Source organism: Schistocerca nitens, chromosome 3, assembly GCF_023898315.1.
Source record: "Schistocerca nitens isolate TAMUIC-IGC-003100 chromosome 3, iqSchNite1.1, whole genome shotgun sequence".
In the NCBI taxonomy this organism is placed as follows: Eukaryota; Metazoa; Arthropoda; class Insecta; order Orthoptera; family Acrididae; genus Schistocerca; species Schistocerca nitens.
The window spans coordinates 146,502,211-146,574,299 of NC_064616.1; the positions used below are offsets into that span (position 1 = coordinate 146,502,211).

The 72,089-nt window shown below is 38.2% G+C and overlaps 1 protein-coding gene across 1 annotated transcript; it reads right to left on the reverse strand.

Moving 5' to 3' along the window:
* Nucleotides 1–13,655: 13,655 nt before the first annotated feature.
* Nucleotides 13,656–47,943, reverse strand: LOC126248086 (serine/arginine-rich splicing factor 5-like). The gene is made up of 11 exons (XM_049948745.1): nucleotides 47,780–47,943; nucleotides 39,738–39,861; nucleotides 38,676–38,746; nucleotides 38,214–38,321; nucleotides 37,661–37,687; nucleotides 35,005–35,074; nucleotides 34,039–34,112; nucleotides 33,760–33,954; nucleotides 30,078–30,212; nucleotides 20,379–20,513; nucleotides 13,656–20,191 (listed from the first exon to the last, which is right to left on the reverse strand). Exons 2-11 carry the CDS (start codon nucleotides 39,858–39,860, stop codon nucleotides 20,068–20,070), a joined length of 1,062 nt encoding a protein of 353 aa, XP_049804702.1. The 5' UTR covers nucleotide 39,861; nucleotides 47,780–47,943; the 3' UTR covers nucleotides 13,656–20,067.
* Between the last annotated feature and the right edge of the window lie 24,146 nt (nucleotides 47,944–72,089).

The window sequence follows — 72,089 nt, forward strand, 5'->3', positions numbered from 1 at the left end:
AAGAGAGCAATTAGGATAATAGCGAATATTAGTAAACATCAATACTGTAGAGAATACTTCATTAAGTGTAATATACTAACAGTGTATTCATTATATGTTCTAAGGATTATACTGTTTGTAAAAGAAAATATGGAGCACAGTATAATAAATAGTGATATCCATAGTTATAATACAAGGAAGAAAGAGGATTACCACATAAAATTCAGAAATAAAAAAGCAACGGATCATAATCCATTTTCTGCTGGAAGATTTTTTTACAACAGACTGCCAAATACCATAAAAATGTTAAAAGGAAACATATTTCAAATAAAATTAAAGCAGCTGTTAATTGCTAAATGTTTGTACTCCATGAAGGATTTTTAATGTTGTATGTAATTTATTTCTACTACTAAACTATTATTATTGTTCATGTATGTTCTGACTGACTATGTCCACCACTGTAAAAGTTATTATGGACAAATAAACCATTATTATTATTATTATTATTATTATTATTATTATTATTATTATATCTCCAATTCAGCAGAAACAGCTCTGCACATGGGGTGCCGTCATTCTCACTTTGTTTAAGTCAGTATTTGGTCTAGTTATTGGACCTAATTTGTGGAGAGCTGGGTAGAATATGTTTAAGATTATGTTCGCAGAGCCATGTGAACTTGTGGACTTACCATTGTTCAACAGTAATAGTAGGTTCGATAATATAGTACCAGTAAGGTGCCAGTTTTGCAATCTTGCTAGGCACGAGTTGCCATGCACTAAGGATGTTGCAGCAACACGTTTTACGTGTGGACGTGTTGGTCATTTGTCTCACGATTGTTCAGAGTGTAGATGGGTGACGATACGCAGGAAAAAGTAATTTATAAGGTTTTTTCAGTGTAGTAGTGGCTTATTTGTGTTGCGGGTATTAATTACAGTACAGGTGAAGTACGCAAAATGATAGAAACACATGCAGCTAGTACTACAGAGTCTGTTGCTGCTCTGTCGCCAAAATCAGAAGACTGAGGACCTGTTTCGTAGATCTGAGGCTTTGGAAGCTCGTCAGGTTCAGTCAGCTTGAGTCAGGGGAAAAGGAAAAATAAGGCGAGAGTTGGGGGGGGGGGGGGTAGCTTCTTTCGTATTATCCAGCAGTAGTCGCGCTTGTGAATCCCTTTTCGCGTAAAACAACAAATGATATGTCGGTTTCCATTGATGATGTTACAGCTACTGCTGCAAAGAGCAATTGGTCAGACGAAGTAATCCTTCGTGTGGCTAACTTCCGTTTAACAGGGGACGCCGGGACTTGTATATCATGAGACCCTCAGTAAAGCACAGCCGTTTCAGCAGTTAGTCACCGGCCAGTGTTGCCAAAAATAAAATACCACACGGTTTTTTCCCGACAAGCTCAGCATTTTGACTTTGAAGCGTAATGAGTCAGTGGAAATATTTTCAGACAGGATTTGCAAAGTCAGTGCTCAGAACTATGTACCTACCCAGAATGCGGAGCGGAGACCAATAAGATGTTACTGAAGAAGGCTGAAAACAGGGCGCTACATGTTCTGTTGCACCCGAAATTCCCGCAGAAATCCCACGAAGAGTTCGCAATGAGAATCCGGATGATTTAACAGTAGCTTTTAGAATTGCGGTCCAATTGGAGGAAATTGGTTTTGTCTTTAAGCAATGGGTAGGTTACCATGTTTAGGCTTCTGGAGTCAAATGCTATAGGGCCACACGCAGACACAGCATTAAGCAACCAGTGTGTTACTCATGAGAAAAAGTGGGCCACTGAGCGTCTGATGTTCGGAAGAGGAAGAGCGGAAAGCACTGTCAGGTGAATCAGCCGCTAAACAGGAAAGCTCTGACCATCGGAAAGTACTCCCAATAGACCGTAACACTGCACAAGTTAAGAGCACATACTGACTGCTGCTCAGTGGGCTTAGTGGGACAGAGGTTTCGTGTTCATTGTCGGTCTCGAACTGGCAAGTGGGAGAAACTGAGGCCATAAGATATACGTTGTTTGGGGTTGGCGATAGTAGTGTTGAGTCATTGGGCACGACCGTACTTGAGTTTACCATTGGCGGAACTAAGTTTACGGAGCGTTGGAAGTTATGCCATATGTGGGAGAAGGACATTCAATGATTCTTGGATTAGATTTTCTCGACGAATATCATGTAAGAACCGATATTTGGCAATGCATGCTTGAGCTCAGTGAAATTTTGTTCCCCGTTGGTGATACAGTAGCAAATGAAGCCATGTCACAACACTCACTTGTCATGAAGGTGATGCCAGCTAAATTACAGATGAGTTGGCTAAAGACTGATGAGCAGGAGGCCGCGCGGAGTGGCCGTGCGGTTAGAGGCGTCATGTCACGAATCAGGCGGCCACTCCCGCCGGAGGTTCGAGTCCTCCCTCGGGCATGGGTGTGTGTGTTGTCTTTAGCGTAAGTTAGTTCAAGTAGTGTGCAAGTCTAGGAGCCGATGATCTCAGCAGTTTGGTCCCATAGGAATTCACACACATTTGAACATTTTCATCAGCAGGATAAAATACTGGCAGGTAAGGGAAAGCTAGTGTGGGTTTCAGTGGTCGGTCTTGTGAGACTTTGTATGTGGTTGAGCCACTCTCCAGTAATGAAGAGTTGGATGGTTCACATTGTTTTGTGCGCCGAAGCATAGCGTGCACGAATAATATTAATGGGGAATATACGGTTGCAGTTAGCGCAGATAACTTTGGCAGAAGTGTTAGTCTATCAACAAGTATGGTTATAGCCACTTTGGAAGTATTAGAGGAAGAAGACTTCGATAAGTCGAGTCTGAATAGAAGCCACTAGGAAACAGTTAAAACAGCAGCCTTATGAGAAGCTGGGTCCCTTGAAGGGCATTTTTTGCACAGCTGTTGAAAAGTGTTATTGAAGTTTAACGACTTGTTATGTACAGTTGAGGGGTCACCAACAAACCTGGTACCGTACACCAACAGGGGATGTTCACCAATTTAAAGGAATCCGTATCATATAAAAAGATATTTACAGCTGTTAATGGAGGAGTTCATTGAACAGCAAATACAATATGGGAGCACAAGAACCTAGTGATAGTCCCTGGCGTGCAAATATCACGATCATCCCTAATAAATCATTCGATGGAACAAATACATATAGGGTTTGCTGCAGTTATAGGTTTCTGAATGCACAGACCATTATAGATGCTTATCCAATCCCTAATATTACACAAACATTGGGTCAGTGTCGTCACTTTACCACAACTATCTGAAAAGTGGTTGTTATCAGTTAGAGGTAGTACTTGAGGATAGGCCAAAGACGGTATTTACCGCAACATGCAGCCATCATCATTACAAGCGGATGCCATTCGGTTTAAAAAATGCATGTTACTTTTCAGCAGTTATTAGGTGGATTTTCAAGAGGATTCAGACCTAAGACCCGTATGGTTTATTTGCATGACGTAATAGTCTACTGTGTGCAGACCAATTCTCTTCTTACAGAAACAATTCAAAATTTTGCAGCACTGGAGACCACCAAACAAACTGTTGCTTATCAGCTTGTACAACTACTACCATAAACTTGTAAAGTATTTTGCAAAAACAGGCACACCTTTGAACAGGTTACTCAGAAAATGTGTAAAGTTGTAGTGGACACAGGACTGAGAGCTAGCACTCAAGAAATTGGAAGAGGCATTGATTTCGGATCCCATATGGTTTTCTTTTTTTCAGACTTTGAAGATTTCCCCTCTCTTGTGACGCTTCTAACAAGACAGTCAGCTGAATTTTGAGTGAGATGATTGATGGAAAGGCGAATCCAGTAGCATTTTCATCGAGGCAGTTAAATAAGGCGGGATGAAACTACTCAACAACTGAAAAGAAGATGTTAGTGGTCATATAAGGGACTACATATTTCCAGTATTATTTGTATGGTAGATTTAAAGTTGTGACTGATCATCCATCATTGAAATGGTCTAGTCGTCTAACACTCTTTCGCTTAGTGAGTGTGATTATGAGTCTGTCCATAATCACACAAACATGGACATATTATTAAACCGCAAAGTTGCAATGTTGAGTACAGCTGTGCAAGAGTGTGATGGAATTGCAACAATGTGGTTTGCATGTACAACTCAAAGGTTCATTGTGTTGTGTTTATTTGCAAAATGCTCCATTACAACTTTTTGTAATATTGTGTGTATGTATGTGTGGTGATGATGCAGTGACGACGATAGAAGGGAGAGGGTGAAACCCGGTGCCAGCACATAGCCTACTACTCGTGAATAGCACCAAGAGGGCTGCTAAGCTGGATATCCACAATCATATGGACAGATCACCATCAACAGTGTCACATACCCTCACTTCATGAGACAATGTGGAGAGGTTTGGTATTTATACCAGAACATTGGCGCAGAGCCTGGTGATGACGAACTTTACACCACCACCACTTCTCCCCTTGCCGGCCAAATATTGGCACTAAAAATTTTTTCCACCACCAGTTTTCGAACCAGCTTACCCCCAGGTCGAACACCACCACACAAGTGTGCATTAGCGACTTTGGCCACGGAGGTGGATTGCATTGTGTTGTGTTTACGTAGATTTACTGTTTTCATGTAACTGCCATGTGTATTTTCCTCGATTATTACAGGTTATTGTCAGGTTCTTGTTGCTGCTGTTTCTTGTTTCTATTTGTCGATAGTTAATCGTTTCATAAGGAGGGAGAAAATGGTGCACGGTTCCTTTCCTGAAGTGGTGACTTCATGAGGACATCCTAGATGATGGGAATGATCCCGATTTGGTCATACTTTATTGAGAGTGGAGCAGACAGCTTGACTGTCATTCAACTGTTGGAAATACATACGTTTTTCTCCATTCAATTATATGTCTTGCTTGCAAGCCATCAGTGGACACTGATATCCGACAGTAGAGATCCAGGAAATTAGGAAAGGAATTCGGAAACTGGAACATGTTTTATTGGAATTGCATAATGAAGCACAGGGAAGCGATGTTTACAGGGAAAGTGCAAGAGAAGTACAAGGAGTTACAGTTTATTGACAGCAAATTAAGAGCACAGTTATCACAACTGGTAGATATTGTACTATGGATCATAGTTAGAGGGAAAGAGGTTGGTTAAATGTGGGAGTTAAGTTACAAAACATTGTATCCAGGACAGCAGATGAGGAGGTGGTTCGGAAATTAAATTATGCACTTGATCAGATCCAGAAAATGGCGAGTCCTACGAAAATTGTAGCAGAATGGCATGCAACTCAATTATCTAGTTTAGAGCAGGGGTTGGTTCGAAATTATGTGTTACACCATTCACCTGTATCCGGTGAAATGGGGCTAATACGGAAACGGATACAAATAAGTATGCAGGAGGTATTGTTGATTTCAGAAAGTAGGGAGGCATTGGCTGTACTTGGTATTCTCGCCAGAAACGGTGTTGACAAATGGCTATGAAAAAGAGAAACCTGAGGGGTTTGAGACAATTAGAGTTTCAGGGAAGCAGAGTTACCATTAACGTTACGACTTGCGAGATAGTCGTGACGGATTTCCCCCATCTGTCTACACTCACTGGTATGACTGTCCACCACTGACACCGACACAGAATACACTATATTGGCCGGAAGGGTGACTAACAGTATTACCCAACCAGAATTCAACTTATCTTAATGCCATCCTCAACCCTAAACTTGTGCATTTATTAGACTAATTTCCCGTAGGAAAATTTCAATGGAGCAGATGCATGTTCAAAATTTTCAAGAAAATCGTCAGCACAAGATTATATCGATAAGCATTTCAGCTACCAGTTGTGGCATGTTTCTACAAAGTATTGACATGTTTTATTTTTGTAATAAACACAGACATGCACAGTCTACAAATCCACCAATGCATCAGCTGCCGGTCAGGTGATTAAGTGCATGAGCCGAGGGAACAGTTTATGGAAGCAAAACCTCTGTAATAACTAGTATAAGCATTGGATGAAAATTGTATTGTAATAAGATCCTGGAGACCGCACTTAGAGAAGCTCATTTCAGTAATGGGTAAGGGGCAACCCATGCGAAAGCTACTGGTTGGAGCTCGGTGTTGCCATCAGCACGGTATAGAGGCTTTTTCAGTTTGGTAGCATAAATTTTAATTAAAGACTTCTTTGGGGAAATTCGGGAGGAATCTTTCGAAAGAGAGGAGCGAGCTACTCCCCAGAAAAGTTTGGCTTACGTACTGTGAATTTTTAAAGTATTATTACTACAGTGGCCAGGCAGTAGAGGCCTGCACAGTCCATGCACTAACCAATTACACCCCTGGACGGTATTTTTGACATTACAACAAAACATTCTGGGCAGATGGGAGTTTGCAACACTGGTCAATAGTCGAGCACATTGAACAGCTAACATTGTGAGACCAAGAGGGAAGTAATATTTTGTAGCTCTGGCACTTGCGTGCTACCTGTTGTGTACATAGTTCCGCGTAGTCAGCGCGTACACAACTTTCCCACTAGAGTGCGCCCCGCTAAGCACAACAGCGCAGGTGCAGCGCTCGTCCATCTCCGCACTACGAGATGGCGCTGCCTTAGAGACGGACCAAATTCTGCTTCCGCCGATCCACGTATTAATATGTAACGCAGCCAATGAGATTGCTGCTAACGTAGAATCTTTTCTCCTCGCAGATCACACTTGCGCAGTGATACCTGAACTCGTGAGGTATTATAACAAGTGTACAGACCTCCGATTAGTCAGTCTGCATTAGTCTGTACAAGTTCTGCATTTGTCTATACCAGTCTATAGTCAAGTTTCAGTCTGCACCTAATAAGATTACCATATTCCTGTACATAGCCATGAAGATAAATGAATAGACACGTTGTCAAGTATCAGAGATATGTGAGAATAAGATTAACGTACCAAGACCAAAGGAACTTCAGATTGTCAATTGTAAATAGAATCCAGAGCCAAGTTAAGTTATTTGTATGCTTGTTATTATTTTAATAAATGTGTTTGAAAATTGATCAAGTTCTGTTTAATGTTGGTCACCCTCAATCTGCTACTCTAAGCGTGCAAGTGGCATTTCTATCGTCTGACCTAATGGCAGATGATAAGCACGCCACAATAAGACCACGAGACATATTGCTGACACTCGCCTACTTCATTAGAGTGACAAGTCAAATAATCTGATGGTGTGTGTACGGAAGGTCTTACAGTACACACACCACACCACTCTCACATTGAGAGTTTAACTGAGACTAACAACCCATGCTCAGGGCAGAGTGAGCAAAGGAAAGCTGACAGGATAAGCAGTAGGAAGCAAACTTACTAGTCGCCCTCCAGTAGGAGGTAAATGTAGCTTTAAGGGTATAAATAATCAAGCTTAGGGGCTCAAAGCATTCAGTCGTGCCGCCATTCTGTCCAGTCTTGAACGGGAGAGAATGACAGGCTTTTGAGTTTCAGAGAAATCATGACCCGCCCTTGGTGAAGAAGATCGGCTGATTACCTGCCTGCAGATTGACTCATGGAGTTCTGGCGAGGTGCGCCTACATGAGGCGTAGCAGCCTCTGGACTTAGGAAAGTTCACCGATGCAGGGAGCTGGTGTGCAGCCAGCATCCACTCTCTGAGGGACTTCAGCTAACAGACTGCAAGCTGCCTGCGATCCGGCTGAGGCATGCGCACCCTTGTGGTCTCCAAGCCACCTAGAGGTCATCAGCCATTGTCCTGGTCGATCCCTGGGAGAAGTGACCGAGGAATCGCTGCTCGGCATCGTGGTACCTGCCGCCCGCGACCCAGGAAAACAGGCTGACGACGTAGACCGGGGCATCGGCGCGTTCCGCGATCGGCTGCGTTTGCAAGCACACAGTGCGTCCGTGAAGATGACCTAAGTGCTGTATAAAGCTGCTTGAATACACGCCAATCAATAATACCACTGTGACTATATGCTCCAGCACAAATCTGCCATTTCTCTAACCCATCCTGAAGCGTAGTAGTCCGGAATGGGCCCGATTGTTACATGTCATTGAAAATGTGTCAGGAATATATTCTAAGTGCGTATGGCTGACAGGATTGCTATGCCTTGCATGCATTAACACCTCGGTCAGTGACAAATCTTATTACAATGCTAGGGATTTACTCCTAAACTAAATGAAGTTTCTGCAATGTAGTTCTTAATTAATTCCCCATATTTTTCTTCACAGAAAAGTAAGTTGTCAGGAATACCATATTTCGCATTGTCTAGTCTTGATAAAGAAATGCGCAGTAATAGTTACCACATTTTCGGATATGTATCGGTCCACTCCCTGTGCATTCACGACTACGGCGTGGTTAACGCTGTGCGTCAAACTCGCCCATATTTCACCTGCTTGTCTTCACGTCATAGGATAAGACAAAATGTTGAAGACATCTACATGTACAAACTCTGAAACGACGTTTACAAGCTCCTGGCAACACGCGAACTCCGCCAAATATAAATGTAAATGAACGAAGATCTCTGGCACACATTTCTACACAACTTTTCAATAACCATAGTTTTCACTGAAACTGATAATGCTTCAGAACTCTCACTCCGTCGTGTTCTGCAGACATGTACCTTGTAAACGCATGGTGGCAGATCTGTATGACAGGAATGCAGAGCACTTGCCATAGCCCATGTAGCAGACTTTTCCTTAGTTGCTAATGAGACCTCCCCCACACACTGTTACGATCGCTATCTTTCGCACTCACTTTTTTTTGTTTTTTTTTCCAATTCAACTTTTGCTTGCACACTATCTCACGAGCACGCGCCGTTATCCTGTAGCGGGCTGCTGGGTGGCACTCACGTAACTAAGAGCGAACAGTTCGAGCAACGGATATTTGAACGAGCGTCACGGAATTCGAGTGCAGTTGCTCATTGCATCCAAAGAGGCTGTACTGACACCTGTCGGACTTAAAGTGGAATTTCATGCATCGAGCAATTTTAGCAAGCATAAACACCAGATGCAGACCTCTAGTAGATGTGGATGCTGAAATGTATCGCTGCTGTAAATTACAAATTGCATACTCTAAAACAAAATCTATGTATTTTTTATGTCAGCTACTGCACACTGATTTTGGTACAATGTGTAATAAATAATAGATTTGCTCCTCATGAATTACTAGTAGGGCATGAATTATTTATTGTAAATAAAAGGAAAAAAGGCTATAAATCAGTGTTGAGAACACACTCCTCTCTAAGAATTATGTTTATTATTTTAATTTTATTTTTCATTATGTGGTTCTGAGCAAAGCAAACTCATTGGTTATGTCACTGAAGTAGACCTTAGTAGATGTGTCGTGAGCCGTCAACAAGCTAGTTGAATTTGACAGTTTGCTTCACCTGTACTCGACGAAGCAATTATCTTTAATGTGCTGAAACTGTATTGAGAAAGATGCTGCTGTCACTGGAATTGTCATAAATATAGCAAAGCTATTTCGATGTCCAGATAAGCATATCATAGCCCACACTAAAAAAAGCTTCAAAAACCCACATAGGAAGCTTTGTTAGTGCTCTTCTTCAGCTGTTTCTACATAACTTTAAAGCCAGTATTTCGTTAAATAGCTCAGCTGTATTGGTATGTCTGCTATATTTGATACCAAATATCCTATTTTTCAAAATAAGATAAACAGCTCTCATTTTAAGCATTCCCGACAGGAAATTGAAGCGAGACAAAATGGTATGTTATATGTGAGAGATGTTTCCCTTTTCACTTGTCATTCTATCAAATAATTTTAAGCTTTTAACTAGTTTCACTTGTTCTCAGTTACCAAAAATCTGAAGCCTTTGATCACATAGCATATTTGCTTCAGCAGCTACTTGCCAACTTTTGAGATGCAATGTCATTGTGAAGTTGCAGCAAAAACTCCATTGTTGAACATGAGGTAGCTGCGTAGGCAGTAGCTGTATGTACGAGGTGCACTGTTGACACAATCCATGCTACACTTGCTCAGTACACAATGGAAAATGACTGTCACTGTTCAGACGTGAGTGTTAAATCCTTGTCATCTTGAAAAACTTGTCATGGCATGACGATAATAAGTGAGCAAAAAGATGTGAAAAAGGCCTTATACTACACACAAAGCGCATTGAGACAAGGGAACTCAAGTCCTCCCCTTACATGACTGAATATTAAAGACTTATTCCTTTAGGGCACTTCAAAGTTACTCATTTTAGAAAATGTTACCATTTTATAGTTATTCAATAATGCATTATTATTTAACAGCCTTCTCTATAATGATTCAGAGCACAATTGTGTAGACAACCCCTGATGCGTCGTCAGTCAGCTGATATTGAAAATGATTGAAAACAGTTCCCAGCCCAATAACATCATGATGATCGAATATATCTTTCACGTCATGTTAAAGAAGCAGTGATGAGTCAGGAGGAAAGAAATTCAAATAGACTATTAAAGATTACCATTGTCAATCACAAAAGAGCTCAAAATTTTATTCGCGACGAAAGAACACTTGTCAGAGGGCAAGTTATACGTAAAGGAGAGTACATGCTGACATCATTTGGTTACATTCTCTCTGTTTATGCAGTATCTGTATCTTCACTTTACAATGTACTTCATACAGAGCAGACACTGTTCCAATCATTACATCTGTGATAAATACTACAAAATTTATTTGCACTTTGCGAACCCAGATTGACATCTACTTTTTGTGACAAATGAAAATTTCTGCCAGAGCAGAACTCTAACCCCAATTTCCCATTTATCGCAAGCAATCATCTTAACCACTTCGGGTATCCCAACATGCCTCCAGGACCAACCCAAGTTGCAATGTCCTGAAATCCACAACCCTTACAGTCACACATTTCACAATTCCCACACAGGGGAAGAGAAATATTTTATTGTCATTTTAATATGTCGATGCACAGATACAACTTACACCTTACAACAAACAAAATCAAGTAGCAGCTGTTCAAAGTGATGACCTCTGTTCTCAATGTATGCACTTAATTTTTCACTGCCCCCTCTCATACAACCCCCTCCCACCCTTCCCTTCCTAGTCTACTGTACATTATGACAGGCAGCTAGGACCCCAATATTTTCTCTTCAGTTTCTACTAGTGTTCATACATCATTAATTTCACATAATACCATAGTTTAAAAAAGTCAACACAAGAGACTGGTAATCACACTGGCTGAGGAACAGAATCAGTCCTTCCAGTTCAAGTTGGAAGGCATCAGTAGTTCAGGTGCTGATAAACTTTAATATATTAAAGTGGATGGTGCGGATCCTAACACAGATAAGATGTACACAGTCTGTGGGAGCATGCCTCTAAAAAAAACATGCACAATTGAAATGGGATGGCAATAGGTAAGGTCACATTAGTTGTCGAACTACAAGTTGTACAGAGACTGGGATGTACATGGTGGTTGGATTTTTGAACTTCGGACATGAATAATTAGCAGCCGAAATCGTCGTGGTTGAAAAAGGTATGATGAATCCATTTAAAGAACTGAACCCTTGGTTCAAAACTATCTGGCCCCATTGAGTGGGCACTTTGTTTACACTAGGGATGCAAGCATTGCTCCAACAGCAATCTCCACACCATATTCTTCGAAGTGTGCATTTCACAGCTAATTTTAAAATTTTACTCTGAACAGTTGCTCGTTCCAAACATTGGCAAGCTCGTTGTGGCTTCAGTTACCCACTTTGTCGTAGCTTCCAATCCCTAGTACTATTTTTTTTTTAATGTTGGAAGCTTTTCTCCATACATTCATTTGATTTTAATGGTCATACATCCTCATACAGCAACCTACAGTGAATCAAGTGCTGTCTACAACAACCGGTCCAACTGTTAACTCTACCGTGCGCAAAGCACTGAATACGTACACATTTTTAACCCATAACAAACATTTTTTTTCGACTCTGGGAGGTCACCTCTGTGTTATCTACAAACACTGCACAGTGTCTGGTGAAGAAGCAATAGATGAAAATGGGATGCACATGGACACTCAATTCATGTTATGGAAGGTTTTGAAAATTAGTAGGGTAGCCTCACTGGCCAAGAATTTGTTACTTTCCAGGAGCACAAACATTAGAGGCAACAGCTTCACTCTGTTTTTGTATTCTGTAATATTCAGTTTTCTATTGAAAATTGAGATCTCCATTTCTATATACCAACAAGCACAGTCACTTTTGTTTCTTGGTCCTTTATTACCCAACATTGGGTTCTTGCTCGGCTGATATTTTTTGTTTTACAAAAAATTTTGGAATACTGTAACATTTGTTAAGTCTCTGGTGCATAGAGATCCTGCCTCACCACGCAAGAAAACATGGCCTTACTCACATATCCTCCTGACATGCTCTTTATAAGCATCCAGCACTGCTCAATCAGCAATGAGACGTATATCAGCCAACTAAATTAGTTATGTATCAAATTATTTATGTATTAACTATTTTCAATTCTGACAATTGTTAGCAGAGTTTTGCTTCTCACTGCTATTTACCAGTCTGTCTGTGTGAAAGCAGAATGACACCTTTTCAGGATTGCCTCTCTCACTCCTTTTCAAAAAAACAAGCTTTTTTTAAATAACATTTTTATTCAACTTTTACATCTTTTTTTACTCCCCACCTCCCTGAAAGTATTCCCTCATCTATTCACAATCTTTCTTAACATTGTTTACACTTAGGCACTGAAAGTCACACATTACTCGATGTCACCTACGGTATAGCAACAGTATCCTTCCTACTTTAATTTTAATTTTGGACACAAGAGAAGGGCATTTGTAGTAAGATCTCACGAATAATGTGGCACAAAAATCACAAACCGAGCAAGTTCAGTGGGCACCGACATTTTTCGTGTTGAAAAAACCACAAGGTTTTTTGTTTTAACAACTGTGGTCACTGAATTTTGTTGTTCAACATTTTCCAAATTAATCACCTGAGATTGCAAACTTTCCGTAGTCACTCCGAAAGACTTTATATGTACAGTATGGCATTTCCTGACATGAATACCAACAGTTACGATCACCGGTCATCCCGACTGAAGGTAATCTTCAGTCAACTGATGGCCACTTTTCAATCAGGAAAAAGCAACTGCTATTCAAACGTAATTTTTTGAGCATTGGTTTAGAAAATGGCAGGAATGACTGCATAGTGCAACTCAAACACAGTCTATTGAGTAGTAGTAGTAGTAGTAGTAGTAGTAGTAGTAGTAATTCTGAACAGGCATTAATGATTCTTAATAGTTATGGGACACAAAGTTTTGCCTTTCTTTAAGATATGTTCAGCCTATATTCACTAAGGTAAAATATCACATTCCTCAGAATCTCAAAAGTTTTGTTACTTGGCTAGCCTAATAGTTTAGGATGACAAGGTCAAACAATTTTAAATGCAACTTAATTTTACATTAAGTGTCTTCAAACAGTTAGTACTAATTACAGACTTATCTGTTAAGTTGTCTAAAGGGATCCTACAGCTACAGTTTGTGTTGTTTAATCTGAAATTCATCAATATACTGTGGCAGCTGGCATGTACATGGGGGGAGGGGGGGGGGGGTAAATTCTTGTCCAATGGTAAATACAAACGTCCAACAAAACTAACAATAAAAAAACTGTACCAAGACTGAAGTAAATACAATAAATGATGGAAATATTCCACACACAACTCCTGCAACTTTTCTTTTGGAACATACTTCAGGAAAATGCATATGGTTGCTATTGATGTAAACTCATATTAAATAAATTAATTTTTCCATCGATAATTTATTGAGACACTTGCTACAATGTTCTGGACACACTCAGCTCAGACACCAGCAGCATTTCTAACACAAGAAACATCTATAACATTAAGAATTTTAAAAAGGAATTCAAAGATGTAAAAGTTACACAAATTCAGTTACAAAATTTCACACAGACATATCTACACATCACACACTTATCACCATTACTGCAATGCCATGTTCACTTCTGTGCCCTGCACATTCACAGTCTATTGTTACTTCATTACTTTTAAGTCTCTAGTTAAAACTTTGGGTCAACAGTTTTTACCTTTGTGAAATTACAGGCAATCCCCAACTTAGGGTACACATCCATTTTGGTAGCTCCTTTCTTACTAAAGCACAATAATTTTCTGCGTATCAGCTTTACCGCGACCTGCTCAGATACGTACCATATCAAGCAAGTTAAATATACTTTAAGCTTTTAATACTTGATCATTCAATTTTTACTCTCAATGATTAGTTACATTAATTTGTGTCTGAAGCGACTAAATTATTACCATATCATTTAGATAGACTCTTACCACATCATTTGGACAGTAATCTAATAGTTTATGTTTTCAAAAAGCTATGTCCTTATGAAGCAAGCACATTAACGGACATCAATTCAGATTTTACTAAATTTTCATTTCTAAGATAAACTCATCAGTAATAGCCGAAAATCCTCTCTTAAGAATTGTACTGTTCAAAATTATCAGAAGCATATCCTTTTTAATGTATTGTGAAACTTTTAAGACAGAATAAGACCACATGTGATGATTATTGCATAATTTTTTGGATACTTCCAGACATCAAAAATTCCCGACATCATAATAAATGATGCCCACCCTAAGTCAGGGACACGTGTAATTTCTTGTTTGATAAATTTAAAACTTAAACTGAAACAATAAATAAAGTCAACAAAGTACTGCTAAATCAGGAACACTTTCACAATTAACTTAATTCTTCTCATCACAAACACCAGTCTTCATGAAAGTAATAATCCCAACAAACAATATAATTCACAGTAATTATAGGGCTGTCTCATACAAATATAAGTTTGAGATATGGCAAGTAACTTGACATATGAAAGGTTTCTCTTTTAATTCCCACCTCCATGGAAAATTTGGGAAGAATAAGCTGTCCTCAGTCTACGGCAGAGGAGTAAATGTATGAAATGCAGCCATTAAATGATGGATAACAAAGGAAATTTGTAACTTACTACCAACTTTTCCAGCAGAACTGCTGAACTTTTTAAATCAAATTAGTGATGCTGTATTGACAGTACAGACAAGACCTGCTTAATCATATTAATAGAGGATGTCTAAGGAAAAAATACAGGATTTTCAAGTGAATACAAAGTACAACAATGCTCATGAGTTCACAGTGTCATTAAAACAAACACATGAATGGTAATTGTGCAACACGGACAGAAACCCAAAGGATTGCATGTTAAGTTAATGCAGAGGTACAGGGATCAATGGTCATTAAGGTGTTTTAATGGGGTCAATTAGTAACTGGCAAAGAGAGAGAATGGATGGGGAACATTTTCTATTTGCCATTAAGCATATTGGTCAAAACACACGTCTGTCTGTAACATATTATGGTAGATGCCCATATCTATTCAATTTAGGTATGTACCAGTCATCTCGGATTTCTGAGCTCTTCTGTTCAGTAGCTGCTTTCCAGCTTTCACAAAAAGGTCAATATTACTCTAAAACATACATTGTGAAATTTCCCGGATTAATTTTCACTCTGCAGCTGAATATATACAGTTATAAGGCTTCCCAACATTGAACTGTGATCTAGACAAACTTCAGCCCAGACTCCCAGCTTTCATGAGCAATGCTCTTACCGAGATATTAACAGATGACACTCAATGCATCCAGGAACGATGATCTAATAGTGCCTCTCATAGTTCCTTTCTCCCACAGGTGAAAGAATTTGGGAAGTAAAACAAAGCTACTGGTAGTTCATACTTTCCAGTTGGATCATAGGTCATGTTTGGATAGCTGACTCACTATGGCTACTACCCACGAAAGGGAAGAGTCAGGGTTCACGTACCAGTCTGACTTTATTGTTTGTTAACTTCCTTTGCATAACTGAGTCCTGCACTAAATTTTGCTGTGAAATAGGTTTCACCCAGTCTTGAGCTATTTAACTTTATACAGAGCTCTATAATGCTATACCAGAGACAATGTATCAATCAAGGGCCTTGTTTGTAGTTGGAACTTGCTTTTTTTGTATATTTTCCCTTGTCCCCTGAACTGGACTGCAAATTTATACAACAAAAAACTGAAAGAGAGGTATGGCTTTAAATACGGAACTATGTGGTACATTTTACTGAGTTGTTACACATCCAAATCCTAGGTCTGACAAAGATTTCACATGAAAGAAGGCCCATGGCACCAACTGAACTACTGTGCTCATGCCAGTGTGCCTCCTAAAGTTAAACAATGGTCCCCAGTGGATGGCATAAACTTAGGAGACTGCCTCAACTTTAAATGCAAATATTTTAGGTTGACTACAATGAACTATTAACTATTGACAAAGGAAGGCCAGATCCCGAAGAAAAGTTTAGTTAAATCTGTACATCAAACATGTGTTATGACCATTATTGTTATTCAGTGCATTAATTGTAGCTGTGGCAATGTTACAACTGTGTTAAAACCTCGCATAAACATCATCTCAGTTTCTTAGTTGTTATTATCACTACTATGTCCTAAATGTAACAGAAAAATACTGCCTTGCTGCCTTAACAAGGAAGCTGAGTGTGTAATGGAGGACGAGTGTGGCAGAATATTGGAGAGGGTGGGGGGGGGGGGGGGGAGGGTTTACGGAGGAACTGAAAGGAGGGGATGCATGTGGGGGAATAGGTGTTGTGTGGAGGAGGGATGAAATGAATGAATGCTATACTAGAGACAATGTATCAATCAAGGGCCTTGCTTGTAGTTGGAACTTGCCTTATTTTTTTTTTTTTTTTTTTACCAGGTAGCAGATCTTTGAAAGTAACAGATTTCTGAACAAACACCACCACTCATCACAGTTGTAGGATACAAAACATCTAATGTTACAACACTGTATAACATGGAAGATACACTAGTCATTAAATGCAATAGCAGAAACTGCACCTTCCGTTCTTTTAAGTTGCTCCTTTCATTTAATAGGTGCAATATCTGAATTTTCTAATAAATGAGACCCCTGCAGATGGTTTGGAGAAGGTGTCACCTTCTTCCCAACAACGTCTTCAACCAATTCCACAAAAATACACTAAATTTTCACACCTCAATTGAAGCTCTAATTTATTGATCAGTTTCCTATTCTAAGTATACAATCAATTTGATTGTAAATTTAGTGATCTCTTTCAATTTTTAACTTAAACATCTGGAAAGTCAACTTCCATTATTAGTCTTACAGGAAACAAATGAGTATACAACACCAGTTAAACTTCACTGATAGGTTTCTTCTTTCACAACTTAAGAGTTACAGCATAACTCCACAATTTTAAATCTACACACTGCACTCCATATGTCTATACAGAAGCAGCAATATTCCACAAACTTCAATCTTGACTCACTGTAAAGTAATGTTTTGGAAATACGTTGGTTCCAATTTAAACAATCTTCACAATGCAATACTAAAGTACAGGCCTGTAATTCTGCAGTGAGATCAAGTTTATGAGTACTAATTTCTCACTTCTGTTGTAACATAATTCTCTTCATATGCAATAGTCAAATGACCCTGACATCAGTCACATCACAGTCTCATGAAATCAAGTCCAAAAGTTCAGACACAAAAACTTTTTACAAGAATATATCACCACATTCAATCAATCTCTATCTTTCATTTTACCACTTTTATGTCTGACACTTACAATGCAGTAAGGGGATTCATTCACATGTAACGTCGGAGAACTTCAACTTCTTGACTGAAAAACTATGCAGTCTCTATCTGTCCACACAAACACAGTGTCAAAGTCAACTAACACCGAACTATGTGTAGCTACCAGTGGCTAAATTTCTCACTTTTACATTGTTTTGTCACTTCCAAAAACACGTATCTTAATTCCACACTGTAAGAGTTCTGCTGCTGCTGTAAAATTTTATTCACCTTTCCCTGTACAAACAACATTTACTAAAGAAGCTGTCTAAGTCATAACTTTAAAATATCAAATTGCATACCAATATGAGACACTATGTAATCGAACTTCATGATTTTCATTAAGTAATTAAAATTAGACACCAGACTACAGTCAGTCATCTCTATCACTGTCTTAGTATTCAACATAATGTTGATGTTGGAAAATGTTAACTATTAACATTACACACACAGATTTTGTATGATTACAGACATTTTCAAAAAATAAAACACACAGCACAACTTGTTTCTAAGAATTTGAGATTTCTATAATGCTTGGACCTTTGACCAATGAATTTCCTACAGCTTAAAGAACAAATGCTTAGGCTCAAAACTTTCATTCTGTGGTAATACTGCTTTACATCAAACTTGTGTCTACATTCAGTGTAAGTTTTAAAATTCAAGGTAGCAAACAAACAGAAATATGATACAGTGATGTCTATGTATTGTAGGACTAACTTCATGATAACCAACACCAAATTGTTTTGCAGCACACACATAATATACAAGATACTCCAGTGGCCAATTACACTAGTCAATGTGTAAATTTCATTGCTATTACATACAATTTTCTGGAACAGTAAACTACATTCTAATATTCACCAGTTGGCCATGAGAAGAATATGCCAGAAAACAGAAATGAGGCCACAGGTACAGAGGTTAAATTGTGTTCTATTTTTTCAAGTATAGCGACATGGGGCACTCGAGAAAGAACTAAAATTGGATGGTGGATGACCCCTACCACTTGACTTGCTGCAATATCAATGGCAAAGTAAATGAGGTATTTTAACCCTATAAAAAAACTGTAAGACTTAATATCAGTCTCATGGCAATTATAAAGGTAGCATATTCTGTAGCAGTATTTCAGCACTGGGAAATATTTTAACACTATGAAGTGTCCAGCAAACCAATTCTAATAGTACAGGGTGTTTCAAAATGAATATACAGGTTTTAAGGCTTTGTAGCACGTATTACATTCACCTTACAATTATAAATAATACACCAAATGAAAGAGAAACAGAAACAGTTTTTCTTACAATTACTCAGTGTGAGCACCAATCACATATCGAGTCGATAGGCAAGTTGTTCAGATACCTTGATCAATGTGTCAGGGGTAAGTGTTGCGATAACACTGTGTCTAACATCGGATAGATCAGCTGGTATCAGAGGTACACACACATGAACACGTATGTGAACATGAAGGTCATGCATAAAAATGCTGTGTCAACTGGCCTCTTTCACCCAGTCCACCAGTCAGATACAACATTGTTTAACCAGTCGCGTACTGAGTTATACCAGTGAGGTGGCGCACCATCTTGCTCCCAAATAAAGATGTGTTGTTTTGCTTCTTCCCATTGAGGCACAGGTCATAGGTGTATCACTTCAAGATAAGAAACATCAGTTACAGTTGATTCGCCACCCATAAACTTTCCGTGGGGATATTTCTTGGGGCTAAGTGTGAAAGTCTCGCACTCGTTCAACACGTTTTTCAGTCACTCTGTCATTCCATACTCTTCCCATTGCGCACAGGTGTACAAACAAAACTGTTTGGGAGTTGCTCTTTCATTTTGTTTATTATTCACAATTGTAAGTTGAACGTAATAAATGCTACAACGCCTTAAAATCAGTATGTTCATTTTGAAACACCCTGTATAGTGCTATTCTTGCTGCACATTTTTTTCCTGTACTTGGGAAGTAGGTAAATGTTTTAATGTTGAATGCTTCTAGAATTAGTTATTTTGGGCACACACATAACAGGGCAAAGGACCAAGCAGTATACAATCTATTGTAAAATTCTCTCTCTCTCTCTCTCTCTCTCTCTCTCTCTCTCTCTCTCTTTTAGCATTAAGATCGGCCTTACACAAGAGGAATTGTTTCTGGCTATCCTGGTTTTTAAAAGTCATTTTTACAAACCACTTAATTAGATGTGTGAAAACACTTATCACTCTTGCATGATGAATATTTACTTGCAGTGGGAAATTCTGAACGCCAAACTTTGAAACAGTTCAGAGCTCACATACTTCACAGGAAACACAACAACATTTTGTACCCTTCTGTGTACAGTACTCCAGAGTTACCTAATGTCATTTTTGTTTTAATTACCTTCCCCTGTGTGTACCTGCACATCACTCACTGGAACTTTATTTTCACAGGCGGAAATTTTTCCTGGAATATTCAGATTTCATTATCCAATACTGAATATAAATTTACAGTCTCTATCTGCACTGTCATCCTCCACAAGAGAACACCAGCAATGAACTCTTACTCATCATCGGCTTTTTCATCAGGTGACTCTGAACCACTTCTCTTGGGGGATTCAGACCCACGGGTGGACTTAGGCGATTTGCTCCCATCCCTGCTGGGTGATCTTGAAGGAGACTTCTCACTGTAAAATAAAGTATCACACTGTGTGAAAATACTCCTAAACTGCCATTTTGCATTGGACAATTAGCACTTTTAAACTCTTATCACTGTAATAACGAGTTATTATTTGGAGCTAACAGATCACATCATACAAACAATTCAAAGGCACAACAGAACTATGCTTGCTAAGCTTATTTTTAAGTACTCACCCAGACTCAGCATCCATCTCTTCCATCTCTGGTCTTGATAAAGATCTTGATTTGGATCTCTGTCTAGTCTCTGAACGAGACCCCGAGCTTGAAGGTGACCGCGATTTTGCCTTTACATCAAACTGCTCCTCCGATCTGTTTGGAAAAAAAAAGAACTTTTTCAAAACCCAGGAAAATTCTAGAATGAACAAATATATTAAGTCTCTCTCTCTCTCTCTCTCTCTCTCTCTCTCTCTCTCTCTCTCTCTCTCTCTCTCTCTCTCTCTCTCCCCCCCCCTCTCCCTCCCCCTGCCCCTCCTCCATTATGAATCAAATTTTACATAGTTATATTATACAAGTTGTCCCCTATCATCAACAGGTCATACAACACTGTCTTTTACGACAATAATGATATCTTCTACAGGGTCGCCCAGCTACAATTCACTCCTGCAACTGAAGGACGTATTTCTGAAATGATGTAGCTCCAAGAAATGAAAATTTTCAGGAACAAATAAATATTAAATAATGTGCTTCTTTTTGATTTCCGAAGCCCACTTCTCAGCATGTGGCCATTTTTACATTCTACATAAGGATCTAATTGAGAGAAATGTGGTTCTTAGTATGTGACAGATAATCCACACTGTGTTTCGGAGTTAAATCACTTTGGAGCTTAATCACTGGACTTTTACATATAATGCCACCAAAAACAAGTAACAAGTATAATACTTGTTAAATTAATAAATCAAACCCAATTTACATGATCTCAAGCACCGTTTACTGGATTTAAGAAAAATTTACATTATACTTAAGATTCTGTAAAGTGATAATAAGTCAATCATTATTCCCTGGCAAGAGCATTTGCTTGGACTAAAAGAACATCTTGACATGAAGAGCTTAATGAATTAGATAATGCTTAATTTACTTAAACTAACATTATTCATCCTTCTGAGTGCTGTTACGCATTCTGTGTAAGAATGTATTTTTCCATTAACCCCAAAGAATTCACACAAAAAAAGCCACTGAAAATAATGATGATCATTGTTCACTCTCTCTCTTGCAGTTTTCAGTACCAGAGTAGTGTTTTCAATAAAACTGTCCCATTGAGGCTTTATTTATGAACACAAAACAATACATGTTAAGCTTTGTTAACAATTCTTTATGATTTTATTGCTCAGCAGCATTCATCACTGTGTTTACAAACTAGAACAGGCTGACGAATATCACTAGATAGATATTGACCTATTATATAGCCTCTTTCAGGTATATGGTACGGATGTTTCTGTATTTAGCCTTCAAAAGTTTTTGTATTGCACACAATCCCAAAATTTCACTAAAAACTCAATAAGTAAATGCCAGCATGATGCCTTCTAGTCTCCTATGCAATCTCAGAACTCTACAATTCAACCAACTTATGAATTAGGAAAGTTTCTATAGCTTGCACACAAATTTGCAAGTTTGGAAAAATATTGTTTTAAACACAACAAATATTACTTTGAAAATAAAAGTAAAACAGTGTGATGCAAAAACATGTAACTAGACATCAAGAAATTTAATACTGGTCTCAGGTGGAGACATTTAAGTTTGTAAGTAAGATCTTCAATTGTGCCTAAAACCAATGATCATGTTGGTCAATGTCAGACTGGGAGAGTGTGTACAACTTACATCCAGTTGTTGCTGTGAACAGCCCAGAGACGTTGATAATATTATAAAGGTAATTTTATAAAGAGCAGAGTACAGCAGACCAGACTACAAGATTCCGCAAAGGCAAGCCTGTGTGCCCAAGGCCATCACATAATGTGTGTTCAATAAGGCAGCAAGTTTGTAAATCGCCATTCTATGGCTGGAACAGCAAATTTCTGAGATATTTTAAGAATGGGAATCGAATTGTGGAAGGAGACCTTGTTGAGTCCTGCATTGTTCAGTGTCCCCTCTACAAACACAATGGTGACTAATGGTTCGTACAGTTTTATCTAGGAACTTAAATAAAAATATGTTTGTATTATTAACATAGTTATTACACTAGAGCAGACCATTAGTTAATTAGTTGATGGAAATAAGACGTGATTAATGTGTATTCCTCATTTACATATTCTAAAACAACAATGTTGCACAAGATTTCCCACATCCTACACACATGTAGAGGAAAAAAACAACGGAAACAAAATGTCATGTAATCATTACCAAAAATGTTTAACTTGACCATACTTTAATGTGAGTTGTTGGTGATAGCCTCAACGTAAATTAATGTCTTGTCATACAGATTATAATGAAATAGTTATCGTGAAGCCAGTGAAGTGTCCTATACCATGGTCTTACATGGGTAAAAAAAGTTCCCTATTACTCCATTTTTTAGCCCTGATTCACTCAGAAGAATCTGCTGCAGCAATCCTGATAAGACATGACTCTGTAAGAGGTAGCAAGTGTCATGTATGGGGTAATTTTATGTTATTAGAATTTTACAACTACCGTAGCCTACCATAAGTAAGCATAGACCATGGTAATTTTCCACGTAGCTTTGATCATTTAACATCGTACCCACATTGCCTGTACGTTATAGCACGATTTAAACTACTTGTCACTTGACATGTCATGGGCTGCTTGGCTCCACCACCAATACACCAATGGAAGCCTGGCACTGTCAGCTCCCACTGAGTTGCCACTTCTGCTGCACTGCCTGAAGAAGTGTGCCAGCCAGTTCGACGAGCCATTTTAGTGCGAGATTTGGGTAACTTTTGGCTTCATAAGTCTTATGATGTAAGATTAAAGTATTCGACAGAGGGGCAGACTGAGGCTACACACTACTGGCAAACTTTCAAAAAATGTTGGGACGTTGTGTGATTATACAGTCAGTCGCACAAATTCGTGTGTTTCACAAGAAGATATTTTGAGAGAGAGAGAGAGAGAGAGAGAGAGAGAGAGAGAGAGAGAGAGAGAGAGTGTAGTAGCACCTCTACTTGCTTTAGATACAGTGGTGGAGCAAACTGCAACTGTTCTACAAATCAGTGATAAGAATCTGTAAAGAGAAATTCGCAAAAGAAAAACCAGACAAATCACCTAAATTGGAGGCACGTTGGATAAAAAGGCACATTGAGAAGGTCGTTACAAATTACAATTCTTTTCAGGATGATGCATTTCACTGTCAGAAATATGCATATTATTCAAGGACAGAATACCCGGCATTCAAAAAGCTACATACTACTTTGCAGCAGCTAGGACCTATTTCAGGATACTGAACAGTCCGCTACGACTCATGAAGAAGTTAGGATTCCTATAGGAATCCATTTTTAGGTGAACGTTAATAATGGAACACCAAGATATTGCAGCCTGGCAATGCTGTTTTGTTAGAGAATTAATAGGGACAAATTTTGACAATATAATTTGGCTACATGAAACATGGGTGAATAGACCGGGGGGAGGGGGGGGGGGGGGTCTGGTGGCGGCAGTTTAAAGGAAGGCTGGACAGACCATACCATCAGCAGTCGTATGGGAGCTCCGATCACCAGGGGAAAATGAATAATTGCAGCATAAGCCAGAAATTCAAAAGGTTTTATTTCTAATTGTCTGGTGTTATTCACTTGAAGCAAGACCTTCGACTACAATGATGAGATGAACCACAACATTCTTGTGAAATGTTTTGAAGACACAGTGCTTCAAACCTTGATGAAAAACTATAACTGTCATGGATAACATGCCACAGCATTTGGTCATACAATACAAGATCCCCAAAAATGCAGTGAAGAAAAACTACATTATTTGTGGGCTAGACAAAATTATGATACGGTTTGACAGTAGCTTGACACAGGCAGACTCATTAGAACTTAGTCCACAACTCAAATCCAAGAACCCAGTTCACAGAGTTAAGGAAAAAGATTGCAGGCATAAAGTGCTTAGGCTGCCTTCATACCATTGGCACTTCCACACAACATAACCGACTAAGGGTAATGTTAGACACCACACTGCTGCAGAAAATAAAAAAAAATTACATTGACCACAGTGGAGAGACTTTTGAAAGAGGCAGTTGAAAAAGTGACACCAGAAGACTGGGAAAGGAGTTATAAAGGAAACAGGCAACAATGGAAGAGTATTACAACAGTGCGTAGAGGACTTGATAATATCTGTCACTACGAGCCAAGACACGGATAGTTCAATGGACTGACTCTCAATTAACCTGTCTCTTCCCATTATCTGATTAGTGTGTAGTATATAATGTACTTTAATGAACATCTTACTTCGATTAAATCTGGTGTTTTTAAATTTATTTCAATCAATTTCTCTTTCCTGTTGCGAGACTAATGAATACTGTTCAGACAGCTAAAATCATCTCCTTATGTTAAGTTACACCTTATATATCCCCTTAAGTAAGTTAGACTGTATATTAAATATAATTCATTTTGTGTAGACATGAAGATATTTCATGTGTGTAATATTTTCAAGATATGTATTGATGATAAGGAAACTTTTCTGCATGTGAAAGTTTCTCCCGTTTCAATAGCTAACACAATGCCAGCCCAAATTAAATTTAAGAGGAGATTTCTGATGAGTTGAGAGATACCACAGGGTGACAGTATACATAAATTTCTAGATTTGTTGCTGAGCAAGATATTTTAGTAATCAACAACAGGAAAGTATTGTGAGAGCATAAGTTTTTGATATATGACAAGTTTGAAACTGTTTACCAATGAGGAAAATTTAGTCTGTTTCAAAAAAATTAACATAACTCTTTTCCAGACTAAACTTAAGAATAGATTAAAATTAAGAACAGCTTTTTGATATGCTGTGAGAGAACTAGTCCACATTGTATATGAATTTGAAATGTTTTACTTGATTTTTATGGCAGATAGAGGCTTTAAAGTGATTTTGTATCACTGCGGAGAGTGATGCACTGTGGCAGCTGCCTGCAGGCTACTTGACACGACAATGCCACAACTTTGGAGCCTAAACATCAAGTGACAACTACTTTAAACCGGACTATAGGTCTGAGTCATGCCTGCTGGGTGTTACACCACAATAATCGCTTTCTTTACATATGCAATCAGTGTCTTACTAGAGGTGCTAAACAGCAGAATCCATCACAGTCTAGAAACTTAGTGAGGACAACAAAGGGCCAGGGAGCCTATAGAACAGTTTAGTTCTACATAGTTATCTTCCTGTCTGCTACTTAAGAATAAAGCAGTACTTACAGCAAAACAAATTGTCCAAGTTTAAGTCACATTTTACTCAAAAAGTGTCAATTTGCAATGTTAAACTGATGATGATGTAAATATAAAGGAAATACAGCTAAAAACAATTTCCACAACAAAAAGGTAAAATAAAAATAACTGCAAAACAAAAGTATATTAAGCATTTCTTCAATACTTTGTAGAACTTATATAAAGTGTGTGTGGGGGGGGGGGGGAGGGGGGGCAGGGGGGGACATGTGAGGGGGGAGGGCAGGGGGGGGACATGCGAAGAGAAGTTGTCTGCTACCATTCTCTTACACCTTCATTTATGTTTCTGTAGCTAATAATTTGACCAGTAATCCTACTATTTACAATCATTCATGTAATGTACCAAAACTACTGAACCATTGTTGATGCTGAATTTAAAGTTTCATGTTGTACATTTATGACAAATAGATTCAGATACTTTTCCTAAACTATCAACATCAGTAATGAAACATGAAACCAGTAAAGCAACAATTTGCATTGTTAATGCATATCCCAAAATACCTGTTCATTTCAGCAAAAATGTCAGCACAAAGAACTGTCCAAAATAATTACATGCATTTTAGATTAAATTATATAAATATCAGGTGTAGGTGGGGATGGTTTTAGAAATGAATAGTATACTGAAAGATTACTTTCACTATTACTTTCCCAGGTAAGAGTGAGGTACGGAACAGTTACAATTTTGAAATACTGCCCACAGAAATATGACTGGCAATTGACAGAATTGCAACATGCAGATATGTCCAGTCAAACAAACATTAATTACCTGCATGCAGGAATACATTAACTTCTGATTAACTTCCAGCTACCAAAGTAAGGTCTTTAATACATTTCTGCCCACAATTTATGAAGATGATGATTGGTTTGTGGGGAGCTCAAATGCACTGTCATCAGTGCTCATACAAATTCCAATCTAGCCACTGTCACAAATTATGATGACAATGAAATGATGAGAACACAAACACCCAGTCCCCGGGCAGAGAAAATGTGGGAATCTAACCCGGGACCCCGCGACCATCCACAAATTATGATTCCAGATGGTGGTTACTAATTTCCTTTCCTCTTCTACCACATTGTAGCATGTGTGTTGGTCGGTTGGTTGAATAGCTGTAGCTATGGCTGAGCTCTCTGTCATCTCTTCTCTTAAGAGAATGAAGTAACTTTACAATTATCATTGCTCCCTAGCACATCATTCCAGAGTGGATCTTCTGCCTCAGGTGTCGAACTTTATAGAGGGACAGCAGTGAAGCTACAGACCAATAGAAGTCAGCATCTGGCAATGAATCTATTCAGAAATGGACAAACTGACGAGGAAGCCCTGCGACACGTTTCCTAATGTATCACTCACAATAAAGCAGCTGCTAGATGAGCAGCAGACTTGCTGTAGGGTAAGTCCAAAGAAAAAAGTTAACACAAATAATGTCTTCAGCAAGAGCACAAAATGAATTAATACCGAACATCATATTTGAGAAGCTAGCCATGTATCAAGAATGTGATAACAACAAGTGTATGACAACAGAGCTTACAACGCTACATGTCTATCTGCAGCACCAGTACTCACAGTGCAAATATAATGGCAGCACAGATGCAGTCATTCTAAACTTGCACGTGCTATGTTCCTTCTTTATAAGCTTAGGAATAATGTCAGCCAAAACTTACTGCTGCATTCATATTTTGCTTATATCCACCCCCATCTTTCATATGGTATTCTGCTCTGGGGAAATTCTCCCAATTCAGTATCAATTTTCAGATGGAAAAAAAAAAAAAAAAAAAAAAGCTCTTCGATGTATAGTGGGTTTATCTCCCAGGGATACATGCAGGGAACATTTCAAAAAACTTAACATCATGACAGTTCCTTGTTTGTACACCTATTATTGCTTATTACATGTAAAAGAAAACATAGCTCAATATACCCTTAGGTCATCTGTCCACACCCATAATACAAAACGAAACCATACAATTCATCTGGCCATACTTTAGATTGTCCACGATACATAATAGTTATAAATATGTAGGCCTAGAACTGTTTAATATGCTCCCTAAAATTGTACAAACAGTATCTAAAAACAAATTTAAGACAACATTGGGTCAATGGCTCAAAGGTAAAGCATTTTACTCAGTTGATGAATATAAAGATTGTAAAGAAAGGTACCTCTGACTGTAGTAGGACCTAAATTTGGAAAAACAATATCTGACATATAGGCATAATAGACCTATTTCGAGTGCTCTACATTTGTATCAATATATTAGGATAATGACATAATGTCATCAACATGAATACTCCCCACTTAATATAAATTTGTAGAATGTTCTCTTTTTTATTGTAAAATTAACAGAATATAAAATTCCAAATGTGTGCTATTGTACTACACTAACATTCATATGATTTATATATACATTGTTATGAGAATATAACCATCTTTATAATTGAACTTATTGACAAAGCCCATTGTATAAGAAAATACTGAACGGCTAATAAAGATTCTTATTCATAGTTGCAGCGCACTTCGTAATTGTAAACATCATGAGCATCTCATGGATGATTAACACAAGGCTGCTCCCAAGGTAATGAAAGGCAACACTTGCCACAAAATGGCAGTAAGTGCTGCATGATGAATCTCACGATGTCGACATCCTTAATAACTGAAACGGAATGGCGTGGACAGCTGCTCTCCAGACTGTTTCAAGATTCTGTCAACTAATTCCAGTGTACCTCAGCAATATACAAAAAGGTCCCTGTAGGCAATATAATGGAAGTTGAAAGTGTAACGATTCTCCCTGCTCCAGTTGACTGGGGTGGCAGAGTTCTTGCCTTTAAGTTGGGTGGCCCAAATTAGCATGGTTTCCCAAAACGTGGTATACTGTGCGTGCCTCTTCAACCACATGGCCTCAAAAATGATTCGAAAACACAGCCAGGGGACCAACATAGATTTTGCCTTCTCGAGCATTTTCTGTATTAAATTAGGAATGCCAAAATTAACCTGCCCCTCCAACCATCGTCCTCTACTTAGGCAATACCTCAGTAGTGTCTGCAGACCTGGCAAATTAGCTTAGTAGTATTAATTGAGTAATTATGATTGATAACTTATTAATTAATTGAGCTACCTGTCTGTTTGGCATCAATTTCCTCTGAATTTAATTGAGAGTTCGAATCTGTGATCAGAATTAAAGGATTAATTTCATTTCTCTCTCTCTCTCTCTCTCTCTCTCTCTCTCTCTCTCCCCCCCCCCCCCCCCTTTTGTCGTGGGGACTGGTCTGGACAGACACTGTGGCCTCACCATGCACATTTTGACAAAGTCACTGCATTACAACACATTTGTCCACAAACACTATTACTAATCTTGTGTCACTGAGACTGAATCTACTGTATTATCTTTGTTTTCACTGCTTAAAAATGTAGTTACTTATCATTGAATTTGAACATTATGTCAGACTGGACTTCAGAAAAATTCTCCTGTCCGGTAATATTTTTCCTTCTTTTGCTACTGATTCAGTCTGCCATGATGTTAATATAGACTGAACAGTAACAATTTAACCACATTTATCTGGATTAATCTGAATTTAATCCATTATTGATCTTACACAAAGTTTAATAATCTTCATAACCTCATCTCAATCACTTAACATTCCACACACATTGTGGGGCCAAGTGTCAACTTCAAATCAAAGTGTCTTGATGGGAAGGGGAGGGGGGTATTCAATCCATAGTCTGTCCTGATGTTTCTTTCAGTTATCCATTCTTTCACCACCTTCACCTTGTTCATTGGTGTGAAAAGTATGAAGCTGCACCATAGTTTGGAGTTAACATTAAACTGAAGATTCCCCTATAACTGGCTGAGGAAGCCAGATGAAATGTTATAGCAATCTACTCTTTCCGTGTTGTTATCCCATCCTGGACTTTTTATATTATCAGTTGCATTACCTACCCCAAAATAAATAACAGTAGCAAAACTATTTTTTAATTAATTTTATTCAGTAGCCTTTGGTTTCTTACCCGTATCTGAGCGAATGTGGGTTTTCAAAAGTAAAATGTCATTTATAATGGCTCTGTTGTATCCCAAACCTGCCTGTTTGGAGACATCACCAACTGTTCATTGCTCCACCACTGTCCCAAAATTGTATGTTCTGTTAAACATATATCAATAATTGTATATGGGAAGATGGGACCTGCATCTACAGATAAGTGAGCCAAAGACTGATGTTTACTAATTGTAACCAACTTCTCAGTATTGATTTTGTAAGATCTTGCCACTAAACCATTATACCTGTAATTATTTCCACACCATCTGTAACAGTCTGTGTGTTAACTAACGCTTTATCATGGTACCAACAGCAGTGAGCAGAATAATAATTCACATCAGTTAATAAAGCTTACCTAGTTCTCAACAGGCTGGCCATCGTGAACATTACATGGTACACAAGAAAGAATGATCAGCAACTACCATACAATTAAGCATTCAAATTAAGTATTATATTCAATGAAACAGTAAAAGTTTCATGATAAACACTAACTTTGAGCGTGATCTTGACTTTGAGCGGGACTTTGATTTTGAGCGTGATCTTGACTTTGAACGAGATGGCGATTTGTAACGACCAACAGACTTAGATTTAGAATGACTCCTTGAACGACTAACACGGCTCCTGGATCTGTAACAAAGGAATTACAAATTTTAATAAACTTTTGCAAATACTACATTCACAATTAACAGTTTCAGTATTATGCACTGGTAGGACATGTTGTACAGAAAGAATCATGTGTCTCATAGCTCGTGTTACGAAACTTGAACAGCATGAGCTCAGGTATGGTATGGCATAAATGCTAATTTATGACTCTGCTGTGATGGTACACTTCCACAATCTCAAAATTTTAAAACATACTGGTACAAACTGAGACCAGTGTTACTAAGTTCTGCATCAAGTTTAGAGTGCCACTGCTGTGGCAACACACATCAGAGATGTTTCAAAAGTATTAATTTTAGGGCTAAGGACACAGATGCCTAAATGACCACAGAAGACTTCAATTAAAAACTATTTTTGTACTTTAAAAACATTCCACTTACATAGGAAAATTCCAGAAGAGCATGCTATATTCTTTAAATGATGTTAGGACCAGAACAGCTTCTTACACGTAATATCACATATTCAGTTAAAAAAGTCACAGCATTATTTCCTGTGTGATGCCAATGAGGTCACCATTAACTTTCCTGACTTGAATATAATGGGTCAGGCAAAAAATGAAACAAAAGTTTCTCGAATACCTCATTAGGCAGGGTTAGCACAATTTTCTTGAAGTTTGTGAGGCACAAGTCTATTGGCTGCTCAGATTTTGTGTGTGTGTGTGTGTGTGTGTGTGTGTGTGTGTGTGTGTGTGTGTGTGTGGGCGCGCGCCAATAAATCTGTCCCTTCAGCTATGTGGACATCTGGTGGTACAGGAACTGAATTAAGTATAGCAAAGCAAATGTTGAACTGTTTCTTTCCAGAGGAAAATCCACGCACACTATCCTGATTCAATTCTCGCACCACGATAGAGATTATTGTCTGTGGTGTAGAGAAATATCTGAAAGCACTAAATTATAAAGTTACAAGGTGTGATGGAATCCCTACTACATTCTATATAGAATTTAGGTCTTTCTCAAAAACCCTTTTAATCATAACATACTACAGATCCCTCGAACAACAAGTGTGCCAAGCACTTTGAAGACTGCACATATTCACATTTGTCTTCTTTAGCAGAAGTGATCCACATAACCACTGTCCAATAAATTTCACACTGATCTGTTTTAGACTCTCAGAACATACCCTAAGTTCAAATGTAATGAGATATCTAACAGAATGGCTTCCTCCACACAACCAATGTTGATTCAGTAAATGTCTCTAAAGTGAAACTCAATCCACACCTTTCTCATATGATATCATGAAAGCAATGGATCAAGGCAAGCAGGCAGATGGGTATTTCTCCACAACCGAAAAGCATTAGGCTACCACGCAAGCATTTAATGGAAGTGTGATTATGTGAACTATCAAACTAAATTTGTTAGTGGACTGAGGATTTATTGGTAAGGGGCATGCTATTCAGGATGGAGAGTCATCAATAGATGAGAGACCTTCAGATGTGTACCATGGTAGTGTACTGAGACCTTTCCAGATATTAATGATCTCGCAGACGATTATAAACCTCAGACACTTCACTTCACTGATGATGCAGTAATCTTTAACGAAGTACTGTAAAAAAAAAAGAAAAAGAGGGAGAGAGAGGGAGAGAGAGGGGGAGAGAGAGAGAGAGAAGCTTCACAAATATTCAGTCAATATCTATAAGATTTCAAAGTGGTGCTAGGATTGGCAACTTGCCTTAAATGTTCAAAGTGTAAAATCATGTGCTTTACAAACTGAAGCTACCTAGTACCTTATGACTTCAGTAGAAATAAGGGACAACTGTAACCAATCAACTATTCCAAATAATCAGGTAACAGTTTGTATGGATACGAGGAGCAATGATCACATTGCCTTCGTAGTAGGTAAAGCAGGTGGTCGACTTCAGTTCACTGGTACTACACTGGGAAAATTTAATCTGCCTATAAATGAGATAGCTAACAAAACACTCCTACGTTCCATCTCATGCTACTTACATATGTGGAACCCATATGAAACAAAAAAAAGGGGAATAATGAATGTATAGAACTTAGGATAGCACAAATGGTCACAGGTTTATGATGCAAAAAGACGGACAAAGATACCCAACTCTAGCTGTCTTTTTGTATCATAATTCAATAAGAGTTGCTATGCCATTACATCCCGCATGCTGGAAGTATATGGTCACAGGTTTGATCAAACAATGGGAGTGTGTCACAGAGATGCTAAAAAACCTGAACTGGTACATGAATGAAAATGCTAACCAGCCTATGAACATCTACCTCACATTTCAAGGACCATCTTTACAGAAGGAATCTAAGAACATACTACAGTCCTGTATCACTCCTGTAAGGACCACAAAGACCAGATTAGACTAACTACAGCATGCAAATATACATTTATGCAATATTTCTTTCTGTGCTCAATAGGAAAGTCAAATGCAAAGAACCCCTAATAAGTGATAAAACATTGAGTACCCTGTGCTATGCACATCCCAGTAGTTTGTGGAGTGCAAGTGTACATATTTACCTCTTACACAGCCAATACCTTTCTCCAATATACAAAATTGCAAATTAAATGAACTTTTGTTTGCGACTCCATATAGGTTGCAGTACAGCCTTCATCAGATCATATCATTTGGGTTTCAATTAACATACCAAAAAAATTTCAAATATCTTATGAATTTTAGTGATTCTGAGTAACAAACTATGAAAGAAAGTTGTAATGGCAAAAACATATGCCTGCAGTGAAACATTTGTAGCTCAAATTAACTGGAAGAGGGAAGTTATGCATTTCAGGTGATTTACTACTTAAACGAAACAAAGAAAATTTCCTTCAATTAGATTTACTAAAGAATGATTAGCAATACAGTAAGATGATTCACATTTGCTTCAATGGTTAATTTCTGGATGACCCCAATATTGTCATTTTGATTAACCCAAGCAATTTGCCTTTCAGGATTTTGAAAGCCATGTAACACCATTACCGTACTCCCCAAGTTTCATGTTATACAGCTGTCATTGGAAACATCCACATTCTTCATGCCTTCAGAATACCATATTCACCCAAGTAGAGACTGCTCGCTTTATTAAAGAACTATTAAGCGCAGCATATTACTATGGGACTGACCTACAACTATATGCTTAGGCTGTGGCAAGTTAAAACTTGCCAACATACTGGCAATGGTACAAGGTCTGACGAACTGATACAATAAATCTGTGTGTGTGTGTGTATCAGATATGTTCCGTAACCAGTGGTTGCTGTCTAATCAGAACTGATTTTGCCCCCCTTCATTCACATGTTCAAAATATTTATACAGGTTGTTGGCTGTGAAGTTGCGCAACATCAGTTCTGCCCTCCTGCAGAATGCAAAAGATGTATTGGCCAACTGCTCATTGTCTATCACTGAATTTACTAGTTTTGATGAATATTACCACCGAGTAAGAACACAGTTCAAAATCAAAAAAACAAGATGCACACAAAAAAGACAATTCCTCTGCAATGAGAGTAGTCTCCCTGTTGAGTTAAGGCAGTAATGGGCCAATTTAAAATGTTATTTACTTACCTTGAACGAGTCCTGCTGCGACGACGTGATCTGGAACGCGAAGGAGACCTAGACCGCGAACTAGACGAACGGGACCGTCTGCCTCTACTCGAATGTGTATCTTCAATTAGGCGGATACGACGGCCATTAAGTTCTGTGTCATCTAACTTTTGAAGTGCATTCCTCATGTCAGAATATGACGCAAACTCTACCACCCTGCAAAATAATCCAACATTACATACTGCAACTTATTTTTAAATTAACTCATGTAAACATTTTGACACTCCAATTTGTACATACCCTTCATTTCGACGCTGTTTGTGAGCATCAGCGTATGTAACTTCTCCAGCCTGTCTCATAAAATCCTTCAGATCCTGTAATAGATAATGTGAACTAAGTAGTAAGAATCCAAGTATTACCAGAATACACAGTAAACAATCCTTCAAATATACAGCAGTAAATAATGTGCTAAACCACAACATGAGGTACTTGAATGAAGTCCGAATTTCAGGAGAGAGAATTGTGTACGGATTCCGAGAAGTGAGATTAAGTACCATAGCAGCAGTAGTATGGCCAATTGTGTTCAATAACCTTCTGCACACATTATCAAACACTGGAAAACATTTATGAAATATTTCACTTTTAAGGTGAATGGTGGTCTATGCCCTGTTACTCACATTTCATTCCACATCTGTCAATTGCCTTAAATTCCAGGCATTGTACATACAAAACATGAATACCTATTAATCCCACTGAACTATTATGCATCCACTCTTCTGTATACTCTTGAGTAAGAGCCCATCAATGAGCAAAAATTAAAACACACAGCTTGAGATACAAGTGAATATTTGTTTGTTTTATGTCCTTCCTCCTGCTCCAAACATTAAGTGAGGGTTTAAGATATTTTAAGTGCAAGCAATAGAAAACTATAATAGTGCTGGCACATATGTTTATCACTTCACATGTATTCAATGTCCTGTTGTTGAACAGTCCTATATTTCTTACAGCACATTTGGGGATTTGATTTCTCCCTTCATGAAAGATAATCCTCTAATTAAACCACCACCACTTAATTTAAATTTCCAATTATTACAAGCTTTATACCATCCTTAATGCAGCTAATACAGTAACTACACTTCCAAAAACGCACTTCATATATGGTCTGAATAAACAGCGAAAATTTTAAATCCAGCTGTGTGAGCACAGGTTAGCCCTGACAAAATTTCATTTTAACGTCTTTGGTTTAAAACATTAAAATTATCATACCTGCCAGCTTATTCTGCTAGAAAGATTTTCCACAATCAAGCGATACTCAGTTCTTGTTGGTGGTCCATACCTAGAAGTAAAAGCAACCCTGTGCATGCAATGATTCAAGGAAGTACATAATATTTAAAAAGATACAACAATTAATATTTTACATATATACTGGAAGTCCCCTTATTTTTACAAATACTGAAACTACATCTCATGAAAACTAAAAATGTAATACTATGTGGACACTTGAACATGGCATGCTACGGTCGCAGGTTCGAATCCTGCCTCGGGCATGGGTGTGTGTGATGTCCTTAGGTTAGTTAGGTTTAAGTAGTTCTAAGTTCTAGGGGACTGATGACCTCAGATGTTGAGTCCCATAGTGCTCAGAGCCATTTGAACATGGCAGTTTCATGTGAAGGTGTTTTTAATTATGGTTGCACAAGATAGAGGTTGCACCTGAACTACCACATTTACTACATTGTTCACCTAAGCAACCAACTGCACAGTAGCCTTACCAAATGCTTTAAGCACTCTGCTTTGCTTCAGCCTGCTTGTTTTTTCTTATCTTGAAAAGAGAGAAATGAGTAATCCTGTTCCATAATGGGTATCAGTATGGTTCAACACTAGAAAGAACTGGTGATCCCTTTGACCATATCAGCTGTGCATTCGCAGAAGCACGAATCCAAGGTGTAAACTGCTAGCCCTATGGTAGTGAGATGGAGCTTGTTCCCCTGCACCTCTCCTCTCCCCTTGGACATTAGATTTTCTCACCTGTTTACAATCACGGCTGACTTCCATGTTATAGTGTCCACATCACATTTTTCATATTAATTAATGATGCCTATAGAATGCTATGAAACGGAACACAGGGTTGGGGTGTATTCTCCAGGAAGTGGCTAAAAGACAATTCAACAATATACTGTATTGTAGAAAGTAAAGAAGCTTAGGATTTAATATCCTGACAATGAGATAATTGCAGACTGAGCATAGGCTCATATTATCTCAGTATTAGTCAAGGATATTGGCCATGTCGTCTTCTAATGAACCATCCAGCTTTAGCCTTCAAGGATTTAGGGAAACCATGAAAAACCTAAATGTGGATGGCTGGATAGTGATCTGAACTGCAAACCTCCCAATTACCATGTACTAATACTGTACCAAAAGCTGTTATTTTGATATTGTTTTATTAGGCCACCAGTTTCAACATCCAATCGCATCTTCTGCATGCATAAGACAAGGCACTAACATATTGAATCTGGTTCCATAAAAACCCGAACTTCACAAGGAAGTGTGCTCTTCACACATACTTGTTAAGTTCAGGTATCTACAGAAACAGATATGAATGTTGGTGCCTTGTCTTACACATGCCCGAGTGCTGCTTGATGTTGTTCACGAGACAGGCCTGAAAACAACATGACTGGAACACTGAAACTGTCTGCCTAATAAAACAATATCAAAATAACGACTAATGGTACACTATTATTAAATTTCATCAACCAGCCACTGTCTCACATTATTAAGCCCAAAATGGAGTTACATTTTCCCTAATACAAGTCCAGTGTCTTGCCCCTGCACCATTCACATCACCACAATAATGAAACATATTACAGTGTTGATTCAGCTTATCATACATTGCACTAAATAATTTTTTTAAAAAAGGACTGTTTTTCATAAACAGAATGCTCCCACTGAGCCAAACCCTGTTATGTCTCCAGATAATTTCACTTCAATTTTTAGTTCACAGGTCACCACATGGAGGCCAACAGACCGAAAGTAAACAAAAATCTTGTTCTACTGAAGGATGATATGGGGCAAAAAGTACCAATGGTACAATCGTCCTTCCTAATTCCAAATCGCCCCATTTTACAACTGTGGTCATTTGACATGGGGTATGTTGAAAGAATTAAAAAGTTTCTGGCTCATTTTGTAGCATAGACTCTGAATTTTGCAATAGGCCCCCCACGAAGTGATATATATATATATATATATATATATATATATGCTATTGTACTCAGTCCTCACCTACTGGCAAACTGGTTTTAGAAGTTTTGGTTCCTAACTTCCTCCCTCTATTCTTACTAGGAACTGCTGGTTATGTCTTTGATGTGGTCAATTCTGTTGTTACCATGAATACAGTAAACCTTGCACCTTCTCTGAGCTACACATACTAAAACCTTTCATGTGAACAATTTGCATTTTCAGTGTTTAATTGTGACAACACAGCAGAAAAGGTATGGTTATCAAACAACTTGAGACCTCTTCATCTGTGCAATTAGCTCCTGTGTTAACACCCCTGTATCAACTGTACTGTTGAAGAAACATTTGTTTAAAAAAACACACACACACACACACACACACACACACACACACACACACACACACACACAGAGAGAGAGAGAGAGAGAGAGAGAGAGAGAGAGAGAGAGAGAGAGCGCTCCCTTATGTAAGACGGCAACATTTTATCCATTAACACCAAATACGTTATTCTCTTGCACTCAATCCTTAAATTTCATTCTTTATTGGCTTACAAAACATAGCAATATATTGAAATAAAATCAGTTCAAAATACACCACCTAATGGAATGAGCTGAATGATGATTTGTGACAATGTAAATGAACCCAAAAATAACAAACAGTATCTGTATTAATATGAAAAGAATAAACATACCTGTCATGATAATAGACATCCATATCCCTGAAACAAATGAAGTCATAAGCTCAGTGACTTCCACAAACAAGACACTCCCTCATGCCTTATTTTATGTAACCGAAAACCCTCAATTACTACCTTATATACTACAGAGATCATTATCTTAGTTTTCACACTGATATAATTAGTACTGAACAGCACAAACTCAGTTTCCAAACATGTTTAATGACCTCAAAATTTATTAGGAAATGTAAAGGCATAAAAAGGAGTGCCTTGCCCTCTCACTTTGCATAAATCTGCAGCTATTTAACACCTGTCAATACAATAACAAATGTTCGATTCCATGAATTCATGCTTTCAGTCTGCTTATTCTGTGGGAGTATTAACTATAAATTTATGATAAGTAAGTATCTGTAATTAATGATGGCCTATGAAAGGTAAATGCTTATTCCTTTGAAATAATGAAAGGGGTGCTACTCACCAGTTATCTTTTTACAAAACAAAAGTCACCACAGTGGGTGAGGAAAAACTGTGACAGTAATATCAATGAAACGACACCCTAACCGCTTACTTGGCCCGATCGCGGCTCCGCCTTCGCGGGGGAGGGCCTCGACTTCTACTCCAATCTCGCCACATGTCACTCCCGCGCGGTGTACCACGCGCTTTCTCTACAGAGACTCTGCAACAACAAGCAATAATATCGGCTTACTTGTCCATCCACGATGAACGCCGACGTGTGTAGCCTCCCATTCCACCACCATAGAGACGAGGTTCTCCTCTTGCTGTACCACGGGCGTGCTCAACAATCACCCTGAAATCAAAAGAGTTGTCACTTCACCGTGGGCCAGTGGGCCACATCCACAGGGCACCAGACATCAACGCATCAGGCTAAGAGGCTAAAAAACCTGTTAAGAAAAGCAGGAACACAGACAAAAACATAAAATCATCACAACTCATTACATTCACAATCTGAAAAGAATGTTAAGTTTTTCAATTTAACTAAATTATACATTCAGATAAAAGAAATGCTTACCTTTCTCCAAGTAATTCCTTTCCATTCAATTCGTACACAGCATCATCAGCATCACGGTAATCATCAAATTCCTGGAACATAGAAGAAATAACTCACTATAGCCAAATAACAATCAGATTACAGAATTTCTGGGGAAAATAAACATTGGGAGTAATTTTCCTAGTCCTCAGAATTGGAAAACAATCATCATACTTTTTTTTTTCCAAGTACGCTGCAGTAAAAACTTCTAACAATTATCTAATTCACACAAGCTATTAAGTACATGTAGTAATGATTCAGTAATAAAATTTCTTGAAATCTGGTAACTACTTTCCCTGCAATCATCAACACTTTCAGCAAAAGTCTATTTTCCTCCTTTAAGGAAGGACAAAGTCTACATTACAAAGTACTCAACAAAATTAAAACCATGTAGCCATATCACAGTGACGTCCACATTAAATTCCTTGTCTAACAAAAAGCTCACTACAACCACTACAAAATTTGCATCTTTTGAGAATATTTCCACAGTTTAAAATTTACAAAGTAGACAGATGAGCCACTATTACAATACGTGCTGACAATTGGAGCAATAAGTGTACTGAAATCTTCACAACCCTCAACTGTTTTGTCTTCTGACTAAATGACAAAAATGGGAATGACAATTACCGAGAAAACACTATTCCACTATAATGCTGTTGATATATAACAAATTACCTTTTTCAATACAAAAATTTGAATCGGATCCATGAATCAAGACATCTATAATAAAACACAGTCATGATCTGACAATGGCAAACCGCAACAGAAATATCTGACAAAATGAACACAAATTCTTGACCTCTACAAAAATTCAGAATTCTTGGAAATGTTTCCAGTAAATTCAACCTACACCAAGTATGACTATCAATTAATACTTACACAAAATCCATAGCCATTCTTGAGGAGAATTTCACGAATTCGACCATAACCTTTGAAAAATCGTTCGAGGTCCTTCTGCCTGACACCATATGGAAGTCCTCCGACATATACCCTTGTGCCTACCATGCTGCAATAAAACGGAATTCAAATTTAAATCACACTTACCACAAACGCAAATCCATTCTTCATTGCGATTTCCTTGATTCTACCATATTTCCGGAAGAACTTCTCAAGGTCGTGTTCTCGAACGCGGTATGTTAATCCTCCAATGAAAACTCTGGTTCCCATTCTTAAACGAAACAAGAGACCTGTCACATCAATGTCCAAAAACCAAGAACTTTCCTACAACTCCAAGTGAAAATAGTGGGCCATTCCACGTCAGATGTAATACAACAAAGCTTAATAACGGTAAGTTAAATCTCACTGAAGGTACTAATTTTGCACAAAAATTGGGAAAGAAATTACATTCTCTTGCAAGTTAGTATCAAGATAGAACCAACTCCTAGAGCACAAAGATAGTGCAAGGAAATGCACATTGGTTAATTATTATAATACACCCAAGAAAAATTATTACATCCAACCTATTATTGGCTACCATAAATAGAAAATAACTGAACAAACTATAGTGTGGAGGTAGGTTCTCAAAATTATAATTATGAGTTATGGTTCTTCAGTGATGACACCACACACTCACAGGTACACCCAATTCTTAAACTTAACAATAAAAGCATAGTACGATTCACAGCACTAGGGTAATAACGAAAAAATTTGCACTATCTTTACTGTTTGCTCCACAGTTTGAGAACTGATTCTTGTGCCACCCATCCAATTTATATATGAATGACTACTGATGCAAATTAATAATTCATAAATTATTATTATTATTATTATTATTATTATTATTATTATTATTATTTACTTTTTCCAGTTCAAAGCTCTTCAGAGGATCTCCTGCTTACCTAATATTACAAAAATATATACAAGATTAAATAAAAGTATTCAAGAGTTTAAAATTCTGCAATTTTAAAAACTGCACAAATATGAGCTTGCTGCTTTGACATTATAAACGACAAAACCTTGCATTCGCTGAGCATGGAATGGCCCAATATTTTCCAATTAAATAAAGATGCAATTAAATGTGACAACTTTATCTTTTATTTTTGAACAGCAGTTCACAGATTTTCTGTTCCAAGCGTGTGTTTATATTTAAAGCAAAAACATAAGAATTTATAATTACACTAACAAAAGAATTCATCTTGTATACAAGCTTTCCTTTAAGTAGTACCAGAATGTAACTATTAGCAAGCAGCTTATTCTAGTACGTATACAAGATATATATTAGAAAAGAAGAACAATGTTTAATTTAAATAATTAACTGAATCTTTCCAATATAATTGGGAGGGTAGTTACACCAACATTTTGTAGTGAAACTCATCTCTGCTTTGCAAATTAAGATGACAGGACAGAAAGGCACTTATAACATAGCTGAGTTACATTTTATACAACTCCAGTCATCTGACAACTTACAAAAATTTAAGTAACGATTGCCATGTTCTAGATACTGCGCCAAAATTAACTTAAGACCACTAAATTGAGCAAATGTAAAAGGTTCTAATTTGATGACAGTTTTAACAATTATAAATATGACTAATTTAGTAATTATCAAACTAATCAAATATTAATGCATTAAATTTTATATAATATTCTACGGTAACTGGACTGTTGCAACAGGGTGAGAGGAAAAAACACACACACACACACACACACACACACACACACACACACACACACCTCAAGTCATATTCAAACTGTGGCAAATATAAACCAGGACACCTCCAGATACAAGGAGGGATGGAGGAGGGGGGGAGGGGGGGGAGGGGTGGGAGACTGGATTTCAAATTTTGTTGCTCGTCAACTAAATGGCTAGCACAAGTTATAAGAAGTCACACATACACTTAGGAAACAGCAGCAGAAATTACTTTTCCCATTATGGTAAAATTGAAATAATGATGTTTAGTGTGTGAAACACTAAAAACTAAATGGCTAAAATAAGAAAGCATTTGGAAATTAATTTCAAACATGAAATCAGAAAAAAATAAAATAAAATAAAATAAAATCAACATTTTCACATGTACCAGTAACATGTGAAAATAAGATCATATGCTAATTTTAAACTGATGCTCACCTAAGAAGGTATGGCCCCCAGAGCAAATTTACACTGAATTTACTAAGCAGATAAATTTCAGGGTGGCTCAAAAGAATGGGAAATTCTGTGAAGCGTTATAGCAATGCAGCGAGAGAATGCTGCTTGCTCTATCTTGCCATTCAGCAAACATGGAGCAATGGAACATTGTGCACCATCCCTCTGCAGTGAAAAGCCTTTTACAAGTATCGAAGTCTGGACACCGCATGTGGTGTCACTGCCAGACACCACACTTGCTAGGTGGTAGCTTAAATCGGCCGCGGTCCATTAGTACATGTCGGACCCGCGTGTCGCCACTGTGTGATCGCAGACCGAGCGCCACCACACGGCCGGTCTCGAGAGACGTACGAGAACTCGCCCCAGTTGTACGACGACGTTGCTAGCGACTATACGGACGAAGCCATTTCTCTCATTTGCCGAGAGACAGTTAGAATAGCCTTCAGCTAAGTTAATGGCTACGACTTAGCAAGGCGCCATTAGCCTTAAATAGCTTGTATATAAAGAGTCACTTGTATCGCCAGAATCTCCAGATGTCTCATCAAGAACAATGTATAAAAGGATGTATTAAAAGTTAAGTATATTCCAAAGATACGTATTTTCTTTATCACATTCATTAAGTCTCCTGTTTCAGACCTCACTCCATCCTTCGTGAGTTTGCGCGTGCATCTTGGCCGCCTCTTTCAATTAGTGTGCGTAGTGTTGGCAAGTCTGCCGACACAACACCGCACACTGAGAATTTCAGTGTTATTTCAACACTGGACGACATGGTCACGTTCCCTCGATGCATGTAATATACACCTGTGTTCACAATTTTGAAGCACTGAAGAAACAATCGCAGAGAGACCCCAACCTGCTCATATGGTGGGCAATATCCAGACTGTGCAAACTGCTTTGGTAACAAGCCCAAAGTGCTCCGTTCGACATCACACAGGGTCTCTACAGTTGCATCGTTTGAGTGTTCAACATATACTGAAAGTGGTTTTAAAGTCCCCTCTGTACCAGCTGCCGATCATTCGGCAACTTCAACCTAACAATCTGCTAATGCACAGACAGTATGCTGAACACATGCTAGCAAAAGTGCACAATCACTACAATTTTATTAACAACATGTTGATGTCAGATGAAGCTCACTTCCACCTCGGTGGCTTTGTCAATGGGCAGAATTTTCAGTATTGGTCTCAGTAAAATCCATGTCAGCTACATGAGCATATATTGTCCAGCAGCAAGGTTACTGCACTGTGCGAGGGTACCACAAAGAACTTAAAGCAAGAATACGAGATTAAACCTCTAGGATTCCTATTGAAATATTAGGTTGAACCATGCATAATGTTTCTATCAGGCTTATAGAAACTAGCTGAGCTCTATGGACTAAATTCTCCAATTACAAAATCCAAATTGAAAGAAAGAAAATTTTTAAAAAGGTAGACTCTGCAATTCACGTAAGTGCCTGGCAAAGGGTTCATCAAACCACTTTCAGACCATTTCTCTTCTGTTACATTTTCTAATAGTACGCGAGAATAAATGAATGCTTACGTCTATCCATATGAGCTCTGATTTATTTTATTACAATTATCATTTCTCCCTAAACAGGTGGACACCAGCGAAATATTTTCACATTTGGTAGAAAAATCACTCCAAGAAACGCAAAATGTCTTTGTTTCAATTATTGCCACTCCAATTCATATCAATGGCACTCTTCCCACGCTTTCACAATAATACAAAACAAGCTGCCCTTCTTTGAAATTTTTCGATGTCCTTTGTCAATCCTATCTGATGCGGATCCCCCAGAGCATAACACTACAAAAGAGGAAGGATCAGTGTAGTGCAGGCAGCCTCTTTAGCAGACATGTTGCATTTTCGAAGTGTTCTGCCAATAAATCACAGCCTATGGTTCAATTCCCACACACCATTATCTATGTAATGTTTAAATTTAAACTCATTCATAACTGTAATCCCCAAATTATTTAGTTGAATTCACAGCCTTTAGATTTGTGTGATTTATTGTATAATGGAAATGTAGCAGATTACTTTTAGCACTAATGTGGATGACTTCGCTCTTCATCATTTAAGAGTCAAAGTTTTCACACCATTCGGATATATCATTTAGAATTTTGGCAAATGGTTTTGACCATCTGATGACTTGACAGGACGGTAAATGGCAGCATGATCTCCAACCAATCTAAGAGGGCTGCTCTGTCTCCTAAATCACTTATATAGGTCAGGAACAGAACCTGCAACACTTCGAAGGTGAACACTAGATAGCACTTGTTTTACTCTACAACTTCCTGTCAATTACTACAAATTATAACCTTTCTTACAGGAAATCTCGATTCCAGTCACAACTGAGATGATACTCCCTAGGCACGTAGTTTGATTAGAAATTGCATGTGTGGAGAGAGATCAAACACCTTCCGGAAATCCAGAAACATGGAATCAATCTGAGATTCTCTGTTGTTAGCATTCATTACTTCAATAGAATAAATAGCTGTGTTTCACTAGAACATTACTTTCTGAATCTGTGCTATCTGTCAATAGATCACTTTCCTTGAGGTAATCCATAATGTTGGAACACTATATGTTTCAAAGCCATATAACAAGCTGACATCTGTGTTATGGGTCTGTAACAGATTATTCTATTCCCTTTCTTGAGTATTGGCATGACCTGTTCAAATTTCTAGTCTTAACGTATAGTTTTTCCGACAAGCAAGTCGTCATAGTTGACTGCCAAGAATGGAGCTATTGCATCATACTCTTAAAGGGACTTTACTGATGTACAATCTGGACCAGAAGACTTTCTTTTATTAAGTGATTTACGCAGCTTAGCAACATAGAGGATATCAACTATGTTGCTAATGTCTGCAGCTGTTCTTGATTCACACTCTGGAATATTTATTTCACCTTCTTTGTTGAAAAGATTTTGGGAAACAGAGTTGAGAAATTCTGTTTTTGCGGCACTGTCATCAGTAACGTTTCCATTGCCATCACAAAGTGAAGGTAGCAATGTGTTCGGCCACTCCTGTACTTTTAGTAGGACCCAGAATCTTTCTCGATTTTCAACTACATTTCAAGACAGTTTTTTTGTGGAAGTATTTAAGCATCTTATACTGAAGTAGATGATGAATTTTGACCTCTTGTAAATCACTACCAATCCTGGTGATTTTGCATTCTTATAAATTTGGCATGCTTTTTTCGTTGCTTCAGCAACAGCGATCTGACCTGTTTTGTGTACTACGGACGATCAATACCATCTTTAATTTATTCAGTATAAATCTCTCAACTGCCGTTGAAACTCTTTCTCTGAATTTCAGCCACAGATAGCCTACACTTTCACAGTTAGTTAGGGAGGAGTGGAGACTCTTAGGAGGGGCACCAATTATGTTTCATTTTTAAATAAATATATTCTAGGTTTATTTTTGGTGTATTTGGATGCTGTGGTATCAATCGCACTACAGCAACATTGTTGTCACTAATCCCTGTGTCCATCATGATGCTAACTATTTGCTCAGGATTATTTGCAGCTAAGACAAAGTGTGTTTTTCTGACCACTGATACTTCAACGTGGCTCCATTCACTGATTGCTCAAAATAATTTTCTGAGGAAGCACTTAGTACAATTCTGGACAATGTTTTCTGCCTACCACCAACTTTAAAAATGTATTTTCACCAGCATGTCGACAGATCAAAGGCATCAAAAACTACAGTTGTTTGAGTGGTATACATAAATGAAATGAGAAGTCTTCTTTCAATTGTTCAATGTATTTTCCCAGAGACCCTGGACTGCCCAGTCCACGCATCACAGCCTCCTCTACCCATGAACCTGTCCCATTTGTAAGAGACCCCAGACTTATTTACACAGAACACACCAACCTATGGCACAAGTCAAGGAGTCTGCCGCCTACACAGTTTCACAACTGTGCGAGTCTCTGACTCAGACCCTTCACTCGGCTCTGTCCAATATTGGTCCTGTTGACAACACTACAGATGGTAAGTTCTGCCTTCATCTCAGAAGCAAGACTAGCTGCCTTTACTGCTTTAGATAGCCACCACAAACCAGATAATTTCTTCTGATTCAAAGTGACACATTAGTACCAGCAAGAGCAACCAACTGCAGCTGGGTGCACTCTGTGCATCAGGTAAGGTTGTTTCCGTATCTGAGGTGTGTTCACATACAAATGTGAGTGCTTACGTTATGTGACACCATCAATAATATCAATGTTTTGTGAAGTGGCTACTGTCATAGAACCTGACCCTTGGCAGTAGATTTCAACAGGGGTGGTTCTAATTTAACCAAAAGATTCGGTTTTTAAACCCCATTTTTAAAAATGAAAGCAAACTTTATTTAATTATGAAAATTTAATTAACATATGAAAGTTTCACAGTTAACCTTACACAAATTAAGAAGAACCAGCATATTTATTGAAGGCCACTATCTACTGTCCCAAGAATTCATTTTGACAATACTGGGTTTTAAACTTTCTTGCAACATAAGAAACATAGCTAACAAACATTTACACTTCCAGAAAAAAACTAACTTTATCTAAAATCTTAAGGATTGTGATATAAAATTTACTGCATTTTGGAAGCATGCAAATTTATAGAGCATTAATTTCTTCAGTCTTTTCTCTCCTAAATCATTTCATAATTTTGACTCAACAAGCCTGTAGGCGCAGACAATTCTCTCAATGTAGGAAGTACTGACTGGGCAAAAAAAAAAGCTCATTAAGTAATTGTGAGACTGGGTTAGTGTTTTGAAGGAAAAAACATAGGGATTTAAATTTAATTATTTAATCATCAATACAAAAAATTCAATAAAACAATTTTACCCCTGATTGGAGTAGACAAATTTTCATTGTGACATGCCCAGTTCCAGACTAACAGTACTAATCCAAATATAAATTCTGTATTTAAAGGTGCTAATAATCCAAATCGCTGAGGTTAAGACAAAAGAAGCTTAACTGTACTAATATGCATTCCATCCTGCATGTCTCAATGATTACATCACTCTGGTCATATATGGCACTCATAAAAATAAAATTAATTTAATTATTGCAATATTTTCACCTTCCTGTCCCACCAGTTAAGCCCACCTCTCTAATCAAATATGAACACCTATAACAAATTCATATGAAAGAGGGGATACAAAAGTCAATTTGTGATACATCATTATATTGGGCACATATCCGTTGCTAACATTACACATGAAATTTTAACAATTAATAACATGGGCATCTGTTTTTCTAAAGCTACTGCCGAAAAGTGAAACATTATTGCTGCTCATCAATAAAAATCACTAAGTTTGGTCAGGAGGGATGCTTCATTTACTTCCACACCACCTACTTCATTGCATTTTAAAGTCTGTACTTTTGCTACTGTTCTGGTGGGTTTTCTTCTAAGTTTAACCTTTCAAAAACAGGCACCCAGTAACTGACATCCACATGAAATGCAGTTCTATGGTACGTTAATTGCCACTTACGTACAAGAATATGAAGGCGACTGGAATTAAAACATAATTTACCCACTAACCTCTAAATGAACTACAACAAATGAAAAATGCCAACATAATTCTATGACGAATTGTTTACCCTTTGCGGTCTGTGTAACCGGTAGCTTGCTGGAAAGTCTATTCTCTCTTGCTAGGGTTATAGCTCTAAATTAAACGTGGGAATAATCACGCACGGCTGTTAATGAAGTGATATTTGAATGTTTGCTTCAAACATAATGGCAAAATGTCTTATTTCATTTATTTTATACCTTAATGACGAGAGTTCAAGCTTTCGAAAGTGAGGCTTATTTACTTTGGAATGAAACTATGAAACCTAGAACGACCTCACTTTACATATAGCACAATTTAAAAAGAAAATTCATTAAATGTTTTTGCAAACTAAGAATACACACTCCCCATAACTTTATGGAGAACTTAAAAGATAAATTTGCCTCCAAACAAATCTTAGCATCAATCTTCTGACGCCAAAATTGAGCCCATTCAATAGGCCGAATGCACTTACTTCAGAGTTAGCCTGAAATCTTCAATCAATATGTTGGAACTTGCAGACCAAGAGAACAAATCAATTACCTTTACAAATTAATAAGTTTTAAGTCTATTGTATTCTATAACAACTCCAATCACTACACACGAATGGCTCGTCGAAAAAGCTTCATCCAAACGTCGGGGATACCAACACTAACTGCACGAACATTCGATCAAAGTTCTTAACTTCCGTTTCAAGATGAAATCCCCCTCCACAGTTTCTACTAAAGATTTGAAAGACTTCGGCAGCTATCGAAGGGCGCACAGGCTAATAACATAGTACAACGAAACCCAACTGGCCCTAATCAACTTTAGAAATTTGGTATAATGAGCCATCATGTTTTAAATTAAGTAAGTTATCATATAGGGTACTGAGTAAATGGCAACGTTGCGTACAAGTGGCAAAAGGGCAATTGCTAGTTGCTAGTTCTGAAGATTCAATATGGCTACCACCGGCATTTGTAGTTGTTTTTCATGATTATTGTTACTTCTTAAGCGAATATGCACTGCTGTGAATGGAAACGATATAAAATGAACTCTATAAATCATGTCTGTATAAACTGCTTAAGAACCACACATTAAAAAATCATACGCCATGATTTGTCAGTATCTCGAAATAAAAGTTTGCTAACAAACACTAACCAGTTGCTTTAGTCATGGGCAGTAACTATCCTGCTTAAGTTTTAAGTTCTCAAGACATGCGTAGTTATAATGGCGTTAAACATTCTGGCAAGAGAAACTGTGACTATTTCCTGAAGAGAAGAAGATGAAGTTCAAACTAGACCCCTGTAACTATCGCATAGTTCTGTTTTTGTTGCACATTATTTTGTGACAGGGAATTGCTCTGAAGAGATGACATGCTAGCGCGTTTCACAGTGGTTCTGATGCAACGCCTTGGAACCTTTGTCCAAAAAAATAATCAACTTGGTGGTTTGAAGTAATGAGATGAGCATCACTTTCATTCTGTAAAGGCAGATTGTACATCTGTATGATGGCGTCGAAACCACGGAATTCCTTAGTATAATCAACACTTCACAATCTTCATTACTTCACGAAACTTTGAGCGTTCGACGTTATAGTGAATCAGTTCTCAACGCCCCTCCAACGACTATCTTTATTCGCGAACAGATAAACCACGAATTACCATGGAAAACGAGACTATGAGACGTAGAATATTGATACTACCATCAAATTGAATTTTTATTGGGTAGTCGTTTGTCTCTCATGAATTGAAACTCGATAAATTACTGTAGAAATGATAACACCCAGGTGCTGGAATCCGTCCGTATAAGGTATATAATCTCCCTCGTCCATGCAAAATTCGTATAAGGTATATAATCTCCCTCGTCCATGCAAAATTCGATCTAGCATCCCATCACAACTATTCATAACACATTAAACCCCGTTTTACAAATGAAACTAAAAGATGTTAGGGAAATCTAAATAAAATTACTGCTCACCTTGATTACTCATATTTCCAGCCTTCATTCATTATTGTGTACTGTGATGTACTTTATGTATCGGTATAAGTGATAGCGCCTAAATTTTGACGACTGCTATATGTTTTAAGGCAATATCTCAAGTATTTCTCAGCAACATTTGAAAATGGAACTGTAGGTATGAAATCAGCCATGTTAATGAACAAGTTGTAGAAAGGAGCAATAAGTGGAAAAAAAAAAAAAATAAATCCAAAGACCGACTGAATGTTGAAACATATATCATTGGATTTTTTGACCAAGCAGCCTGATAATTGTGTAAGATTACATTTAGTCCTTAGTTGAAATTAAGTGAAGCTTTAAACATCTGATTTCATTGCATTGTGGACCGTGAAAATCAGCTGACTTCATCTGGTAAATAAACATGAAAATTGTAGCTGCATAACAATTACAAAAGCAGGGTTATTACAGGAGGTAGTGCTTGATGACCTAATTCTACTTGATTGATCTCCCTTTTTATCTCCTGCCTCTTTTGTTATGAATTGTTCTTGAGTATGTAACTCTCATGTATGTAATACAGTCTGTTATAATAAAGAAATACGAGGAAACACAAAACTCATCTTTAGTTGAGTGACGTCCTAGACACAGAAATCCTTAACAGCACAAATGCATTACCAGCTTTTGAAAATTTTGATCATTATTATAGCATTTCATTCTTAGTATGTTACAGTATGAGAGCAAGTTAGCATTTTCGATATTATATTGATCGTTTTAACTGATATGCTGCTTCTGTTATTCTGAACTGCATATGTGTATACAATTTATTTTAATTTTATGTTTTTCAAATAATGTACGTCCAGTTGGCAAGTGATTCACTTGGTTTTAGGGTAAGACAAAAAATACATTTTCCAAAGATTATTGCAGTTATTGTTAAAAGGCACATGAAATACAAAATAAAAACTGTTTGATCACCAGTTGTACAGAAGAGGAGATAATTAACACAATGCTATTAAAATTATGAATGCAACTTGAAAAAAATGAGACGATTAGTAGATATTTAAAATAAAATAGAGACATTGTAAAATTAAAGGACAGTGAGTGTGCATAAATACTGAATGACAATTAATAGATTATATGGAGTAGCATTAGACTGTGTTGTATTAAATAATTGTGTGTATTGCAGTTAAAAGTGTGCTGACATAAGGTTGTCCCAAATTGGGAAACAAAGTTTCACATTCCATGGATAATTTGCTTGATAAATGGTAATGATGTGGAATGAGCCATTTTACATTCACTTTGCAGATAAACTACTAAAGATGGTTGCAATATGAACATTTATAAGGTAAAATTTGCTAAAAACATCCTTGATAGCATAAATATTTTATTTAAACTGGTGACCGGTTTCGATCTATTGCACTTGGATCAGTTTGAGACCTTGTACTCTGTGATGGTGACAGGAGCTGGATTGGCTGAGCAGACTGCTGTAGAGAGATATCATCAATGCAGATTACTACATCTCTCTAGAGCAGCCTCCTCAGCCAGTCCAGCTCCTGTCATCATTATGGGGTACAAGATCTGAAGATGATCTAAGTAGAACAGATCAAAACCAGTCACCAGTTTAAAGAAAGTATTAATGCGATCAATACTGCTTTTAGCAAATTTTATTGATATACCAGAGATTACTGTTTTTCTAGAGCAATGTTCCAGAAAACAAAGAAGTTGTTTTTAATAAATATACAGATGTGTGTTACTAATTCCTATTCACCACCTTTTAAACATTACAGTAGCGGAAATTGTTCTACGGAATAGGAGTTTTAAAGGAGAAACTTTTTCAGTATGTTTTCAGATTTTACTTTGCTGTCCTTCAGTTGTTTTAAATCACTGGATAAGTGGTCACAAATTTTAGTTGCAGCATTGTGCAGCCCTTTGTGGGCTAAAAACAACCTTAATGGGGAGTAATGAATGTCTTTTTTTCTGGCATTATAATTAACTAATGTACAGCATTGTTTCTTTAGAACTGCAGAGGATTATTTACAGCAAACTTCATTAAGGAATAAATAAACTGTAAAGTAATAGAATGCTCAACTTCTTAGATACGTGTCTACAAGATGATCTTTGGTGTGCACCATTCCAAAATACAGTGATCAGTCACAACATTATGACCACCTACCTAATAGCTGATATGTCCACATTTGGCATTGATAACAGCAATGGTGCATCATGGCATGGAAGCATTGGTAGATTCTTGGAGGGAGTTGGCACCACATGTGAACAAAGAAGTCACCTAATTCGTGTAAATTCCAGGGAGGGGGGACAATGAGCTCTGCTGCCTTGTTCAGTCACATTCCAGATGTGTTCGATTGGATGATTGTCATGAATGGGTGTATGTGGTCTGCAACCAGTGTATGATACTCCTCGTCTGTCATGGTTCCTTGGACGAGCTCCACTGGACCCATGGATGCTCAAGTGAATGTTCCACAGAAGTTCATGGAGGTGCTGCCAGCTTGTCTCCTGTCCCACAGTACAGGTGTCAAGGAGTTGTCCCTCTGGAAGACAACATATTCACACTCTCCCATCTGCATAATGAAGAAGGTATCAGGATTCATCAGACCATGCAATACACTGACATTGCACCAATGTTCAGTGTCAGTGGTCATGTGCGCATTTCAATCATAGTTGCCAATGTCGTTGTGTTAACATTGGCTGCGAAGGCCCATTGTTGGGAGTGTTTGGTGCATTGTGTGTTCAGACACTTTTGTACTCTGACCAGCATTAAAGTCTGATGTTAGTTCCACCAAAATTCACTGCCTGTTCTGTTTTACCAGTCTGCCCAGCCTATGACGTCCAACATCTGTAGTGAGGGGTGGCCGCCCAACTACACAATTTCTGGATGTGTTTTCACCTTGGTTTCACCACATGTTGAAGACACTCACAACAGCACTTCTTGAACACCTGACAAGTTGTGCAGTTTCCAAAATGCTCGTGTCGAGCCTCCGAGCTATCACTATCTACCATCAGTCAAACTCAGATAGATTGCATGCCTTCCCCATTCTACCCACGGACATCGTGCTCACTGATATTATGTTGAATCCTGCTTAGTCGTTGAATGTGGGGTGTCTAGGAAACCTGCTTTCTCGGATCACTAGACAATATTCAAACAAACCATATTAATGAGTTTTTATTACAATAAGATCAATGACAATACTCAACTTTGAGAAGTACATAGATGTGTCACAAGCAAAAGGTAACATGAAAAATAATCAATGTCCTTCAGTATAACGATTCCGATACAAGTGAAGTAATACAGTGGATGCTTCTATCCAGGTCTCTGGTCTTGACGCTTCTGTAGAACTTGGCCATGGTCAGTCGGCACGGTGCTTATGTCCTCTTCGTATAGAGGCTGCTGCCGTCGCATTGTCGTCCTGGAGAGGGGTCGGTCAGCATGCAATTGGCTGACATCTTCTTCACAGCCCTCTCTGCTCCCTCATTTCCAACTGGCATGCCCGCGCTTAACTTTATGCTGTAACGAATTACATGCACCATGCATGTGTCTGACTAACAGTCATTCCTTACCAGGTGATGATGCTATAACCTGGATGGGTTTATATCGATAGTAGGTTGGTAGTCCCAATGTTCTGGCTGATAAATGTATTACTGCAGATGGTACAGAGCTGCAGATTTGACAAAAATTGAAATAAATTATTGCTGTTTGTTTAGATATTCATTTACAGTGGATGTTTCTATCAGGAACTACTTAAGAAGGTGTTTAAATTTTGACATTTCATTGGCAGCAGATTTAATTTAAGGAGGGAGAATATTAAACACTTTTGTGCTGCTGTAATGCACTCCATCCTGTACCGTGCTAAGGTTCTTTAGTGCACAGTGTAAGTCAATCTATCTCCTTGTATTGTTATTGTGAGATGAGATGTTCTATTTGTATACAGACTAATTCTTACAGAAAAGCACATAACCGAGTATATATATAGGGATATTGTTTCCAGGATTCCTAATTTTCCAAACAGGGTTCCATATGAATATCTGGGGGAACCTTGCATATGACTCTAATTACTCTCTCTCTTTTGACTGGTAAAAATATTTGTTATCTTTGGCTGCCCCCTCCCCCCCCCCCCCCAAGAATATAATTCCATAAGACAGTAGTGAGTGGAAGTAGCTGAAGCATGCAGTTTTGACAGCATTAGTGTCACAAACAGAAGTAATGACACAGATAACATAAGAGGTTGAAATGACTTTTTTTAAAGATGAAAAATCGTCAGTGCACATAGTATAATTGTCAATATGTACAGCAGAAACTTAGATGATTCCACACTCATTAGTTCTTGATCATTACATGTAATGTTAACCTGTCCTTGCAATTTTGTGCTTGGTTGGAAATGCATGAAGTGTGTTTTGTCTGCATTTTGAGAGAGTCCGTTTGAATCAAAACACTTTTGAACATCACCAAATACAGATCTTTGTTTACTTTAATGGCCATGTCGTCAGCAAAAAGTGTAAAATGTGTGTCACACGAAAAGATCATCAATAAAGGTAAACAAGAGAGCCCTGTGGGATTCCACAGTTCACAGTGCCCCACTTAGATGATACAGGTGTTCCAGCTGTGATATTCAACAAAATTTTCCACTTTCTGTCATTCAGATATGATTTGTTTGACATCCTGGCTGACCCACTAAACCCACAAAACTCCGTCTTCCATATAAGAATCTCATATTTGAAAAGGCTTTGGATGCTTTACAAAGTATTGCAATGAAAGACATTATTCTATTAATGTATTTTAAGTTTTGGTTGTAAATGAGAATATGGCCTGTTCACTTGATAGGCTGTGTTGGAAACCAAACTGTTTTTTATTCAGTGAGTTGCGGTTGCTGAGGTGGTTCATTAGACTGCTATGAAGAAGTTTTTCTTGAATTTCTGAGAAGCATGTTAGAAGGGAAATTGGATAGTAATTAATTACTTCCACATTATCACCCTTTTTATACAGCGGTTTTGATGGTGATCTAGTTTCACCAGGAGAGTTACTTGTCACGGTGATTCATTAAAGAAATGGCACAGTATCCAATTTATATGATAACAACAGTAATTAGAGATTTTGATGGATATGTTATCAATACCAGAAGAGATTTTATTTTTCATTTCCCTAATTACCCTGTCAGTTTCATTTACAGTGATAGGGCACACTTGATTTGGATAACATTTGAGAGGCCTGTTTTTTTGAAGCAGAGCCATAGCCTCATTAACAGAGCTCGAAACAAGGAAGTAAAATCTCTTAAAAATGGGTTACACTTACCATCTACATTTTTAACATTGTAGACTCAGCCGCAATTGATGTCGAATAAGAAATTTCTGAAGCTTGTAAGATTTTCAGTATTGATACACCTGAATGTTTTAGGGCTACAGACACAGACTTGTATGGTATATTGGGTAACACCTCTGATTATAAATAATTGGACGTGATGGTCAGAATGGCCGTTTAAAATTTGCTCTACTGTTCTGTCGGGGCTTCTGATTGTGTCAGTGGTGATGTTATCAATGGAAGACTTACAGCTTACCAGAATGAGATTTTCACTCTGCAGCGGAGTGTACGCTGATATGAAACTTCCTGACAGATTAAAACTGTGTGCCCGACCGAGACTCGAACTCGGGACCTTTGCCTTTCGCGGGCAAGTGCTCTACCATCTGAGCTACCGAAGCACGACTCACGCCCGGTACTCACAGCTTTACTTCTGCCAGTATCTCGTCTCCTACCTTCCAAACTTTACAGAAGCTCTCCTGCGAACCTTGCAGAACTAGCACTCCTGAAAGAAAGGATATAGCGGAGACATGGCTTAGCCACAGCCTGGGGGATGTTTCCAGAATGAGATTTTCACTCTGCAGCGGAGTGTGCGCTGATATGAAACTTCCTGGCAGATTAAAACTGTGTGCCCGACCGAGACTCGAACTCGGGACCTTTGCCTTTCGCGGGCAAGTGCTCTAGCATCCGAGCTACCGAAGCACGACTCACGCTTCGGTAGCTCGGATGGTAGAGCACTTGCCCGCGAAAGGCAAAGGTCCCGAGTTCGAGTCTCGGTCGGGCACACAGTTTTAATCTGCCAGGAAGTTTCATATCAGCGCACACTCCGCTGCAGAGTGAAAATCTCATTCTGGAAACATCCCCCAGGCTGTGGCTAAGCCATGTCTCCGCTATATCCTTTCTTTCAGGAGTGCTAGTTCTGCAAGGTTCGCAGGAGAGCTTCTGTAAAGTTTGGAAGGTAGGAGACGAGATACTGGCAGAAGTAAAGCTGTGAGTACCGGGCGTGAGTCGTGCTTCGGTAGCTCAGATGGTAGAGCACTTGCCCGCGAAAGGCAAAGGTCCCGAGTTCGAGCCTCGGTGGGGCACACAGTTTTAATCTGCCAGGAAGTTTCACTTACAGCTTACTTGTTCAGATGACCTATTGAGTGATATGGTGCAGTGGTATGATTCTGGACACACATTCAGTAGGACAGCAGTTCAGATCCACATTCAGATATACCGATTTCGGTTCCCCATAATTTCCCTGTATTGCTTGAGGCAAATGCTGGAGTAATTCCTTTTGAAAAAGATGTAGCTAATTTTCTTTCCCAATCTGATCATGTGATCCACCTCTGATGACATCATCATAAATGGGATGTTAAACTTCTTTCCTTTCTCTGAATTTTTTATCCCAAGTTACTTGCAATGTTGCACTCTGGTTCAGATTCCACATTAAAATTTAAACTATAATACTACTCTGAAACCTTAAGAGGGCCTAGTGTGGTTCTTGATGGACACAAATTTGACTGAGAGGCATATGATAACAGAACACAAAATTCAAGGATTTCTTCCCAGTAGTGACAGAAAACACATGAATTAAAAATAAACACTCAAATACAGATTCACTAAATTTATTCAGGAAGGCACCGCAGGCATCATTAACAAATATCATTTTCAGGACACTACCAGAAAAGAGATTGCAAACAGTGAATGACTGGCAACTATTAAATCTTTTGACTATGAGGATACAACCAGCAAAGAGCTAAACTCATTTAAAATTATTAAGCCAAACTGATCATACACCTCTATTAATCTTATTCTACCACCACTGACTGTCTCTTCCTCAAAAGATTTAACCGTTTCTTTTGCACTTTTGATACCAATGTGGCCATGGAAATTGCCCTCCTGACTCATTCCACAACATTTTAATTAAAAAAAAAAAACATTTCAAATGATCTATGGAACATATAACTAATCAGCCAGCCTTCAGTATGAAGCATAGATGCCAGTGTACTGAAAACCTCCTAGCGTTTCTGAACATTATTGGTACTTGTACACCAGTTATCAAAACTCTGTAGTTCCATAGTTCAGGGTAGATCGTTGTCAAACTTTTCCTGACTGACTCATAATTGCCATTGTTCTTTGTGATCTTGGCATACAGAGCTATGGACACAGCAGCTTTTGTCCTTTTATCTTCACTGACTCCACTAAAAATGTACATTATCTCCTTTCCTTTGCCTATTATTCCCCATTTTCTTTGTTTCATTCAAAACCTTAGTGTCAACCTTATAATTTTCTGTAATATTGAAGATTTCATGCTCTTTTGTACTCAGACCTTGCATGTTCTTACATTCATAGCTCATAGTCCTTTCCCTTCTCCTAAGCTGTCTTTTTCCCTGCACGTGAATACATCCATAGCTCATAGTACTTTCCCTTCCTGTTGGTTGTCTCTGCTGTTTATCCACTTGTTTCAGAGCCTTCTGACTGCGTCTTTTTTTGGGTCAGTAGTTCTGTGAAGGTTGGGAGTGTAGGCTGATCATTTCAATCTTAACTTGGAGGACCAGAATTAACAGACAGGGTTTGGCTTCCCCACACTTATGTAAGTTGGAGGACCCTGTACCGTTACTGCACAGTATGTAAATTACCCTCAACAGCAGTTAGAGGTGTCCAATATTTATACATAACACTGGCTCAAAACATGGCTGACTGTCTGCTTGCTGAACCCTTAGGATGGCATTGGTATCTGGCTATCTCCATGCTGTTTTACAATAATCATCAGGCTTCAAACAAATTCTGCATTTGTTAGTGAAGAGAAGCCAATGACAATTATGCAGGATTCATTATAGATGTCCCCATGCCCACCTCCTTTGCACACCTTAGTGCTGGGTGATTTGTGCTGTTGTCCATACTGGATGCCTAGATCTCAAATAGATCGTGTGGTGATGATTACTTACTGTCTGTGTTGACACAGCCTTCCCTATTGCCCCCAGGAAAGCAGTGTGCAGTTCAGCTGCTTTCCCTGCAGGATATATATAAGCTGTAATTTGTAAATAGTAATCATCAGTGGACAACTGCTCTGAAGGAGATCTTCAGCGATTTGTCTGTCACAATATTGGCTCAATTTTGAATGATGTTGCTTCTATGTATGCCAGTTTGGAAAGCAACTTCCTGACAGAAAGTGATAATACACACATTGTCTAAGCTTGATTTTTTGAGGCACGCTGACAGACAACAATGAGCACCAGCTGCATTGTCCTAGCTGGAGACATATCACACACCACTGAACTACAATGAAAATCCTGGTTTACTCTCACCTCAATTACTCAGGTAGCAGTGTACCTTTTACCTTTACTGCCCTTGCCTTCATTCTTAAAGTCTCTTATCTTGATTCCTGGACTGTGCTGAAAACTGGCTTTAAAAAATAGATATTGCAAAATGATGTCGACCCATTGGCATTTGGGGTTAAGTGGCTTTTCCCACTTTTATTGACACTATAATGTTTGTGATGGTAAGCTCCAGTCTTATAGCACACAGTTTATACAGGTAGGAGATCGTGTCTCTTCTTTCGTCAGCATATCCAGAAGAGAATAAAGCATTTATAAGTCATAACAATAATGGAAATTCCTGGATGGAAAGATGTGTGAAATGAGGGAAAAGCAACCACTTACGTATAGAGGATTGGTGCATGGTGCACAGAAATATATAATAGAAAACAGTTAACACCAGCTTTCAAGCTCTTGCTCTTTTTCTAATAGACACCCAGACGTATATGTTTGTGGTAGCAGTGACACTCTGCTGCTCTCACTGCTACTGTGAGTGTGTACATTTGGGTGTCTAAGTGTGTGAATATGTGTACTCATACTAGAAAAAGAGCAAGAGGTTGAAAGATAGTGTTAACTATTTTTTATTATGCGCTTTTGTGTGCCACACACCAATCCTCTATAAGTAAGCAGTTGCCTTTCCCTCATTTTAAATATTTTTCCAGTAATAATTGTATTTATTGAACCTCATAATGGCAAATGTGCAGTGGTAGATATATAAATTTATCACTACACAAGATACAGTTTTCAGTAGAACCACCACAATGATAAAAGCCAATGAAAATATCCAGACGTTGAATGGTAGTTATTTGAAGACACATTTGCTCAGATGTGTGGACTCATTACACATAGGTGTTAGCATGTTACGAGTGATATGCAACTTTTCCAAACAAACACACATAGTTATTATTCATATGACCTCTTGTCACAGGCTTTGTCATTGCAAACATTCCACATAGGGCTGCATGGATACTAGTCACAAACTCTTACCTGAACTGACATAGAGAGGTTAACATGACGCCTGGACCCCAGAGACAGGATTTTTGGATGGGATGGTCTATTTAAAAACTGGCATAAAAACATATTGTGATTTCGAAACTACCTAATATTTAAAAAAATAGCTAGGTTAGATGTTTCTATAATGAATAGTGTGTAAATTTTAACAATTGTAGGTTTATGGAATGTGTTGAAGTTTAGTAATGTATAAAAGTATGTAGGACCATCTTATGCTTGCGCATTGGGAATACGCTAACTGCAAGTATGGCACCCATCTTCAAAACTATAGTAGTTTATGCAAAATTATTAATTAGTGGATTAATTAATTAATTGTGTAGGCTATCTTGCCCAGAAAGAATTGGTAAATGTAAGTATAAAGTCAAAGTTCAGAATCCAGAAAGCCTACAAGTAAAATCAGTAATAGACTATTGTGAACATCTGAACTTTCAGTGTCATGTCTCTTGTAAGTCAATTATTTTCAGGTAATTCAAAGTACGATACTGCCAAACTGCGATGCCAGTTTTTTAAATCATGTATGTCACTTCACACAAATATGATGATTAACTCACTAGATATTGTACTTTACAGACTGCAGTTTAACTTCAATTAACCATATTTTTTAATTAACAGGACTTTGGTTCAGGTAAAACTAATTATGTAAAGAAGTTTATGATGTAGAAAACAAAAAGTTTGTAAGTCATAAGGGTGGTGCTAAGCTAATTTGTTGTATTTATTTATTGGCAGTTTATATAAATGACAAATGACCTGAAGGATAATGGCTATAGCCTTATGGGAATGTTGACATTGGAGGTGGAGTGCAGGGGGGGGGGGGGGGGGGGAAGGGACTACTGATGTCAGCTGCATCAGGACTTTATGCAGATTCAGTCATGCTGAATGGAAATATGTGCCGGACAAGTATTTGAACCCACGATCTCCTGATTACTACGCAGTTGCATTAACCACTGCACCACCAGGACACAGTATTTATCACAATTGTGCAGGCTATCTCGCCATGCATCACAGTCGACCCAAACCCCCAACCAGCACCCCCTACCTGCAGTCACCGTCCATGTCCTCCATGCTTCCTACTTCTAGACTCCTGCAGGAGGTCATTCGTAATTGTGCATCTAAACTGAAGGTGGTGGATTCATTGCCCATTGAGGCAATGAATGTGTGGTGTCTGTTCTTTTGGACATGTCTGCAATGAAACTGTAAAGGAACAGTGTTCAAGAAAGTAGGGGCTATGGAATTACGAACAGTCTTTTCGCAGGTTCTGTAGCTACATACTGTGGATACCTCAAGGAGTCAACAAAATTTGGAGACGTTCCACATTTCAGAGCCTGGGTGCTTAAGGTACTGCACATAATCACCATTTGTCATCGTTTTATACCCAGCTATTCACCATCACTGCTATGCAGTTTTATTTGTGTGTATGTGTTTTTTTTTTTTTTTTTTTTTTTTTTTCAGTGTAAACGTTCGCAAATCACAACAGACATAAGTACAAAAAGCTGGATCGACCTGTAGCTAAAACTAAAAGAAATTACGCCGATGAATTACACCGATGATGCTTTAACTGAACAAAGAGGGATGCATTATGTGAACAACCAATCACCCTGTTGTTGTGCCAGTAGTAGAACAAGAACAACAACAACAACAACAACAACAACAACCAAAAGAAAATGATTTAAAGCAGCAATTGAGGATAGGATCAGCTTACGAAACATGACATTTAAATTAATCTGCTATTTAGTGAGATTGTCTCCTATGCATTAACAATTTTTCCCAAATACAAGGAATGCAAACAACTATAGTACACAATGGTACATCCTTTCAAACAGGAATAATCTACAGTATAGTTTGAAAAATTAATCTGAAACCTTAGCTCAGTTAATGCCATGTTCTAAAAATATTGCACTTCAGTTGATTCTGTTCTTCTGCTTTTACCACATTTATACAAATAATTCACATTGCTTAGTATGAACTATGCAATATTCACTGTCTAAGCATGCAGTCATTACTTTTCATCTTCTCAACTCTGTATTTAATTACGTACACAATGTCTCAGGAAATCAGATGTTGTCAGCTGCCTTTGCATCTGCACTTCAACTTTAGCTTGATTTAGTTCTCTTATTGCTATGGATCATGAGAATATCATTAACATGATCAGAATCTACACAAATTCTTTTCTGAGTCAATATCATTTCTGCCTTACTAACATTTCTTTCACTAGTGGTACTACTGGCAGGTGTACAGAAAACCTATTTGCTGAGTTTTGATAGGACACAAGCATTTGTTTTCCACCATGAAAGAACCTCCACAAATTCATTCTGTGGGCTTTCCATGTTCATATATTTCTCAAGCTCATCATCTGATTTTGAGGTGGATATCTACCAAGTCTGATTTTTTGGCAAAGGGCATGAAATCTTTGATTATGTTCATATCAACAACATTAATTAGAATTATCCATATATCTAGATGAATTTTTTCCCTTCTTTCTTCAGGTAAAACTAATTGTTCCTTGAAACAGGGGTGCAAGAACACTGCACCCAATGAGCTTCATTTAGTTCATTTAGAACTTTCCATTTTATAAACAATTTTGCCCTTTCCTTTGGCTTGCTCACTGTCACATTATCAGCTCCAGCTTGGCAGATGCCTAACAATTTCAAAATCCATGGCACAACAAATGGATGTTTTGGCTTTTTTTTGCCTTACAAATCATCAATGGCTTCCTTGAAAACATTTAGAAATTGAATAATGCTTTTGATAGTCGCGTATAATTCAGTGTCATCATCTTGTATCTGTTTAGTCTTTCTGTCAATGAAATGAGTCTAACATAATGTATGCACTATTCCACCTAGTTTCTACATCCTGGCGTAAGGTTTTTTGTAATGTTGCTGCTAAGCCAGATTGTTTCACAAAGACTACTAGTTTACATTTGGTCAGGATGGGGTCATATACCACAGGAATATCATCCATTAAAACTTTCATTGGCTGTGTGTGTCAGTGCTGTATTAATACAGTGCATCATGTATGAGAGATGTTCGTGCACTTCTAGAGCTTTCTTGATGTTAGCCCCCCTGAGGAAGTTGTCAGTAACTCTGCCACTTATTTATATGTTTCCATAATGATATGTTCACCAGCCTTGGCAACATCACTAAACTTTGCTGTTAGAAATACACTGTTTTTGAATTTCCATTTGTCCGTCAACCCATGAATACATCTGGACATGACATTCAAATAGTGGATATTACAATCGCGTCCATCCACAGATAGCACATCATTGACCACTGGTTTTTAACAATTGCAGCTTTCACTTCTGGAATAAGCTCACTCCTCATTTGATCAGCCAAATCGATATGCAGGGTGAATCACCTAAAACTTGCACCACAAATACTGCAGAAATGGAAAGTACTATTTATGTGCGGTTATCACGGAAAGGATTGGTAGTCAGGGGCTCATACTGTTAGCCAATCAACAGAGTGTAATAATACTTAGAAAGTGTATTTTTTGTGCAAACATACACTTTTTTTAAATGGAACGAGGACTATTGACATTAAAAGGCTAAAAGTAGGGTAAATTAAAATGTCAGTGATGTTTGTTGTAGGAATCTATTGCAAGTCATTTTATGAGAGATCATATTTTGGAAAGTTTCCACAGTGACACTTATACAATACCTGTGGTAGCACTCACTAAAGAACAGCACAAGTTCATACACTAGTTATCTGGATTCTAACCAGTAACAGGACAATTAACCATCACAGGTTGTGTTCAAAATAACCACCGGTAGTGGCAATACATGCTGCCAGTCTTGTATTGAATGACTGCTGCACATGTGTTAGCATTTCAGGGAAGATGCCCAAGCAGACTGCGGTAATATATAGTTGCATATCATTGGTTATAGTTGGTATATTCTTGTAGACAGCGTCTTTCAGAGTTCACTATTGAAAGAAGTCTACAGGTGTCAAATCCGGGTAACAGGTTGGCCAATGTACAGGTCCTCTGCATGCAATCCAACAATTTGGAAACATTTCCTGAAGGCATGCTGTAGTACTTCGTGCACTATTGTCTGGATAGACATCATGTTAGTACCACAGGTTCCTCCTAGTCTGCAGAGGAACATCAATGGAAGATAGTCTGTTAGGACGCTGTGATACTTGTGCACATTCAGTGTTCTGTCTATGAAAAATGGGCTTGTGAGCTGATGGTTCGGTGTATCACACCACATGTTTACACTCCATGGACACTGACATTCCACTGAAGCCAACAGGAATTGTCAACAGATCAATAGTGCATGTTTCAGCAGTTTACCTGGCCATGATTGGAAAATGTGACTTGATCATTAAAGAAGATACAATCTGGAGTATCCTGTCCTAAGGGGGTTTGGACGTCAAACAGGCCGACTTGGAGCAGGAGAGGCACCACAGGACATTTTAATTTCTACTGTCTATACTTTTATAAATAAACTCATAAAACTTCGTCAGCATGACCAGGAAGGACTGAGGACTCACACTCATAGCAGTGGAAGTTCAAAAACGTAGCAAAATACCTTTTTTTTTACATGTGAAATTTCATCATGTTTTCACTTACTACTGGCTGCATTTGTTTCTGTAGGTACACCTTTCTTCCTAAGTAAGAGAGATTCTTTGATGAATTTTGCACAGCATACAAGCAGTACTTACAGGTGTATGAAACTCTAGAATTTTCCAAATCTATTAAAAACTGTGGTAATAATTGAGATAATTAACGATAAAATTTGAGTTTTTTCTAAACAAGTAGTTTAAAATGTAACAGTTAATTCATTTTTTCATAAATCAAATAAACCCTAGAGTTTCATACACATGTAACTATAGTTTGTATGCTGTGCAAAATTCATCAAAGAATCTCTCTTACTTAGGAAGAAAAGTGTACCTATAGCAACAAATGGAGCCAGTAGTAAGTGAAAAAATGATGAAATTTTACATGTAAAAAAATGTATTTTGTTACGTTTTTGAACTTCCACTACTATGAGTATGAAACCTGAATCCTTCCTGATCATGCTTTCAAAGTTTTATGAATTTATTTGTAAAATTATAGACAGTGGAAATTAAAATGTCCTGTGGTGCCTCTCCTGCTCCAAGTTGGCCCGTTTGATGTCCTACCCCCCTTAACCCTTTCAGTTATGGCGTTCTCATATAAGGACATACTAAATAAATGCTTAGTATATTAAAATTCATTACATTTTACCATTTGTAATTGTTGTCCTCATATTGTCACAAGCAGAGAGTTTATTTGAGAACAGTGTCGATGCCTGCTGTGAATCTGTGGTACCACAAAACAAAACTGAATGTGTACAGTCACATGGTTGCTTGCCAGTAATCTTTGTACCTCCCATCAGCTGGTTAATATCTTCTGAGGCTAGGTAAAAAAAAATATTTGTGCATAGAAAGGTGCATTGTTGAAGGTGAAAACTAAAGGCATCTTTCAGAACGAAATGTAAGTGACATATTTATAACTTTATAAATGTCTCCAAAAGAGGACATTGTGATTGAAAGGTTGTAATAGCATAGAAATTTTGGACATTATTTCACTATCTTTTTAGTTATCTTATGGTGATTTCACAATGCCCCAATGTCCAAGATAGACGAAGGCCACTTACAGAAGGAGCAATAGAGCTCTTTAATTCATCTGAAAATGACAATCTGTCCAATGATCCTGGCGATAATTTTGAACAAGAGGACAATGATGGAAGTAATGTTAGATGTTTTATATCATGTGGTATATTGTAAGGTGAGTACCCTAGATGCAAAGCCCGCCAACTGCATGACAAGTGACACTGAGATAATCATGAAACACTCATCCCATCCAAACAACAATGCATTGGCTACAAGAATGTTATTGTTGTATAAGAATTTGTTACAGCACAACCAACCTAAAGCTGAATAAGAAAAAATATCCATTCTAATCGTAACAGACTGAAAGGTAGCTTCGAATGTCCAGATTGGTTAAGTCTGATGTCTGTTCATGTGATATGTATCCAGACATGGGAGGGTGACAGCCACGTCTATTGGGAATTTAGCAGGCTTTGCACCTGAAGACAACATGCAGTTAGCTGCTTTTGAAACCAAACACGATTTTTGAAAGCCTTTTTTCATGGTTTATAACCAGTTTTGCAACCTGAAAGTGGATGCACGTTTGCTCGCGCAATTGATATTTCATGTGTAAATGCATGGATTGAGTACAAGAAAAACACATCAGAATTAAGTGCTCCTAAAAATAAGACCCGGGATTTGCTTCACTTTAGGGCAATTGTGGCCAAAGTACTGACAAAAATAGATAAGCCAGCTGCCAGGAAAAGGGGGCGTCCCACTAGTGAGAGTCCAAGTACTTCAAAATGAGCCACTGTGGAAGTTCGCCCAAAAGCTGAAGTTTTTTGGACAACGTTGGGCATCTTCCTGTGGTCAGTGACAAAAAATCGTTTGACAGGTGCAAGAAACTGGGTTGCAAAGGCAAAACCAAATTTTATTATGTAAAATGTAACTTTCAGTTATGTTTGTATAGAAAAAAAAGTGTTTCTTTGATTATCATTCTTCACAAGTGTAAAAACATAGTTTATGTAAGTAATCATTAAGTAAGCTTTATGTGATTTATGTATGTTGGTGAAATAAAATACTTTGACTTTTCAACTTATACTGCACCCACTTGAACACAATGTCCTCATATGGGACGCATTGTATCCCCCCTTGGGAGGCACCTCAGAATATTTTACACATCTGAAAAATCACAATTTAATTTGAAGAACTGGATAGCAAAGCCATGATTGTTTTGTCAGGAAAAAATAATTTGTGACCGAAAGGATTAATGCCAATGTACAGAAGTTAACACTATTCTCATAATCATTTACAAGCAGCTCATGTTGAAGAGAGATGCGATAGGGATGGAACCTAAGTCGATGGAGAATGCGTAAGATACTTGCCTGACACATGCCACATCCTCGTGCAATTCCATGGGAGCTAATGTGCAGATCAACTGCAACAGCAGCAAGAACATTAATTTCTCCCTCTTGTGTCATCACTTGTTTCCTTCTGTTATGTTGTCTAGTGGTTGCACTACCACTTTCATGTAACTAGTTGAAGAGATTGATAAATAATTGCCAAGATCATTGATGTCTATTGGGATATCTTCTCGCATACACCATACAGGAATGAACTGCATTCTTCTTACATTATCCATACACCTTGAGCATGCTGAGTTTTTTTGCATTGGCAAATCCCATCATCCACTTACAACCTACTGCTTAGACTGTCACCTGAATGGGCCATGAAGGCCCAAAGGTACCGACTGGTCACCCTGTCATCCTCTGCCCACAGGTGGATGCAGAGATGGAGGGGCATGTGGTCAGCAAACTGCTCTTCAAGCCATATGTCAGTTTACAAGACTGGAGTTGCTACTTATCAATCAAAACACAATATTTTGTAAATGATTCGCACTTGAATCCTGCAGCAAACACTACTGACATTCTAATGTACCCACTTCTAGTTTGTTAATGTCAATAGGCGTTGTTACATTTAAAAAAGTGTATGTTTGCATAAAAAATACGCTTTCCAAATATTATTACAATCTGTTTAATGGCTAAGAATACAAGCCCTTGATGAACAATCCATTCTGTAGAAATCGCACATCATTTCCGTGATATTTGCACTGCAATTTTCAGATGTTGTGCCACAGTTCTTTGGGAAGATAGCAGCTCTTGCTCTAAGCTTATGAATCCCTCACCACCTATAATGTTAAAAGGTCAGAAGTTAGCTGCACACATTGAAACACATTTGTCCATAATGGATATTTCGTCAGCACTGGCAGTGCAACACTTGTCAAGTGTCGATTGTCCTTACAGTTATGTCTGTTCATTCCAGTTGTGCTGCCCTTATAAACAACCAATGCTCACAATTTTCATTTTGGCACTGAACATAACCAACTGGAAGATGTTTATCTCTTTCAACAACCACTTGAAACAGTTGTAATAAACACATCCATGTATGTTTTGTGAAAACAATCTTGTGTTTAGTTAATGGCATAGCACCCCAGTTCTACAACTGCTCATGTTCAGTTTAGTCCCCTGACAATTTGTAGCCTGCAGCTAAGTTACGATAATACAAAACTCTCACTCAGCTCATGATCTCATTGTCTTGGGCAGGCATGTGTCTATTCGACAATTCTCATCGCAGTTCCATCTCATAAATTGACATCAGCTACCCCACCCCACATGTCTGTGCTGGCAGTAATGGGCCATGTACTCAGTAAGATGCAAGCAAGACTGACCCACATTTTGATCTGCTCTACAGAGCATCACGAAGTTGGGATGTGCCAATAGGGATATTAAGATGTTACTGGATTTTTCCATAGAACCGGGTGTGAAATTAAATGTTCATTAGATATTTCATAGAAAGGTATTGATTCATGTGGAGGTGAAGCCAAAGAGTATATATATTTTTGTCTCATTAGTAATTTTAGTAGTAACCGTAAGTTTTAATTCCTAGTGAATTTTAGCATAGGGGGATGTATGAGAACTCTCGCCTCTCACTGTCAAAATATAGCCTTGCACTGGACTTGAAGGAATATATATTTGAGGTGAGGAATGCAGTGAAACTTGTGGAATCTGGTGGTGATTTCAGAGATGAGCTGTGGAGTAGATGTCCTGAAGGAAGTATAACATGTAATTGCTGGGGAGCGGCCTTGAGTGAAAACATTCAGGAAGTTTCAGAAAGTGTCATTCAGGAACTTTCTATTGGTTGGTTGGTTTGTGGGATGGAAGGGACCAGATTACAAAGACCATTGATCCCTTAACTTATCATTAACAAAAGAACAACTCTGGGGGTAAACAGGAGATGGGAGATCCGGTGGATATGGGTAATCGTGACTAAACTTTAGTGAGTTTTGAGTGGTGATAAGTTTTTTCAGAAAATCGCAATAATTTTAAATCAACACTTCCTGCTGCACCTCGAGTTCAAACTATGTGTACTGAGCTAGATTATCTGAAAGGCTGCGAGAGTTATGAATAATCAGTTAATGATATTTGCAGCAACTAGAGAGAAAATAATAACATAGTATTTCTAGTGTTTGTAAAAAGAGTTTGTTTGAATGTTTCCAGAGTGATACAATAGGCAAAATATTTTTATGATTAAATCTGTTATTTATCATTTTCTTGCAAGAGGCCTTTGATAGGTGCAACAGTTACCATTCCACAGACCACTAACCTATTTTGGTTTGACTGCTTCATCTACTTCAATGACATATATGTCACTAATCACTATGCAGACCAATTGTAATGATCCCTCCTCCTTCCATAAAATTGTCATCAACTATATGGTCCAGATCTTGAGTTACATGCTAGGTTTCATTTCACAAGAAAATTATTACATAGGTGATAGAGAAAAAATTTTACTGATAAACCCTAATAGAATTTCTACAGTTCTACACTTCCTATACTATTTTACTTATTAAAATTGTCTTAATGTTAGCTGCAGTCTTGTTTTGACCTGTAAGGTAAAGCTAAATAGGCACAAATCCTGCAGTATCAATTTGAGCCATACTGCTGTCTGATTGTTCTCAAAGTAATTCTTGAACTGACCACTAGACCAGAATTTACACATCACTAACATTGCAGTTATTGACTCTTCCATCATTTCTTGGTGGAACATTTTATACATTATGAATGGAAAAACACATGACTCAGGCAATATTCTATAATATTTATTATTTTACAAACCAATTTTTGACTGTTATACCACCATCAGGTACAAAGATAAATGTGTGTGGTTGTAAAATCTTTGATCCCACAAAAACTTCACTGCCACACATATTTTTTTGTACCTTACAGTGGCATAACAGCCAAAATCTGTTCTTAAAATAACAAATATTGTTGAATATTACACCATAGTTATGTGTTTTTCATTCATAACATCACTAACAGTTTCCACTTGACCTACCAACTTGTTCCTTGCAATTTTCTTGAAGCTTGGAAAAGACAAAGTCTCCAGATAATATCAGATGTTTCAAATGGAAAGGAGACTAAAATTATGGGGCAATGCTTAAAAGTAATACTTCTGAATTTTTTTATGTGAAAACTTTTAAAGCTTTTTACATAAAACTAGAGTTATTAACATTCTACATCTTTATTCTTCATGTCTACATACTTGCAGCCCTTGCTGCTAGAGGGCTCCAAAGTGTAGCATGTAACATGGTGGTGTGTAACATAACTACACTGAGGAGCCAAAGAAACCTGTAAACCTGCCTAATATCATGTAGGGCCCCCGCGACCATGCAGAAGTGTCGCAACACGATGTAGCATGCACTCAACTAATGTCTGAAGTAGTGCTGGAGGGAACTGACACGTGAATCCTTCAGGGCTGTCCATAAATCTGTAAGAGTATAAGGGGGTGGAGATCTCTTCTGAATAGCAAGTTGCAAGGCATCCCAGATATGCCCAATAATGTTCATGTCTGGGGAGTTTGGTGGCCAGCGGAAGTGTTTAAACTCAGAAGAGTGTTCCTGGAGCCACTCTGTAGCAATTCTGGGTGCGTGGGGTGTCACATTGTCCTGCTGGAATTGCGCAAGCCCATGGGAATGCACAATGGACATGAATGGATGCAGGTGATCAGACAGGATTCTTACGTACATGTCATGTGTCAGAGTCATATCAGGGATCCCATATCACTCCAACTGCACATCTCCCACACCATTACAGAGCCTCCACCAGCTTGAACAGTCCCATACTTACATGCAGGGTCCATGGATTAATGAGGTTGTCCCCATACCCGAACACATTCATCCGCTGGATACGATTTGAAATGAGAGTTGTCTGACCAGGCAACATATTTCCAGTTATCTACAGTCCAATGTCAGTGCTGACAGGCCCAGGCGAGGCATAAAGCTTTGTGTCATGCAGTCATCAAGGGTACACAAGCGGGCCTTCGGCTCTGAAAGCCCATATCGATGATGTTTCATTGAATGGTTTGCACACTGACACTTGTTGATAGCCCAGCATTAAACTCTGCAGCAATTTGTGGAAGGGTTGTACTTCTGTCATGCTGAATGATTCTCTTGAGTAATGCTGGTCCCGTTCTTGCAGGATCTTTTTCCGGTGGCAGTGATGTAGAAGATTTGATGTCTTACCGAATTACTGGTATTCATGGAACACTCATGAAATGGTCATACGGGAAAATCCCCACTTCATCACTACCTCGGAGATGCTGTGTCCCATTGCTTGTGGGTGGACTATAACACCACGTTCAAACTCACTTATATCTTGATAACCTGCCATTGTAGCAACAGTAATGGATCTAACAACTGCGCCAGACACTTGTTGTCTTATATAGGTGATGCCAACTGCAGTGTCGTATTCTGCCTGTTTACATATCTCTGTATTTGAATATGCATGCCTGTACTAGTTTCTTTGGTGCTTCAGTGTATGTTAGTCCGTGAGAAACAGTGTGCTGTAATGGAGTTGCAAATTCAAAGCGTTCACCCACACATGGAGCACCCTCTCCTTCACAATGATAATGCCAGGTCACATACAAGCACGGCGACATTGGTACCAATCTGACACCTTGCGTTTACAGCCCTTCCTTGTCCTCTATACAGTCCAGACTTGGCCTCATCTGATTTTCATCTGTTTCCTAAATTAAACAACTGCTTGGGCTTCACTTTGATAGTGATGAAGCAGTGCAAGCATAGCTGAGGTTGTGGACCCATCAACAAAGTCAAACACTCTACAGTTACAGTATCAGCAAACTGGTCTCTCTTTAGGAAAAATATGTTCATTTCCAGTGTAACTATGTAGAGAAATAAATATCTAGACATGAAGAATAAAGATGTAGAATGTTAATGATGTTTGTTTTATTTAAAATGCTTTAAGAATTTTCACTTCAAAAATTTGGAGGGATTACTTTTCCGCATGCCCTTGTACATGAAATGAAATTTTAATAACAATATTATAATTACAGTTCAAATGAAACAGTACGACTATATGCAACTACCACTGACATTGATACATCAATCCCAGCATGTAGGAAGGGAGTGGAGGCCTTCAGTGTAGAAACTTGTGGGTTTCTGATGTATCCAGTTTTCAATAGTGTCCTGTACTTCCTTGTCACAGATGAACCTCTGACCTTCCAAGATTGTTTTAAGGGGCCAAAAATGTGCAAGTCACATGGTAGGACATCAGTGCTGTAAGGAAGATGTCTGAGGACCTCCCATGTCTGGAAACGTCATCTAACAACGCTACAGAGCGTGAAAGTTATAGGCACCAGCAGCTGTAAATGTGTGTATATACAAGGTGATTCCTTGATGATGTTACAAACTTTAAAGAATGATGGAGACAGATAAATGTGTCAGTTAGAGGTAAGGGTTCCTAGTTCAGAAACAAACTAGTTGAAAGTTACAAGCAAAAATCATTCTACAAACAATCCTGTTGGACGAACATCCACAACTGAGCATTATACCAGAGGTTGTAAAGTTCTTTTATTATCATACAACCGATTTTGGGCCCACCTTCAGGTGTCATAACTTTGTGCTGTGACCCCCAAGTGCCGCAGTGGACGTGTGCTACCTACGAGCGCAGAACAGGGAGTACACATCCACTGCAGCGAAGCGGTATTTTCAGCCTCTGGAAAAATCATTCTGATACCTCTGACACTGTAATACATGTTGCTAAGAATGTAAGGTATGCAACTTTCAAAGGTGATAATATGGACCAAGACAAGAAAAAATGTCTAGTAAACATTGGCTCTAAAATGCGTATCTGAGGAGCTATGAGCACTTGTTTTTCTTCGCTGAAGTGAGGCACATCTCCTCTATTGAACAACTGCTATAGTTCTTAAGGTATGCATTTTCAAGCCCATACTTACTAGACATTTTTCTTATTTTGTTCCATACTACCACCTCTGAAAGTTGTCTACCCTATAATCTTAGCAACAACAACACTGGCACACGTATTCCACTGTTAGAGGTATCTGAACGGTTTTCACTTATAACTTTCGTCTCATTCATTTCTGGTAGAGGGACCCTTACCTCACATGGATACGTTTGTCCTTCTGCATCATCCTAGAAATTTTGTAACATCATCACACGATCATCCTTCATATACATACATTTACAGGCACCAGTGCCTATAACTTTGATGCTCTGTAGCGTCATTGAGTGATGTTTCTGAACATGGCCAACTGCATGACAACCTCTAGCCCTTACATCACACTCTAAAGAGGTACCAAATGTGGC

Coding starts and splice junctions, on each gene's coding strand:
- LOC126248086 (XM_049948745.1), bottom strand. CDS start 39,860: ATGGGAACCAGAGTTTTCATTGGAGGATTAACATACCGCGTTCGAGAA. Junction 37,688..38,213: donor CGGAGCCGCGATCGGGCCAA/GTAAGCGGTTAG, acceptor CATTTGTTTCAG/GGATATGGATGTCTATTATC. Junction 35,075..37,660: donor GATGTCTATTATCATGACAG/GTATGTTTATTC, acceptor TTTTACTTCTAG/GTATGGACCACCAACAAGAA.